This window comes from Triticum aestivum, chromosome 3D (genome assembly GCF_018294505.1).
Source record: "Triticum aestivum cultivar Chinese Spring chromosome 3D, IWGSC CS RefSeq v2.1, whole genome shotgun sequence".
In the NCBI taxonomy this organism is placed as follows: Eukaryota; Viridiplantae; Streptophyta; class Magnoliopsida; order Poales; family Poaceae; genus Triticum; species Triticum aestivum.
This window is the reverse complement of record NC_057802.1, coordinates 182,945,786-183,017,874: the sequence shown is the minus strand read 5'-3', so window position 1 is coordinate 183,017,874 and position 72,089 is coordinate 182,945,786. Positions and strand designations below refer to the sequence as shown.

General features: G+C 44.1%; 1 protein-coding gene across 3 annotated transcripts; it reads left to right on the top strand.

The window, feature by feature from the left end:
- The first annotated feature begins 33,983 nt into the window (after positions 1-33,983).
- On the top strand, positions 33,984-41,856 carry LOC123078178 (crossover junction endonuclease MUS81). 3 transcript variants are annotated; one of them, XM_044500589.1, is made up of 10 exons: positions 33,984-34,430; positions 35,932-36,008; positions 36,133-36,263; positions 36,834-36,976; positions 37,828-37,885; positions 38,903-39,061; positions 40,408-40,487; positions 40,667-40,901; positions 41,007-41,093; positions 41,311-41,856. In XM_044500589.1, the coding sequence occupies exons 1-10, from the start codon at positions 34,231-34,233 to the stop codon at positions 41,413-41,415; spliced, it is 1,275 nt and encodes a 424-aa protein (XP_044356524.1). In that variant the 5' UTR covers positions 33,984-34,230; the 3' UTR covers positions 41,416-41,856. The 3 variants fall into 3 exon arrangements, with proteins under 3 accessions (XP_044356524.1, XP_044356521.1, XP_044356523.1); XM_044500586.1 differs by having other exon boundaries at positions 35,932-36,029; XM_044500588.1 differs by having other exon boundaries at positions 35,932-36,029; positions 41,258-41,856.
- The last annotated feature ends 30,233 nt before the right edge of the window (positions 41,857-72,089 follow it).

The window sequence follows — 72,089 nt, the reverse complement described above, 5'->3', positions numbered from 1 at the left end:
TAAAACATGCATTTGCACGTACATAAGTAATAGTAGTACTCCCTCCGTCTAGGTGTATAAGTCTTCCCTCCTTCTTGGTCACGGTGCACAACCAAAGATGACTTATTCACCTGGGCGGAGGGAGTAGCATAGTCTGCAAGCATATAGAGAGAGAGACGTGTAGTGCGATAGTATATAGTAAAGTTTGTGCTATATGCACGTACTTACAAAATGCGTACGGATACACAAGGTTTCCAAACTTTCCCTTTTACATACTTAATTAAGGACACTAATACTTCCTGAACGTTCGGGATTTATCATTTGCGTCCCAAAACTAATGAGATTGCCTTACGAAACTAAATTATACTCCTACTAAAAGCCACGGCGCTCGGAGGAGCGCTTGCGGCGCGCGATGAGTGCCCTGGTGCGCGGCTGTTTCCCAGCGCGCCAACACAACACCTCTTCCTCAGCCTCGCAACTCGCGAGGTGCTGATTGGCGGCTTGCCGGCGGGCGAGCGCGATCTCACCGGTGTGGTGATCCGCCGCCAACAGGTACTCCTCCTCGCTGGAAGCGTGCACCCGGTTCACGTACCGCCAAGCATAGATGAGGCGCTTGGGCCCGACTGCACTCAGGCCTTTGGCACGGGCGTCCTCCGCCACCCTCACGGCCCTCGCACGAGCCTTCTGCCAAAGAGCCAATTGCCTGACTCTCTCGGACGCGACATAGGCCTGCCAAGCAGCTTGCCCCGCGGCGCGCTTCTCTTCCTCGGCCTTCTTCTCCACCTCTATTTTGGCGCGCTCTGCCAGAGGCAAAGCCTCCCACAAGGCGACATCCATTTCTTTCCAAAGCTCTTCAAGGCTGGGGGGCTCGGCGGGCGGCGCGGCGTTCTCCTCGTAGCGAGGAGCCGACGCGTCCTCCGACACGCATGCTGGCGAGATTGGGAACGCCGATGCGTCCACCTCGACGCGTCCACCTCGATGCGTCGCGGCGAGGAGCGAAACGCCGACGCGTCCTCCTCGACTAGTGGCGGCGAGGAACGGAACGACGATGCGTGACCGTCCGCGCGGTGCAGCGAGGGGCGCCTAGGGCTTGGGAGGCGATGCCATGGTGGTCGACGTGAGAGGGAGGGGGAGGAGATAGCGATGAACGTGAGCGTTCTTCCGAATGCCGTGGGAGGTGCAGTATTTATAGCGAGCAATGGCACACCTATGTAAGATATGGACTGAGCTGCACTGACTTAACTGCAAGTCCAGTTGCATCACTGACATGTGGGCCAGACCCCTGTTGGGCCCATATGTCAGTGACCCAATGCACCTGCAGTTAAGTAACTAAAGCAGCGTCCCATAAGATATGTTGCGTGATTAACGTAACAGCTACGTGGGCATATTTGTTGGAGTAAATTACGGGGGAGGGAAGGGGTAGAAATATTGGTGGTCACAACGGATTGGACGAGCCCGAGGGGAGGAGAGTCATGCATGCAGATTTTTTCCACACGGGGTGGAGTGGTGGGACCGCCGGAGGGAGAAGGAGAGTCAAGCAGGCATATTGTTTTCACACATGGAGAGGAAAAGATTTGGAAATGAATGGGCTTGCTGCAGGTATGGGGAATGGTGCAAAATAAGTCATCCTGCATGCCGGGCTAGGTATAGTCTTAAGTCATTAAAAACATACATGCCCCACACATGTTCATATTTCAAGGTGCACTAAATTATTGCATGCGATGATTAAGGATGGCCATAATGATGGTATCTTAGCTGGTATCATGCACATGGGAATAGCAAACATGCTGATGTGGCAAAGAATTAAAGAAGAGGGGGGGGGTTAGAGTAACTAGTGTTCATGCATGCATGAAATGTGATAATGCATTGGCAAACACATTTTTTGTGAAGAACGACAGCATTAGTTGAGTACCTTTGCAGACTACAAAAACTATTCCACCGCCTCTATCTTGGTAAGAGTAGGTGAAATTTTGGAATCGAGCCCTTTAAACTAGAAGGGATGTAATAGTACTCTAATAGCTAACCTTGTTGTGATGACTAGATAGGACATGGCACGCACCTGGACGGAGTAACTAGTCTGCATTGTGCATTTAAGTTTTGTCTGAAGTCCATGTACCTCTACTTTGACCAAACTTATAGAAAAATGTATCAACATTCACAATGTCAAATCAATATTTTTATACTCATTATAAAACGTAGTTCTTATACTCATTATAATCAGTATTGTAGATATTGATATTTTTAGTATAAATTTGGTCAAACACTTTGCAAACGGTTGACGGAAGTAAAAAGGACCAGAGGGAGTATCATGCATGCGGAGTAGGCAAAAAAATTGCTCATTTATAGACGGTCGAAGTCTCAAAGGGCACAACAGCGTGAGGGAGGCGAAGGTCGTGGGAGGCATGACGGTTGAAGGAATTAAGTGAAGTTACATCCGCACACCGGCATGGCATGCGAACAGGCAGAAGCTATACCGTCAGGCCTACGATATGGGTCTAGTAGACATGACATCTAGTGGGTCCCGCATAGTACTCGAGAACTCTTTGGGGGCTTGCAGCCGTTTATCCACCGGGCAAGCCAACAACCCCACGCCATTCGCACGCCCTACTCGTCCCCGTCTTCTACTACTACCTTACAACAGTTCGCTCCCTGTCGTCCCGTCCTTTCACATTACACCAGTTCAACTTCTCCTAACCCTCCTCCAAAATCCATGGCCTCCCAAATCTCCATGGTCGCCACTGAGTACCAGGTTAGAGCCATCACCGGAGATGAGTTCATCATCATCTACACACGTGGATCCACGACGATTAAAGCATGCCTTGCTGGCTTCCTACGCATGTTCAATAGTTCAAAGGATGAGTGGGTCGCTGGGCTAGATGTTGAGTACACCACAGTCCTAGAAAGAGAGAAGATTCTAAAGGAGGCAGAGAAGAAGAAGCCGCCGTGATCCAGGTTTGCGTACATAACGTGTGCTTGGTCTACCACATATGCCATGCCGACGTTGAGTGCCAGGATTTTAAGAACTTCCTCAAGGACGAAAGAGTGAAATTCGTTACTGTAGACTTTAGGAACGACAGGGATGTCCTGGGTCGGATAGGCCTCGTTGTAGGCCAGCCCTTCGATCTCCAGAAGGCAAGCCTGGTGTCCTCCTCTCAGCCTTCAATGTTGACCCTGGCAACAGCCATGATTGATGCTTCGTACGCTAAACTGAAGAAACCTCACCACGAGTTTCATCATGCATGGGAGTCGAAGACATTATATGAAGATCACATCCTGTACGCAGCAATGGATGCCTACCTTTGTTTAAATATCTACAAGGGTTATATGTAGAAGCAGATCCCAGTGTCAGGTTCAAGCAAAGAAGCGTCGGCGAAGAGGAAGAGGAGGAGGGACGAGCACGAAGTCGAGAACATGGACTCGGACTCCGAGTAAGGTGGCAGTGCCGTCGCTCATGCTGGTTCTACTGCAGTGTCAAGTGGACTAGTTGCTTAGTTTTATTTCAGGGGTGTGTTGTGCTGAGCCCCCAGCAGAACTATGTTTATGTTCTTTCTCGTTATTTTAACTTTATGTTCTTTCTCGTTATTTGAACTCTTTAGTACGTACAGTAGTACTAGTACTATGTCTTACTATTGTTCTTCTTACAGTTGGTACTACTGCTCGTATCTTCGTGTTCCTACTGTACTTAATACGTTTGTACTAGTAGTATAATTTGGGTCAGTCGATTTGTGAAAGAAGTTTGACAGAGTGAAGGAAGAAGATGGCAGAGAAGCTACCCCAGTGTCTATATTAGGGTGGCAGGGTGCCCATGATCTATCTTATGAGTGTTGGGTGTGGAATGCAGTTCGCCGGAAAAAATGGATCGTGCCCGGGGTTAAACGGATGGCGGGGTGGGGCGAGCATGGCGGTGGCAGGCGGTTCAGGGGAGGGCGGGGCAGCGGCGGCAGGCGGTTAGGCGTGTGGCGGACTGAGAAGATGAACAGTGCATCAATTTCAGAGGTTGAAGAAGCCCTTCTAGCCATCCATGTTGCATCCAACGGCTCACAAGAGTCGACCAACCCAAATTGCTCCTTGAGATTGCAGGATCCACGTGGCATTCAAGGTCTCGAAGGTAGATTCCGCGTCCGCACCCGGTTTGCGGGCTCGGCACGAGCTTGACCGGCTTTCGCCACGACAGCCACCATGCGCGCCTCCTCCGCGCGGGCGGAGACGACAATGACACGCTAGTTCCTCCTCGTCGCCATGCTGGAGCACGCGCTCATCCTCCTCTTCGTACGCTGCGTGCATAGACACGGCTCCACCAGCTGCTCGCGTGCTTGGCAGCGCGGCGGCATCGCGAGGAGGGACTGCAAACGATGTGAGTGGGCGAGCCTTCGCTTTCATGGCACAGGGATGGCGTGACACGGCGGTGATGAGCAAGAAATTGTTGGCCGGAGCAGGCAAGCACCGGCATGCGCAACGGCGGCGGCGGTATATTGATGAGTGCGCATATGGGACTTAGTTTAGTTTTATATAGGGTTGGTCAAACTTAAAAGAAAATCGTACTAGTACACGTAAACATTAGACTGAGGCAACGCTTATATTAGTTACCACAGCCATGATACGGAATCCTGTGCAAGCGCGTGAACCGCGGCCGCGCGGTCGATCGAACGGTGCGTCACCGTGTCACGCTCGAAGGACATCCACCGAACCTTTTTGTGTGTGTGAAAACAATCCCCGAATATTACTCAACTTTTTTTCCTAGAAAAGTTCTTGACGCTACAATATTTCCATATATTTGAATTTAGCTCCAGTTCGTGTTTATTTGGATTTGGACATTTTAGGTGCGCCCTAGTTTTTTTAATACTGATTTTGTGTGTGTGACTGAGAGAGAACGTGTGTATGTGTCCATATGTGTGTTGTGGCGGAAGGGCAATGTGGAGACGGTGTGCGTGTGATAGAGACATAGAGAGGTGTGAATGTGCAAATGATCATGCATGAGTGAGACATAGACAGATGCCGATACGTTGTGTATACATGATAGAACGGTCTTCTATTTTACTTGTGTGTGTGTGTGAGAGAGAGGAGCATCCGTAACACAACAACCATCTCTCTCGATTCGTCCGTCCCTCGCACGATCGCATGTAACACATGCATCAACGCACACATTTTGACAACCTCACCCGGCCCCTGCCCACCTCAAGGCCCGCACATCGCTCTCTATCTTGCACACACAATCTCTTCGTGAAAACCCTATTTAGCATGTAGCTTTCTGTCACATACACAACATTTCTCTCCATAGGTTTGATTTCTCTCAATATCTGACATACACACACATACACCGCACACACACACCCTCTCCCCCGAGCACACAATTCATCCCCATCCAAGGTTATATGGCGACCACTCTCGCTTGTGCTTCTCTGCACCCCAGCATGCACAACACCTCAATCTTCAAAGAGGGCATCGAGGAGATCGAAGATGACGACCACACTGCACTAGAGAATGTCGGGCCATTTGGAAGCAGGATGATGTGACGACGGCTGACTGACTCCTCCCCCCCCTCTCCCGCACAAAATTACCAATCCCTCTCTCCCCCGCACAAAATTATCAATCCCTCAACCCATGAGATCCTTCCCCTCTCGTCCATGTTTTTCCAGGTCTCTCATCAAATCTGTTGTCTCTTCTCCTTCCACGTGTACAGAATCCGGATGCACATGCATCTCACGTATATTACATGTCTCCATCTTTCTCACAGACCTAACTTCTTCCTCTCTCTTTCTCTCTCTATCTCTCTCTCTCCGTCTCTTTAGGTTTGTCTCCTACTCTCTCATCCACATACATACAATATTTCCGCCCTATCTGCTCCATCTTCGCAAGCTCTCTCTCTCTCTACACATTTCATTCACACATTGGGATGTGTTCAAAATGTTGCTTTTATAATGGATGATGTAGAGTTATGGTTGGTTTTGTTGCATCCTACAAAGTAATAACTATGAAATGCATTTAGATTCTCATTTGACTGGGATTATGTGAGTTTGATCATATTGTGAAGTATTATAGACCTCGTATACATCTTGGAATTCAACAATGATTGTAACTATTGAATTGTATAGACCATTACATTCGAAGTCAGTAGCCTAATATATTTATTTCATAATTACAACAAATGATTAATTCACTACAAACTAAGAAAACAAATGTTTACTATTTAAGTCCGCATATTAGCATTGGTCAAAGTCAAGTTTTGTAAACTCTCAGAAAGTTTATAACAAAAGTATTAACATATACAATACAGTAACAAATAAATACCATTAGATTCATTATTGAATGCACTTTCACATCATACATATTTGTTATGGTAAACGTTTATATTTTTCTATAAAATTGGTCAAACTTTAGGAAGTTTGACTTCGGTCAAACCTAATATGCAAAGTTAATAAAAACGGAGGGAGTACTAGTAGTTACTAGTACTACTCGCTAGTTGCTTAGCCCAATCACCCAGCACGCCACACGGGGAGTTCAGTGTCACAAAATTTTGAGGTCGGCGGGAAAATCTCCCGCGACCCTGATTCAAGCAGTGCGAAGTTACCATCATAGCCTTCGGAACAGGCCTACAGATGATGCTTGGTAGAGGGCTGTTTTCGTAACTTCAGGTTCACCCTACCCAGCCAACCCCACCCCGGCACCCAGAGTAGTACACCTGAATACTCCCCATTTTCTATCCCCACCGCAAAATAGACTTCTCCACAACACTGCAGCCTTCGTGCTCCTCCCCTTCTACATCGGCACACTCATTCACCGCAGCGCATCTGCCTCATCGACGACCTCGTACACCGCACTGGAGCCGGTCCACCGTCGTCGTCGTACACAGAGCCTCTTCCCCGGCACCGTCTTCCACGGTCTCGGATCTGCTTCCCGGAAGCCGACGCCAAGCGCAGAAGCACCACCGTCGTGGACAATGAATTGACTCCCGTTGCCGACCATGATGCACAGAGGCCGCCGCGACCATCGTTCTCCTCCTCGATTGGTAATGTGTGTATTGAAACACTTAGCAGTACATGTGCAGTTCCAATTTTGTTCATACCTACCCTTCAAATTTCCTGGTTGTTATTGTTCCCGTAAAAGTAATTGGTTATAGCCTCCATTTTCCAACAGAATATCAGCTTGTAATTGTGCGTCACTCCTGTATCACGCTGTGCTTGGGTAGGTTCTTCATCCGCAACCAGTAGTGTGGCAAATGATGGAAAGTTTTTTAGTACTAGCAAGATGCCCATGCGTTGCACGCATCAAGATGCATTTGTATGAGTAGTTTATCTTGTGGGAGAAAACGATGAACGAGGGAAGGCCTTATTTGCAAATCTGGAGAGGGGTGTGGGTATGTTTCTGCAAAATTGCCATAGTTTCCTTCCTATCCGTCGGATATAAATCGGACGGCCTATATTGCAGGATGGCAGGCACACCATCATCACCAACTCTGTTTTTTAAAAGAGTAGAGAGTAGAGAAGTAGAGATAAATATTAAATATAAAATAAATATAACAGTAGAGAAGAGAGTAGAGATAGCAGGGATGTCAGGAAAGGATCGCGCGCGCGGGGGAAAAAGCGGCCGGGCGCGCGCTAGTTTTGGCGCGCGGCATCCAGCGCGCTTTATAAAATCCAACGCCCTCCCACCGCTCTGTGCCTTGCCACCGCTCTATGCCTTGCCACTGCTCTCTCCCTGCTCTGTGCCTCGCCACCGCTCTCTCCCCGCTCTTTCTCGCCTCGCCACCGCCGCGTCGCCGGGAAACTTGGGGATACCGCGGCGTCCGCGCGTGCCCCTCCGGCGGCTTCTCGGCCGAGATCTGGTTCCGCGGGATGTGCCTCGGCCTCGGCAATTTCGACACCGCCAATGAGGCCGCCCGCACGTACGACGCGGCGGCGTGGCGCCTCCGGTGGCCTCATGGAACATTGAACTTCGCCAACATGCCGACACGGGAGTGGGCGCAGGATCTCGCGCCTCTGCCGTGGCTTATCACCGACGAGGATCGTCGCGACAACCGGAGGCCGGAGCACCGTCTCGGCATCACCGAGATGGACGAGGAAGCCATGGTGCTATGGCGCCAACGCTTCTCGCAGGACATCATCAACAAGCGCGAGTTCTACATGCAAAGGAGGGCGGAGAGGGAGAAGAGGAGGGCGGAGCGAGCCGCCTATCGCGAGGACAAGCGTACGCGAAAAGCGGACGCTCAATTCAACATGAGGCTAGGAGCAGCATCGCCTTGGGAATCCGACGACGATCGGTATCTTCACGCCTACATTGAGACGTCGGAGGAGGACATCACCGAGGAGGAGTCGGATGACGAGGAGTAGTTGAACTATCTATTTTTTATCTATCTATGCTGAGAACTATCCCCTACTCTCTGGTCTCTACTCTATCTCTACTTCTCGATCTCAGCACTGTAAATCCTTTTTTAAAGCGCCGCGCGTTGCGCTTCTGTTGGAGATGCTCTAACATGGCAGACGAGTGCTTTAATGTTGCCCACAAGATGCGTGAGTATGACTAGTAGTATATTTTTCTTGCCATGTTGAGATTTTAAAACCACGAGTGCGAACATGCAGAGGAGCAATGAAGACCAAACACGGGATATTGGGGACATGTTCAAGGAGCGTGGCAAGTTAAAGAGGAGCTGCACCGAACCTGTAAAACGAGCTTTGGTAAGTAACACCCTTTCAATTACTTTCGTTTAGCCTCGTGTTCTTCGATGTGTATATGTTGTAGTTTCTGTTTCTCTTAGCCTCGTGTTCTTCGATGTGTAATAAGAAGAGTCCTAATCGTCCTAATGCTTTCGTTTTTAGCTTGATGTAGGAAGTGGGTGTTCTCACCTTGTAGTCTTTTTTTTATTTTGAATTCACTTCTCCGAGTCCTGTTTATCTGGCTTCTACTAAATGGATCTGGGTTGCTCTGAGTATTGATCTAAAAAAGAAGTAACTTCATGTCAGGATGCAGTTCCTGCGAGGAGGGAAGTATGGTCAACCTCGAGATCATGTTTCCAAAATGAGGCTGGATTACACACAAGGTGCCAGTTCCCTAATGATGCTGGACTAGACACAAGGTGCAAATTCCCAAATGATGCTGGATTACACACAAGCCAGGTGGAGTCGTCAGCTGTTCGTGTCCTCATGGCTCTAGTAAAGGCTGAAAGAAAGCGTGCAGCATCCCTTGAGAATGTAGCTGAGTTCCTGAAGAAGCGAAAAGAGCAATCAGATGCTCTATTTACCCAAGCCAAAGAAGAGATGGAAGAAGCCAGAAATAAGCTAGCAGAGGCAGAGCAGGCTAGGCGTCTCCTGCTATCTAAAATTGTTGTCAATACAAAATTTCCTTCATAATAGCTAGGTTCAAATGTTTATCCAGTCAGCGTGCCTGTTGTGATGTCCGTGCATCTTCTGATGTGGCACAAAATAATTTTTTTCGGGTCATGTAATAACAACAATTACTTTCCAAACAATAACAGACGAAGCATTGGACATGGTATAGTTCATGCGCAAGCCCGACATTCCAAGTTCAACTTCCACATCAAATCATGTTCACAGATATCTGCACATTCATAGATAATGTCCACAACCATGATTCACTTCAAAGCCAAAAAAATGTGAGGAGAGTTATAAATAAAGAAAAACCTCTAGTTCCTGCTACCAGTGCGAGCACAACAAGTTAAGGCCATGCGTAATTAATTATATTTTGGTCATTTTTTGTGTTCTAAAATGCCGGCCAGCTCGCGGAAGGACGTGTTGCCGGCACACGCGTGGATTCAATGGAGGCAGGCGGGGCAGTCTGAAGCCGGTTGCATGCGGCGAGGAGGCATGTTCAGCCGGGCCTGCAGCGAGTGGGGCCCTCTTGGCCGGCGCACCGGTTCAATGCCTATGCTATGAGAGGTCGTGTCCGTGTCAGAGCAATCACTCCCTCCAGTCCTTTTTTGTTTGGGTATAACAAAATCTCATTTTCCATTCACATTTTACAAGTAAAAATCATGGACAAACTTTGACCCAAACTACGATGGGGACTAGTAAACCAGAACAGAGGTAGTGATTTTTTTTATCAAAGAAGGGTTTCCCCCTTCTGATTTTCATTACTGAAAACCAACATCTAAACCATAGTATTTGCCCTAGAACTACCAGGTTCAACATCTCGCAACATAAACCCATACAACCATACGCCAAGGAGGTAGTAGTTATGAATTCCATTTTCACTCCATACCAATCGTTCTAAAAACTACTTAGTACTTATAACGCGCCATTGAAAATCGGAACTCTTACCCCGCTAAAAAATGATATTTTAAACATGGCTACTCGATCTGTGGCAACTGGCGAGCCACCGCCTCTAGGTCGTTCACCTGTGGTCCCGACCATCAACTCGTACGGATCAAATTATCACGCGAGCTGACTATTCCTACAAAGGTGCGCTCTACCACGTACCCGGTACCTGCGCATGCAGCAATCGTGCACCTAGGGTTTTAGGGTTTATTTGTTAACGGTGCCTTTACGTAACTCTCATGTGTGCGAGACAGCGAGAGACCGACTGTGTGCATGCGCCTTTCTCTTTGTATATGTACTCCACGGTTTGTCTGGTGTCCAGAAAATTATACAGTGGTAATAACTACTAGCAATGTGCCAATGCGTTGCCACACGATCAAAGTAGATTAATACATATCCACCGATTTGATAGAAAATAGAGTCTAGTTTTGAAATACGTATATCACTAAAAATATGTTATGTTTCACTCAAAATATATTCTTTTGGCGGTTTTGATGAGATAAGGGAGGAATGTTGTTGGTTTCAAGATTCGAGAAGTGGTATATGTCTAATTTCTACTCTTACTAGCAAGATGCCCGTGCGTTGCACGGAACATCAAGATCTTGTGGGAGAAAAGGATGAACGAGGGAAGGCCTTATCTGCAAATGTGGAGAGGAGTGCGGGTAAATTGCCATAGTTTCCTTCCTATCCATTAGATATAGATCGGACAGCCTATATTGCAGGATGGCAGGCACACCATCATCACCGACTATTCTTTTTATAAGAGTAGAGATAAAAAACAGAGTTGGTGATGATGGTGTGCCTACCATCCTGCAATATAGGCCGTCCGATTTATATCTGACGGATAGGAAGGAAACTATGGCAATTTTGCAAAAAGATACCCACACCCCTCTCCACATTTGCAAATAAGGCCTTCCCTCGTTCATCCTTTTCTCCCACAAGATAAACTACTCATACAAATGCATCTTGATGTTCCGTGCAACGCATGGGCATCTTGCTAGTTGTTGCAAAAAGCCCATGTGTGTGTGAGAGAGAGGGAGAGAGGAGGAGGACGGAGTGCATGTGTGATAAAGACACAAAGAGTGTGTGTGCGAGAGGTATCAGCTTAAAATGAGGCTATAGTGTGTGTGCACGATCGAGAGGGCGTGTCTCAAGAAGGGAAGAAAAATCTACATAGATACAAGGAGCGCGAGAGAGACATGTATGCGATAGTGGAAGCACGAGTGTGCGGGTGTATAAACCTATCTAGAGGCTAGTCGATAAATGTTGTGAGAGAAATACAAGTCGAGGGTGCGAAAGCGAGAGTTTTGTGTGAGAGAGAGAGACGGTAGTCGGGAAGGGGAGTGGAAGCAGGAGTTGTGTGTGTGTGTGTGTGAGAGAGAGAGAGAGGGGGGGAGTTTGTCTAATCGGTAAACAAATGAATAGTGTCAGTTTTATAACTGGGATGGAGACGGAAAGGAGACTGCAACAAATGTTGTGTCTGCAGGAGAGAGTAATTTTAGTGGTATGAGTCATATCTAGAGACATATAGGGTGTGTGAGAGAACCCCATAGAGAGAAAGACAAAGTGAAAGACGAGTGAGACTGTGTGTGTGGCGGTGAAAAAGAAAGCTTAGGTACCTAGTGATACCAGAGAACGGTAGAGACGTGAGAGATAATGAAAACCGTGTAATGTATAATGATAGGGAGAGTGTGACACTTCTCAAGGGAGACGTTGAGAGACCATGTTTGCAACGATAGGAGAAACATGACGTGAGCGTGCGGGTGAGCTGGAGAAAAGAGAGTGATAGCTACATGAAGGAGCATGCATGCGAGAGAGATGGGCGTGAAAGGAGTCAACATAAAAGGGATTCAAATATTTGAATTCGAGATGATGATACATGTAATTCATACTCGAACCAAAATTGATCTATCAAACATGCATACTCATATGAATTCATGCGCATCTATGTTATTTAATATGTAGATATTACTGATCCATACATTTTAGTAGAACATAATTTGGTTTAAATTTTTTGAATTCAACCTTATGATTTTGAGATCATTGTATTTGTAAATCATATTATACATATAAAGGAGCAGAATTCTTTGTTGTGCTTTTGAAAGTATATATAAAAAATGATGCATATATAATTTTATTCCAATCGAAAATGGATCCTGCCCGAACTAAAATAAAATACAAACTGGATTCGAATTGAGTTGGCACGGTAAACGTGCACTCTTGCTCTGCAAAAATTTGAATGAAGCGGGGAAATTCGCAGTAACCGCCCGAAACCAAAATCTACGAGATGGAAATTACCGCCTATCCTTGACACGCAAAGCCTATCAGCTCGATTTCTATAGGTTTCGATAGGGGTAGGTTTGTAATTTCACTCAAACGTGACATAACTGCCTCTCACCCGGATTCATACACGGTGGGCGCCAAAACACAATGTCTCCTCGGCCGAAATCGACTCCCTCCCCGATTCATACACGGTGGAAGCCAAAAACAAACGCTCGTCGGCAAATATTCGGTGTATGCGAGATTACCGTCCTATCCCCAACCGACTAATATTGATGTGATGTAGGAAATTTTAAATGGGGGCTAAGTTTGTAAATTTCCTTGCATTTGAAACAAGCACGCCCTGAAGACATGGTTCCCCCTTCCTCTCTCCCTCCATTTCCCCATCCGTACTCCGTGGGCGCCAAAACACCCTCTCCACCCCAGCCTCCTCCGTCCGCCACACCATCCACTGCCGTCCTCCTCCACCATGCCGGAGTTGATACCCCGACGCCGTCGTCCATTACAAGAGATCGACCTCTCTCATCCATGACTTCGGACCGGGATCCTTGCATCCCGTCCTCTCGCTTCATCCCCGCCATCGTCCACCTTGCCGGCGCCGCTCCTACGACCGTCTCATCCACCGCGCCCCGCCGCCACCGTCTACCCTCCTAGATCTACTTCCACACTGCCAACATCCATCGCTACCGCAACACCGTCAAATTCTCAGCAGATGCATACACGGCGCCGCACGAGAGGCGGTACACTTTCGTATCTACTCAACTTATTTATCGCGGCAAGAAAATAGATCGCCACTGCTTTACTCTGATTTCTTGTCCATCACTTACTTGTTAGTTGAAAGCAAACATTGGTTGCGAAGTTGCCTTTGTCCGGTTTGCACCTTCAGATCCGCCATGGCACGCTCAACACTATGCTCGCAATGCTTATGGTTTTCCCTTATATATTCCACACTAGTTAAATGACAGTAGACTAAATTTCAAAATTGGGTCAGTCGATTTTTGAGAGCTTGCCGGAGTTCGCCGGTGCGAAGGAAGGGGCTCGGGTGGGAACGGTGGTTGTGGGGGCGGTGGTGGGGCCTCGCCGAACAAAGAAAACTCAACGCGGGTGGGGGCGAGGGTGGGGGGTGGGGGTTGCGGAGGAACACAGGCGGTGGGGGCCGGTGGTTCGGCCGGCGGCCCGTGCGGTGTTCTGTATGGGAAGAATCAGAGACGAGGAAGAAGAAGGGTTAGGAGACGTAGGATCTTCATCCAACCGCCTGAAATGGGCGACTGACCCAAATGACAAAAGTTACGCGACTTGCACACATACATGCCTTTATATTCAGTACCATCATCGCACCTGCTTAGCACTGCTCCTGAATCCATAATTCCAAACTTGTTGCTCAAATACGAATCTGATATGATGCTGATATTACTAAAACAGATAACGTTTAATTGGTCAGCTAATGTTCCTACTTTACTTTCGAAAAGCACGTGCACCACATATAGAGAGACAGCAGGGAGTTGCATTCTTAATGCGCTTTGGTTCATCATGTGTGGGCACTGCGCAACGAACATTTTATTATCCAAAATCTGCTTGCTCTTCTTTAGCATGTTCCTCTTCCGTTCTTCTTTAATAAGTATACTCTCCGTTCCTAAATACAAGTCTTTGTATAGATTCCACCATGGACTACATATGGAGCAAAATGAGTGAATCTACACTCTAAAATGTATCTGTATACATCTGTATGTGATCCATAATGGAAATCTCTACAAAGACATGTTTTGGAACGAAGGGAGTATGATAGTAGTATAGTATGTTCCTTATAGTGAAGATGAGCAGGGACATTTGCAGTGTAGAGGTCTATACGGTCGGTTGTGATGGACACTTTGAACTCTTCGGGCCTCTTTGATTCGTAGGATTTGGTAAACATAGGAATAGGAATTGTAGTGGTCTGCCCACTTGAATCCTATAAGATTAGCAAGGAAATGCGGGGAGCTATGCCGCCTTTCAGAGTTACATGGATATTAACAGTACTGCACCTTCATTTTAAGAGAGCTGGTATCCGAAGCCTTTCTTGCCGTACCGGCAATACTAGCACATATATTCCAGCAAGTTCCACTTTGCTGATTTTACTTGTGATGCTTACGGTTTTCCCGTTATATCTACACTATGATCTGCGTAGCTGCTTTGTGTCGCACTAGCAGCAGTCCACTCTTGAAGCTAAACAACACACCAATCATAAGTCCAAAGCTTACTTCTTCAAATACGAATTGTGATATGATACTAATATTAGTTAACAGACACACATTTAATTGGTCAAGTAATGCTCCCACTTGATTTTCCAAATGCATGTGGCCACATATAGAGAGACAGCATGGAATTGCATTTCTTTGGGCGCTGTGATTCATCATGAGTGGGCAACCAACATTGTATGCAATGAAGCGGAACCTCAAGAATATGCTTCCTCTTCTGTTCTTTAACATGTTACTCTTTTGTTATTCTGTATTTAGTACGTACAGTATGTTCCTTGTCAGGAAGGGGGGCAGGGACATCTGCAGTCAACAGCTGATAGAGCTGGCCTATACGTGACCGATAGGCTTTCAATTAGTAGCGGCAATACAACACCATAATTTCCAGCTAGTACCACTTTCCCGATTTATATATCCTAGTTATGGTGTACCCCTTTTATGTACACTACGATCTGCCTAGTTGTTATGTACTTTTGTTATCATGTTTTGGCAATAAACTCTCTATACAGTATATTATGAACCTATCATCTGCCAACTATCCTTACTTCTAGAGCCTATTTTTTGTGTACTTGTGCCAGATTATATTAATGCACGCACCATATTACAGCACACATGGGCTCTCTCATCAGAATCCAGTGATAGCACACAAGGGTTTACGGGGGCGCCCCTATATTAGAATATCCTCTGCATTACAAAGATAATCTCACAACTATTTATGTTTTCATGCTTCTCAGATATTATACATAATCAAAGTGAATATCAGAATCCGCGCATAAGAAGAATATTGTGGAACACTGCAACGACTTACAAAATTGGCACTAAGGCATAGAGTGCCATTCTGGATGCAATGAAACTCATACGCTCCCCACCTGTAGATTCTTGTTCAGAATATGATCCTAATGACTATTCTGACCTCGAGGAGTCAAAGGCAGATGGCTTTCCTATTCACCCATCAAGGTGCCTGTTCTAATTTGACAAGGTTTTATTGATTGCGCGTATCTTGCATAAGTTGTCTTGCATTTCTTCTACTTTGTTGCACCGCCATCTGCTTAGTTTACTCATCATATATGTCAATATGCCATGCCCATCCATTATCAATACATATTCCATCTGTCATAATACCATGTTTTTCCACTCAAATGTTGTTCTTGTGCATCAGACAACAAAAAGGAAGAGGGTGATTGCCGAACCTGAAGGAGCACCAGCAAACTCCTTGAAAAACGTGGTGGTGCCGGAGAAATCAGACATCATCCCACTTATATTGGCTCTACAACCAGTGACACAAAACCTAGGACCGACTCCAGTAGACTGTACCCATACTTCACTGGCCACACCACTAGCCCCACCACACAGGACCTGCACTCCAGCAAAAGGTATGCCGGTTTTAGTTGCCATAGCACCAGCCGTACCACAGAAAAATCCCACTCCAGCAAAAAGTACAGCAAGTCCACCGGCCGAAGACCTATCCCAACTGTAGAGGCGGGCAATTCCTGCAAATTGGAACCCCATTCCAGTTATTCCTAGTTTAAAAGACAATGCTTTGAATGTTGTTAGGGACTACGTGCATATATTCCCATCATGGGAAGATTATAGTGAAGACAAACACCATTTTCACATCTTCCTGTCCCACTTACGTGTAAGTGCTATTATTCATGGTGATTATTTTCCTGTTTTCTGCTGATTGAACACATCAATGATTTACATTACATTGTTGTAAGTAGGCGAGGGTCAATCTGGATAGTCATGACGAGCAAAGCTTGCTTGCGCTTTTCAAGGAAGCATTGCAGCAGTATCGATGTTACCTGAGGAAATCACATTTTGATGGCAAGTCTATAAACGAATTTCCTGTGAAGTCTCTTGTGCTAAATTTAGAAGACATTGAATGGAAAAACCTTGTTATGCACTAGTCTCGTTCCCAGGATGAGGTATTGTCTATGATATCACATGACAATTTGAACTTCTACTTTTCCGCATGTGCCTTACGGATCTTTTTTGTAGGAAATCTGCTCGAAGAAGAATTCCGATGTGAAAAGGATGACAGGATATCGCAAATATGCTGCCCGCTGCTTTGCTCTTGTTAGTACCTGTTGACCTATATCACTGTACTTGCATACATACCTGGTTCATTATGTGACAGCAGTATGCATGATAGCTTGTTTATCAATTGTTCGCTCCAAGTTATCTGATCTGTATGAATGGTTACATTAGTGTAGAATATATCCAATGCCAATGAATTTTTTTAGCTCTGCATTGTTCTTGTAAGTACCTACTGTCCTTTATCAGTGTACTTATATTGATAGGTGTCGGGGATCGCAACAGAAATTAAAAAAATTCTACGCATCACCAAGATCAATCTATGGAGTAACTAGCAAGGAGAGAGAGGAGAGTGCATCTTCATACCGTTGAAGATCGCGAGCGGAAGCGTTCAAGAGAACGGGGTTGATGGAGTCGTACTCGTCGTGATCCAAATCACCGATGATCCTAGCGCCGAACGGACGGCACCTCTGCGTTCAACACACGTACGGAGCGGAGACGTCTCCTCCTTCTTGATACAGCAAGGGGGAAGTAGAAGTTGATGGAGATCCAGCAGCACGACGATGTGGTGGTGGAAGCAGCGGGATTCCAGCAGGGCTTCGCCAAGCGCTACTGGAGGAGGAAGAGGTGTCACGGGAGGGAGAGGGAGGCGCCAGGGCTTAGGGTGCGGCTGCCCTCCCTCCCCTCCATTATATATAGGGGCTAGGGGGGCGCATGCCCCCCTTGGAGATCCCATCTAGAGGGGGGCGGCGGCCCCCGGGGCGGCGGCCCTCTCGTGGGGCAACGACCCCCTTAGGGTTTCCAACCAGGGGGCGCATGCCCCCTCGGGGGCAACGGCCCCCTAGGGTTTCCAACCCTAGACGCCTTGGGCCCTTGGGTGGGGCGCACCAGCCCACCAGGGGCTGGTTCCCACGCCACTTCAGCCCATGGGGCCCTCCGGGATAGGTGGCCCCACCCGGTATACCCCCGGGACCCTTCCGGTGGTCCCGGTACAATACCGGTGACCCCCGAAACTCTCCCGGTGGCCGAAACTGGACTTCCTATATATAAATCTTTACCTCCGGACCATTCCGGAACTCCTCGTGACGTCCGGGATCTCATCCGGGACTCCGAACAACTTTCGGTTAACCGCATACTAATATGTCTACAACTCTAGCGTCACCGAACCTTAAGTGTGTAGACCCTACGGGTTCGGGAGACACGTAGACATGACCGAGACAACTCTCCGGTCAATAACCAATAGCGGGATCTGGATACCCATGTTGGCTCCCACATGCTCCACGATAATATCATCGGATGAACCACGATGTCGAGGATTCAATCAATCCCGTATACAATTCCCTTTGTCTATCAGTACGATACTTGCCCGAGATTCGATCGTCGGTATACCGATACCTTGTTCAATCTCGTTACGGCAAGTCTCTTTACTCGTTCTCGTAACACATCATCCTGTGAACAACTCCTTGATCACATTGAGCTCATTATGATGATGTCCTATCGAGTGGGCCCAGAGATACCTCTCCGTCATACGGAGTGACAAATCCCAGTCTCGATCCGTGCCAACCCAACAGACACTTTCGGAGATACCTGTAGTGCACCTTTATAGCCACCCAGTTACGTTGTGACGTTTGGTACACCCAAAGCATTCCTACGGTATCCAGGAGTTGCACGATCTCATGGTCTAAGGAAATGATACTTGACATTAGAAAAGCTTTAGCAAACGAACTACACGATCTAGTGTTATGCTTAGGATTGGGTCTTGTCCATCACATCATTCTCCTAATGATGTGATCCCGTTATCAATGACATCCAATGTCCATGGTCAGGAAACCGTAACCATCTATTGATCAACGAGCTAGTCAACTAGAGGCTCACTAGGGACATGTTATGGTCTATGTGTTCACACATGTATTACGATTTCCGGATAACACAATTATAGCATGAACAATAGACAATTATCATGAACATGGAAATATAATAATAACCATTTTATTATTGCCTCTAGGGCATATTTCCAACAGTCTCCCACTTGCACTAGAGTCAATAATCTAGTTACATCGTGATGAATCGTACACCCATAGAGTTCTGGTGTTGATCATGTTTCGCCCGTGGAAGAGGTTTAGTCAACGGATCTGTGACATTCAAATCCATATGCACTTTACAAATATCTATGTCTCCATTTTCAACATTTTCACGAATGGAGTTGAAGCGACGCTTGATGTGTCTGGTCTTCTTGTGAAACCTGGGTCCTTGGCAAGGGCAATAGCTCCAGTGTTGTCACAGAAGAGAGTCATCGACCCCGATGCATTGGGAATAACTCTTAGGTCAGCAATGAACTCCTTCATCCAGATTGCTTCATGTGCTGCCTCCGAGGCTGCCATGTACTCCGCTTCACATGTAGATCCCCCCACGACGCTTTGCTTGCAACTGCACCAACTTACTGCCCCTCCATTCAAAATATACACGTATCCAGTTTGTGACTTAGAGTCATCCAGATCTGTGTCGAAGCTAGCATCGACGTAACCCTTTACGACGAGCTCTTCGTCACCTCCATAAACGAGAAACATATCCTTAGTCCTTTTCAGGTACTTCAGGATGTTCTTGACCGCTGTCCAGTGTTCCATGCCGGGATTACTTTGGTACCTTCCTACCAAACTTACGGCAAGGTTTACATCAGGTCTGGTACACAGCATGGCATACATAATAGACCCTATGGCCGAGGCATAGGGGACGACACTCATCTTTTCTCTATCTTCTGCCGTGGTCGGGCATTGAGCCGTGCTCAATTTCACACCTTGCAATACAGGCAAGAACCCCTTCTTGGACTGATCCATATTGAACTTCTTCAATATCTTGTCAAGGTATGTGCTTTGTGAAAGACCTATGAGGCGTCTCGATCTATCTCTATAGATCTTGATGCCTAATATGTAAGCAGCTTCTCCAAGGTCCTTCATTGAAAAACACTTATTCAAGTAGGCCTTTATGCTTTCCAAGAATTCTATATCATTTCCCATCAATAGTATGTCATCCACATATAATATGAGAAATGCTACAGAGCTCCCACTCACTTTCTTGTAAACACAGGCTTCTTCATAAGTCTGTGTAAACCCAAACGCTTTGATCATCTCATCAAAGCGAATGTTCCAACTCCGAGATGCCTGCACCAGCCCATAGATTGAGCGCTGGAGCTTGCATACCTTGTCAGCATTCTTAGGATTGACAAAACCTTCCGGCTGCATCATATACAATTCTTCCTTGAGGAAGCCGTTAAGGAATGCCGTTTTGACGTCCATTTGCCATATTTCATAATCGCAGAATGCGGCAATTGCTAACATGATTCGGGCGGACTTCAGCTTAGCTACGGGTGAGAAGGTCTCATCGTAGTCAACTCCTTGAACTTGTCGATAACCCTTAGCGACGAGTCGAGCTTTATAGATGGTAACATTTCCATCCACGTCCGTCTTCTTCTTAAAGATCCATTTATTTTCTATCGCTCGCCGATCATCGGGCAAGTCTGTCAAAGTCCATACTTTGTTTTCATACATGGATCCTATCTCGGATTGCATGGCTTCAAGCCATTTGTTGGAATCTGGGCCCGCTATTGCTTCTTCATAGTTCTAAGGTTCACCGTTGTCCAACAACATGATTTGTAGGACAGGGTTTCCGTACCACTCTAGTGCGGAACGTGTCCTTGTGGACCTACAAAGTTCAGTGGTAACTTGATCATGATCGTCATCATTAACTTCCTCTCTAGTCGGTGCAGGCACCACAGAAACATTTTCTTGTGCTGTGCTACTTTCTGGTTCGAGAGGGGTCACCTCATCAAGTTCCACTTTCCTCCCACTTAATTCTTTCGAGAGAAACTCTTTCTCCAGAAAGGACCCGTTCTTGGCAACAAAGATCTTGCCTTCGGATCTGAGGTAGAAGGTATACCCAATGGTTTCCTTAGGGTATCCTATGAAGACGCATTTTTCCGACTTGGGTTCGAGCTTTTCAGGTTGAAGTTTCTTGACATAAGCATCGCATCCCCAAACTTTTAGAAACGACAGCTTAGGTTTCTTCCCAAACCATAATTCATACGGTGTCGTCTCAACGGATTTCGACGGAGCCCTATTTAAAGTGAATGCGGCTGTCTCTAAAGCATAGCCCCAAAATGAGAGCGGTAGATCGGTAAGAGACATCATAGATCGCACCATATCCAATAGAGTGCGATTACGACGTTCGGACACACCATTTCGCTGAGGTGTTCCAGGCGGCGTGAGTTGTGAAACGATTCCACATTTCCTTAAGTGTGTGCCAAATTCGTGACTTAAATATTCCCCTCCACGATCTGATCGCAGGAACTTTATTTTCCTGTCACGTTGATTCTCAACCTCACTTTGAAATTCCTTGAACTTTTCAAAGGTCTCAGACTTGTGTTTCATTAGGTAGACATACCCATATCTACTTAAATCATCAGTGAGAGTGAGAACATAACGATAGCCACCGCGAGCCTCAACACTCATTGGACCGCACACATCAGTATGTATGATTTCCAATAAGTTGGTTGCTCGCTCCATTGTTCCGGAGAACGGAGTCTTGGTCATCTTACCCATGAGGCATGGTTCGCACGTGTCAAATGATTCATAATCAAGAGACTCCAAAAGTCCATCTGCATGGAGCTTCTTCATGCGTTTGACACCAATGTGACCAAGGCGGCAGTGCCACAAGTATGTGGGACTATCGTTATCAACTTTACATCTTTTGGTATTCACACTATGAATATGTGTAACATCACGTTCGAGATTCATCAAGAATAAACCATTGACCAGCGGGGCATGACCATAAAACATATCTCTCATATAAATAGAACAACCATTATTCTCGGATTTAAATGAGTAGCCATCTCGAATTAAACGAGATCCAGATACAATGTTCATGCTCAAAGCTCGCACTAAATAACAATTATTGAGGTTTAAAACTAATCCCGTAGGTAAATGCAGAGGTAGCGTGCCGACGGCGATCACATCGACCTTGGAACCATTCCCGACGCGCATCGTCACCTCGTCCTTCGCCAGTCTCCGCTTATTCCGCGGCTCCTGTTTTGAGTTACAAATATGAGCAACCGCACCGGTATCAAATACCCAGGAGCTACTACGAGTACTGGTAAGGTACACATCAATTACATGTATATCACATATACCTTTGGTGTTGCCGGCCTTCTTGTCCGCTAAGTATTTGGGGCAGTTCCGCTTCCAGTGACCACTTCCCTTGCAATAAAAGCACTCAGTCTCAGGCTTGGGTCCATTCTTTGACTTCTTCCTGGCAACTGGCTTACCGGGCGCGGCAACTCCCTTGCCGTCCTTCTTGAAGTTCTTCTTACCCTTGCCGTTCTTGAACTTAGTGGTTTTATTCACCATCAACACTTGATGTTCCTTTTTGATCTCCACCTCCGCTGATTTTAGCATTGAATATACCTCATGAATGGTCTTTTCCATCCCCTGCATATTGAAGTTCATCACAAAGCTCTTGTAGCTAGGTGGGAGCGACTGAAGGATTCTGTCAATGACCGCGCCATCCGGGAGAATAACTCCCAGCTGGGACAAGCGGTTGTGTAACCAGACATTCTGAGTATGTGCTCACTGACAGAACTATTTTCCTCCATTTTACAACTGAAGAACTTGTCGGAGACTTCATATCTCTCGACCCGGGCATGAGCTTGGAAAACCATTTTCAGCTCTTCGAACATCTCATATGCTCCATGTTTCTCAAAACGCTTTTGGAGCCCCGGTTCTAAGCTGTAAAGCATGCCGCACTGAACGAGGGAGTAATCATCAGCACGTGATTGCCAAGCATTCATAACGTCTTGGTTTTCTGGGACGGGTGCTTCACCTAGCGGTGCTTCAAGGACATATGCTTTCTTGGCAGCTATGAGGATGATCCTCAAGTTCCGGACCCAGTCCGTATAGTTGCTACCATCATCTTTCAGCTTGGTTTCTCTAGGAACGCGTTGAAGTTGAGGTTGACATTAGCGTGGGCCATTTGATCTACAAGACGTATTGTAAAGATTTTAGACTAAGTTCATGATAATTAAGTTCATCTAATAAAATCATTAATGAACTCCCACTCAGACAGACATCCCTCTAGTCATCTAAGTGATACATCATCCGAGTCAACTAGGCCGTGTCCGATCATCACGTGAGACGGACTAGTCATCATCGGTGAACATCTTCATGTTGATCGTATCTTCTATACGACTCATGTTCAACCTTTCGGTCTTCCGTGTTCCGAGGCCATGTCTGTACATGCTAGGCTCGTCAAGTCAACCTAAGTGTATTGCGTGTGTAAATCTGGCTTACACCCGTTGTATGCGAACGTTAGGACCTATCACACCCGATCATCACGTGGTGCTTCGGAACAACGGACTTTAGCAACGGTGCACAGTTAGGGGGGACACAATTCTTGAAATTTTAGTGAGAGATCATCTTATTTAGGCTACCGTCGTTCTAAGCAAATAAGATGTAAAACAAGTTAGACGTCCTCTAATTGTTGTTGCAAATTTTTTTACGTGGCTGCTATAGGTTTCTAGCAAGAACATTTCTTACCTACGCCAAAACCACAACGTGATATGCCAATTTCTATTTACCCTTCATAAGGACCCTTTTCATCAAATCCGATCCGACTAAAGTGGGAGAGACAGACACCCGCTAGCCACCTTATGCAACTAGTGCATGTCAGTCGGTGGAACCTGTCTCACGTAAGCGTACGTGTAAGGTCGGTCCGGGCCGCTTCATCCCACGATGTCGCCGAATCAAGATAAGACTAGTAACGGCAAGTAAATTGACAAAATCGATGCCCACAACAACTTGTGTTCTACTCGTGCATAGAAACTACGCATAGACCTAGCTCATGATGCCACTGTCGGGGATCGTAGCAGAAATTAAAAAAATTCTACGCATCACCAAGATCAATCTATGGAGTAACTAGCAACGAGAGAGAGGAGAGTGCATCTTCATACCGTTGAAGATCGCGAGCGGAAGCGTTCAAGAGAACGGGGTTGATGGAGTCGTACTCGTCGTGATCCAAATCACCGATGATCCTAGCGCCAAACGGACGGCACCTCCGCGTTCAACACACGTATGGAGCAGAGACGTCTCCTCCTTCTTGATCCAGCAAGGGGGAAGTAGAAGTTGATGGAGATCCAGCAATACGACGGTGTGGTGGTGGAAGCAGCGGGATTCCAGCAGGGCTTCGCCAAGCGCTACTAGAGGAGGAAGAGGTGTCACGGGAGGGAGAGGGAGGCGCCAGGGCTTAGGGTGCGGCTGCCCTCCCTCCCCTCCACTATATATAGGGGCTAGGGGGGCGCATGCCCCCATTGGAGATCCCATCTAGAGGGGGGCGGCGGCCCCTCGGGGGGCAACGGCCCCTTAGGGTTTCCAACCAGGGGGGCGCATGCCCCTCGGGGGCAACGGCCCCCTAGGGTTTCCAACCCTAGGCGCCTTGGGCCCTTGGGTGGGGCGCACCAGCCCACCAGGGGCTGGTTCCCACGCCACTTCAGCCCATGGGGCCCTCCGGGATAGGTGGCCCCACCCGGTAGACCCCCGGGACCCTTCCGGTGGTCCCGGTACAATACCGGTGACCCCCCGAAACTCTCCCGGTGGCCAAAACTGGACTTCCTATATATAAATCTTTACCTCCGGACCATTCCGGAACTCCTCGTGACGTCCGGGATCTCATCCGGGACTCCGAACAACTTTCGGTTAACCGCATACTAATATCTCTACAACTCTAGCGTCACCGAACCTTAAGTGTGTAGACCCTACGGGTTCGGGAGACACGTAGACATGACCGAGACAACTCTCCGGTCAATAACCAACAGCGGGATCTGGATACCCATGTTGGCTCCCACATGCTCCACGATAATCTCATCGGATGAACCACGATGTCGAGGATTCAATCAATCCCGTATACAATTCCCTTTGTCTATCGGTACGATACTTGCCCGAGATTCGATCGTCGGTATACCGATACCTTGTTCAATCTCGTTACGGCAAGTCTCTTTACTCGTTCCCGTAACACATCATCCTGTGAACAACTCCTTGATCACATTGAGCTCATTATGATGATGTCCTACCAAGTAGGCCCAGAGATACCTCTCCGTCATACGGAGTGACAAATCCCAGTCTCGATCCGTGCCAACCCAACAGACACTTTCGGATATACCTGTAGTGCACCTTTATAGCCACCCAGTTACGTTGTGACGTTTGGTACACCCAAAGCATTCCTATGGTATCTGGGAGTTGCACGATCTCATGGTCTAAGGAAATGATACTTGACATTAGAAAAGCGTTAGCAAACGAACTACACGATCTAGTGCTATGCTTAGGATTGGGTCTTGTCCATCACATCATTCTCCTAATGATGTGATCCCGTTATCAATGACATCCAATGTCCATGGTCAGGAAACCGTAACCATCTATTGATCAATGAGCTAGTCAACTAGAGGCTCACTAGCGACATGTTATGGTCTATGTGTTCACACATGTATTGCGATTTCCGGATGACACAATTATAGCATGAACAATAGACAATTATCATGAACAAGGAAATATAATAATAACCATTTTATTATTGCCTCTAGGGCATATTCCAACAATAGGTAGTTGTTCATGTACCATCACTCTGTAGCTTATTTTCCTTTGCCCTCCATTTTCTATACATCAGATCTATATTTACTCTTACCATAAGGTTGGATAACACCGATGGTACTGAAGAAGTTTAGCTCTGCATTGCTCTTGGTTGTACCTTTTGCCTGTATTGTTGTACTTACATTTATAGCTACTTGGTTATGTAGCATCACTCTTCATCTTATCTTAAGTATTCTCCGTTTTTTTCTTATATTTTCACATCTATATTTACTCTTAACAAAATGTAGAATAAAGGCAATGCTTATGAAGAAGATATTGTGGTAAACTTCTTGAATTGCCCCCCCCCCCCATCAGCATGGACAAGGGCTTTATAGAGCCTGTCTTCACCAATAATGTAAATTTGACCTTCTCAAGTCTTCAAACTTTGTTGTGTATATTTGGTTAGGCATGACAGCAACAGCTGTTTATTTTTGGTGTTCGCATCAAATTGCATGTTTAAAGTTTATTACGCAGTTCATAAACAAAAGTTTGTCCTTCTCAATTTAAGTTTTCAGTTGTACAACCAAGTTTCTTCTTCATACCATGTAAATTAAACTATATAGAGCAAGTGATCTTCTTTTGCACTGCATGTATGCTTTTGTTCTTGATCCATAATCCAGTGGTGTGGTGAATCTACCCACTACAGCACAATGTCATATTTTGAAGTGTCTTAACTATGAACAATGTCATATCATTCTACTATTATTTAAACCGTCTCTTTATTTGCCAATCTGAAATGGATAAATTGACAGCACACTAACCATTGATACTTATGAGTTCTTGATCTGTAATCCAGTGGTGTCATGAAGCCGCCAACTCCTTCACAATGTCATTTCCTGCCATGTCTTGACCTGAACAATACCATATTGTGTTAATGCTATTTTAAACTGTGTCACTTTATTCGTCAGTAAGAAATGTGATGAATTGTCAGAACTGATACTTATATGTGCAAAATCTGTCATCTGTCTGCTTGTTTATATTTCAGAGTGAGGAGGATATAGTGTCAAACAAGCGCGGTCTCATCAGCTTGCTCAGCTGCTTGCGCTGCAGCTCCCGAGCAGGGCTAACCTTTCTTGAACTCTATTGAAGTGCTGTCGATTTTGTATATTATTTTGTCGGCGTGTTTATTTGCACTGGTGGCGATCTTTGATGCCCAGTGTATGTAATCTGCTGTCTGCTTGTGTTTATTATCATAGTGGCGAACTTTGATGCCCAGTAGATGTAATATGCCGTAATTTCTTTATTGTATAGTCTAGGTTTTTTCTTATTCACGATGCTGCAGTTATTTTACTATATATATATCCTGTCTTCGCAGTAAACTGGCCAAACCGTAAAATTACGGTACATAATCGGGCCGTCATGCAAATCACTATGTATGATCCGCATCATGGGCCCAGTCATCTTGGTCCGTTAACAGGCCTAAATGTAAACTGACCCACAAGTAGATTCATGCCTTTAATAGGCCGAGTAAACCGCCGGCCCTATTTTTGCAAGAAAACTCAATGGGCTTTTAGGAGGCTGAAAAGTAGGTTGGGCCTGAAACGTGTCGAATAGCTCACGGGCCGGCAGCAGGCCAAAATAGACCCCGGCCCATGATTGTGCCAATCACATCACGGGCCGTTAACAGGCCAAAATGGTCTCGGTCCTTGTTTGGCCCAATCAGATTATCGGCTGTGAGCAGGCCGGATGCAAACCGGGCCGTAGTTAGGCCCAACTATATGACGGGCTTTTAACAGGCCGAAATAAATATAGGGCCGAAATGTTAAAAGGGCCTTTAATAGGCCGAAACTAATATCAGGCCGAATTACTAAATGGGCCTTTAGCAAGTGGGCCCAAAAGGCGAATGGGACTGTAGCCTAGTGGTTGCAGCAACCTTAGTAGCACCCCAGGTCCTGGGTTCGACTCCCGGTGGGAGCGGATTTAAACAGGCCTGGGCAAAAATTTCTGGAATAAAAGGACTGTGGGGCTGTTGCTTTACAGTAAATAGTCAAAAAAAGTGGGCCCAAAAGCATAGCGTCCAATTGACGGGACGAATCTGATATGGGCCATAATTTAGCCCAAAGCCTCTTAAAGGGCCGAATCTGATCTGGGCCGTAATTTGTCCCAAAACGTGGTAGGCTTTTAACGGGCCGGATCTCATATGGGCCTTTATTAGGCCCGGAACATGGCAGGCTGTTAATGGACCAGATCAAATACGGGTCGGCATTTGGCCCAAAACATGGTAGCCTGTTAATGGGCTGGCCCACTAGTGTCCTCAAAATCTTGTGGGCCTTTAGCTGGGCCGGCCCATTATGGTCGGCGAAATCTCGGGGGCCTTTAGCTGGGCCGGCCCATTATGGTCCACAAAATCTTGTGGGCCTTTAGCTGGGTCGGCCCATTATGGGTTGCAAAATCTTGTGGGCTTTTAGTTGGGCCGGCCCATTTAATCTTTATGGGCCACTTTTGGGTCGGTCCACGTGTCAACATATCATAGGCGCATCTCGCCCATTGGATGAGTGACACCTGTGCCAACGCGGAGCTGACACGTGGTTCCGTAGGCCAATGAGAATTTTACACATGCAAAATTGGCATTGGTCGTGGCTGTTAGCGGGTTATCGGATCCAAAACCGGACCCAATAGCTTTACGGCGACCCGTTACGGTGGATGCCACGTGTCGGTCACCCTTGACGAAAGCACTTCCATGACACGGCATTTATCGTCATGGAAGTGAACACTTTTGTGATGATAATTTTGGTAATGTCATGGAACACTTCTACGACAGCACATGTATGACTACCTTGATTCTGTCATAAAATCGTCATGGATGTACATGCATGACAGAAAACGTGACCTACTGTCACAAACACATATCATCACGGAAGTGTATTTTTTTGTAGTGATAGACATGCAAAATACTATCAGGTACTAAGTTCATGATAAATTAAAGTTCAATTAGTCATATTACTTAAGAACTCCCACTTAGATAGACATCCCTCTAGTCATCTAAATGATCACGTGATCCATATCAACTAAACCATGTCCGATCATCACGTGAGATGGAGTAGCTTTCAATGGTGAACATCACTATGTTGATCATATCTACTATATGATTCACGTTTGACCTTTCGGTATCAGTGTTCTGAGGCCATATCTGCATATGATAGGCTCGTCAAGTTTAACCCGAGTATTCTACGCGTGCAAAACTGGCTTGCACCCGTTGTATGTGAATGTAGAGCTTATCACACCCGATCATCACGTGGTGTCTCGGCACGACGAACTGTAGCAACGGTGCATACTCAGGGAGAACACTTATACCTTGAAATTTAGTGAGAGATCATCTTATAATGCTACCGCCGTACTAAGCAAAATAAGATGCATAAAAGATAAACATCACATGCAATCAAAATATGTGACATGATATGGCCATCATCATCTTGTGCCTTTGATCTCCATCTCCAAAGCACTGTCATGATCTCCATCGTCACCGGCTTGACACCTTGATCTCCATCGTAGCGTCGTTGTCGTCTCGCCAACTATTGCTTCTACGACTATCGCTACCGCTTAGTGATAAAGTAAAGCAATTACATGGCGATTGCATTTCATACAATAAAGCGACAACTATAAGGCTCCTGCCAGTTGCCGATAACGGTTACAAAACATGATCATCTCATACAACAATTTATATCTCATCACGTCTTGACCATCTCACATCACAACATGCCCTGCAAAAACAAGTTAGACGTCCTCTACTTTGTTGTTGCAAGTTTTATGTGGCTGTTACGGGCTTCTAGCAAGAACCGTTCTTACCTACGCATCAAAACCACAACGATTTTTCGTCAAGTGTGCTGTTTTAACCTTCAACAAGGACCGGCCGTAGTCAAACTCGATTCAATTAAAGTTGGAGAAACAGGCACCCGCCAGCCACCTGTGTGCGAAGCACGTCGGTAGAACCAGCCTCATGAACGCGGTCATGTAATGTCGGTCTGGGCCGCTTCATCCAACAATACCGCCGAATAAAAGTAAGACGTTGGTGGTAAGCAGTATGACTATTATCGCCCACAACTCTTTGTGTTCTACTCGTGCATATATCATCTACGCATTGACCTGGATCGGATGCCAGTGTTGGGGAACGCAGTATTTCAAAAAAAATCCTACGATCACACAAGATCTATCTAGGAGATGCATAGCAATGAGCGGGGAGAGTGTGCCAATGTACCCTCATAGACCGAAAGCGGAAGCGTTTAGTAACGCGGTTGATGTAGTCGAACGTCTTCATGATCCAACCGATCCAAGCACCAAACGTACGGCACCTCCGTGTTCAGCACACATTCAGCACGATGACGTCCCTCGAGCTCTTGATCCAGTTGAGGACGAGGAAGAGTTCCATCAGCACGATGACGTGGCAACGGTGATGATGAAGTTACCGGCGCAGGGCTTCGCCTAAGCACTACGACGATATGATCGAGGTGGTAAACTGTGGAGGGGGGCACCACACACGGCTAAGATAATTGATGTTGTGTGTTCTAGGGTGCCTGTCTGCCTCCGTATATAAAGGAGGAGAGGGGGAGGCCGACCGGCCCCTGTTGGGCGCGCCAAGAGAGAGGAATCCTACTAGGACTCCAAGTCCTAGTAGGATTCCACTTGGTGGAAGGGGGAAGAAGGAACGAGAGGGAGAGGGAGTAGGAAAGGGGGGCGCCGCCCCCTTCCCCTAGTCCAATTTGGAATGCTAAGGGGGGGGCAGCCCCTTGCGGCCCTCCTCTCTCTCCACTAAGGCCCATGAAGGTCCATTAGTTCCCCCGGGGGTTCCGCTAACCCTCTGGCACTCCGATAGTTACCCGGTACCTCTCGGAACTCATCCGGTGTCCGAATAACATCATCCAATATATCATTCTTTATGTCTCGACCATTCCGAGACTCCCCGTCATGTCCGTGATCTCATCGGGACTCCGAAAAAACTTCGGTCATCAAATCACATAACTCGTAATACAAATTGTCATCAAACGTTAAGCGTGCGGACCCTACGGGTTCGAGAACTATGTAGACATGACCGAGACACATCTCCGGTCAATAACCAATAGCGGAATCTGGATGCTCATATTGGCTCCTACATATTCTACGAAGATCTTTGTCGGTTAAACCGCATAACAACATATGTTGTTCCCTTTGTCATCGGTATGTTACTTGCCCGTGATTCGATCGTTGGTATTCTCATACCTAGTTCAATCTCGTTACCGGCAAGTCTCTTTACTCGTTCCGTAATACATCATCCCGCAACTAACTCATTAGTCACATTGCTTGCAAGGCTTATAGTGATGTGCATTACCGAGAGGGCCCAGAGATACCTCTCCGATACACGGAGTGACAAATCCTAATCTTGATCTATGACAACCCAACAAACACCTTCGGAGACACCTGTAGAGCATCTTTATAATCACCCATTTACGTTGTGACATTTGATAGCACACAAGGTGTTCCTACGGTATTCAGAAGTTGCATAATCTCATAGTCAGAGGAACATGTATAAGTCATGAAGAAAGCAATAGCAATAAGACTAAATGATCATAATGCTAAGCTAACGGATGGGTCTTGTCCATCACATCATTCTCTAATGATGTGATCCCGTTCATCAAATGACAACACATGTCTATGGCTAGGAAACTTAACCATCTTTGATTAACGAGCTAGTCAAGTAGAGGCATACTAGGGACACTCTGTTTGTCTATGTATTCACACATGTACTAAGTTTCTGTTTAATACAATTCTAGCATGAATAGTAAACATTTATCATGATATAAGGAAATATAAATAACAACTTTATTATTGCCTCTAGGGCATATTTCCTTCAATGGGAACAAGTGGGAGGCGTCGCGAGGTTTCGCTCGGTGCTGGTTTTTATCGCAGGCGTGCAGCTCACCCGGCGGGGCACACCATGTACCCGGCGACGAACGGCGCACAGGCACGTCGACGAGGCAGCCCCCCACCCCGAGCCTCTCCCCGACGCGCGGAACACTCGCACTAGAACGGCCACCCACAGAGACGAGGAATGACCGCGATCCTGCATCCAGGCCCGCATGTAAATGACGAGGGTCAACCAGAGGAGGACGAAACCGAGCCTGAACTGGAACGAGCGAGCAGCCAAGATCGGGACACGTCATCTAGGACCCACAGATCAAATGGCCCCTATTCCAAATGATCTGGGAGCGCCCTTATTCCGGCATGAATCAAGAATTGAGATCATTTGCAGAGGGTTGGGCAGTAACACATTCCATTTTTGCATTCATTTCATTTAATTCATGTGTGATTTGTATTCAGGACAAGTTCAGCATTGAATTATTTAGTTTGCTTCGGTGATTTCAATAATTATTGTAATTTGGATGATTATTGTATTGTAATATTGACATTTTATCTTATATTGTATTGTAATTTTGAATATGTGGCATATGTGTCAAATTCAAATAAAAACCCATCTGATTTGCGGGTCGGCGCGAGCGCCGGCCGGGCAGACCCCGCATAGCGGAACTGTAAAATGGAATATTCGTGAATATTCCGTTTTACAGCTATGCGGGGTCTGCTCGGCCGGCGTCGGCCCGCAAAACCATTTTTCCGCGAACTATAAACGAGTTTTGTGGGTCGGCGATATACGGTGTCTGCAAGAGCATCTCTAGCAGACCCCGTAAAAAGCCGCGACCCGCAAAATAACTGCCAAAATACGGGTCAGCACGAAAAATCCTGCCCGACCAGACCCCGCAAACGCGTCTGACCCGTAATTTTTTTTGCGGGGCGCGGCATAATTCCCGTCCCAACCCGCAAAATCGCGGGTCCCCCCTGGCCTGTCGGTGCCCTGTATATAGCGGGAGCGGTTGGTGGGGAGGACATTTCAGCCCGCGCTTTTCCCCACCTACCACCGCCCCTCTCCCCCTCGCCTCGCCGCCGGGCCGCCGCCCATGATTCCGGCGAAAGTAGCCGGCGGGATCACGCCGCAAGGCCACCACATGCCCGAGGTTGCCCTCCACCACTCCCTCTTGAGTCGGCGGGCCGGAAAGTTGCAGATCGGCGACCGTTCAACGCATGCGTCCAGATTTGCCTTTTTCGGCCACCGGTGGCTGCGCCAAGCGATGGAATGGTCGGGGAGCACCCCGCGCAGCCCCGGCAAAGCCCCATCGCCGCATGCAGGTACGGGTTCGTCATGTAGCCGCCGCCGCCAGTTTGCCGACAGGGATTCGGCCGGCCGTCCGCCGGGCTCGGCGCTCATGCAGCGGCTCTTTGGCTCGCCGATGCCGCTCATACAGTGCGACGACTTCACGCGGACAGTGCAGCGGCTAACTTCGGGCACGCCGAAGCACCATGGATGGGTGTTCTTCAAATGTGAAAACGACGGGGTATGTGTTGTCTCCATTCGGCTTTGTCACCTTATTCTTCGGTTCAATTGCCATAGCTCATTTTGAACATCGTTATGTGTGTAGGAAGATGGATGCTCATTTTGGTTTTGGGAAGGAGAACCATTGATTTATTGATAGAAAGAAACTTAATAGATGTTCGTGCACTCCTTGGTAGAATTGAAGCTAATGATGCGGCTGCATGTGCGATTAGAGAAGAAAATAGAGGGGAAGCAAAGTCTACTTCTTTAGAACCAAAGAAGAAGAATGAAGAATGCAAAATTAAGAATTCACAGATCAACAACGAATGCATGGAGAAGATATTAGTCCAACTAATGGGAGCAGTTATGGAAGTTGGATATCTTCTAAAATGCATAATTGTGGTTCTTGTTGTCTTTGGTCTTACTATTCTAGCAAAGATTTGGTGAAGTACTATGTATCCAATGCCGTTAAAAAGCAAAGAAATGTATTTTCTTGTGTAAAATTGAATTGCAAATTTCGGATTTACGGTCCGGCACGAGTGCGCCGGATCAGACCCTGCAAAGCCGACCCGTAAAAGAGCATATTCCGCAATATCTTTTTATATAGGTCTGTTTTGCGGGGTCTGACTCTGCGGCCGCCCACACCTGCCCGCAAAGCCGTTTTTCCGTGAACTGCAAACGCATTTTCGGGTCGGCGTTATACGGGTATGCTAGAAATGCTCTCAGTTCATGAATTCCCGGTTCAGACTGGAGACCAAGCCTCGGGGGGTGTTTGTTTCCAGGGACTTTTTGGTGTAGGGACTAGAAAAAGTCTCTCTTAAAGATTTTTTAACCAAATAGGGGGACTACTAGGGACTAAAAGTTGCTTTTTGGGACTAAATGAAGAAGACTCTCAAGGAGAGACTTTTTTGGGACTTTTTCAACAATGTCCCTTCCTGCACCCATTGCCCCGCCGTCCCATGGTGTTGTTTGGTTGTTATTTTTCTGTATATTAGGGGTAACATGGTCTTTTACATGTCATATAATAATCTTTAGGAAGGAACTACAGACTTTTTAGTCCCTAAAAACAAACAAGAAGAGACTTTTTAGTCGGAACTAGAAAAAGTCTTATGCAAACACGGCCTCAATCATCCCGGATTGTCTCTACCGACGTACTTAGCCGTTAACCTCCCAACGAAAAGCCCCCAAACCCAATTTAAATTTCAGATCTTGACACGGCACCCACGCATAGGCGTCCACGGCACCCACGCCGCCGCCTCCCTCCTGGCCCCCGACGCAGCCCACGCGGCGGCGCCGCCACAACCCCAGCCATTGTCCACTCGACGGGCCAGGATTCCAAGTGCTCACTCACGTCGAAACCCCAAGCCTAATCCCCAATCCGGCAATTCCCCCTCCACCTCAAAGCTCCCCCCTTACCTCACCCTAAATCCTGGCAGATGGCTCCGGCGATGCCGAAGCAGCGCGCGGTGCATCTCCCCGACAACGAGGAGGTCGCGCGCCTCCTCCTGGAGAAGCACCGGTCGATGCTGGAAAAAGACATCCCAGACAACCTGAGCCTCACGCTCTCCAACGCCTACCGCAACGTCTGCGCCGCCAAGGAGCCCATCCGGACCCTCAAGGACCTGCTCAAGATCAAGTACCGATCTTTCCATTCCTCTCCGCTGTTTGTTCAGTTTTTGTTCTTGGGGCGGTCGCATTAAAACTAGGGTTTGACCGACTGCGTCTTGTCGCTTTGGTTTGTTTGTGTAGTATAATGTCGCGTATTTGTTCCATATATATAAGTAGACGGAAAGGTTTATTTTCGAATGCGTCAAGACGAGTGGACCGGTTTGTAATGTTGGTGTGCAGATAGTTTGTTGTGTTAACATCAAATTTTTGAATTTGGTTTGATGGAAACTATTTAATTACAGAGATCTGAGCTGTGGTGAACTGATCTGATCATCCATGAGCCCACAGTAACATCAATTTTGGTTTGCATATTTCAGTTCACTCTGCGGTAAGGCATAAGTTTGTTGCAATGTGTGTGGCGAAACTGATTGTATAACCAGAGCAAACCAGCAATGACCATTACCTCTGCGCACTGTCGGTCCATCTCCTGCAGAGTAGCACTCCTGAACCTAAGATATTCTCCTCTGGGTGTGAGGTCTTGTGGCGATATTTTGGATGCGACTTAGCTGGATATGTTAATATGTACTCCCTCCGTCCGGAAATACTTGTCATAGAAATGGATACAAATGGGTGTATCTAGAACTAAAATACATCTAGATACATCCATTCCTTGGACAGGTATTTCCGGACGGAGGGAGTATAGTACATAGGGATTGGGTTCTGGGTTACAACCCAAAATTGTACTCCCTCCGTTCCTAAATACTCCCTCCGTCCGGAATTACTTGTCGTAGAAATGGATAAAAATGGATATATCTAGAACTAAAATACGTCTAGATACATTCATTTATAAGACAAGTATTTTCGGACGGAGGGAGTATAAGTCTTTTTGGAGTTTTGAATATGGACTACATACGGATGAATATAGACGCATTTTAGCATGTAGATTCACTCATTTTGCTCCGTATGTAGTCTATATTAGAATCTCTAAAAAGACTTGTACTCCCTCCGTCCCAAAATTCTTGTCTTAGATTTGTCTAGATACGGTATCTAGACAAATCTAAGACAAGAATTTTGGGATGGAGGGAGTAATTACTTTTAAGTTGTACAATCAGACAAGTGCTGTAACAGTATGGATCTTCACTAGTTTGGGTTCATCTGGATACTTTGCACTTTATTTCGTGAGTTGAATTGGGAGATGGACATGCCAGAACTTTTCACTATGACGTGTCTGTTTGTGCTTCGATCGCAGAAAAGTGTTCATTAATTTCGCACTATTTTAATTAGTTCAATCTTAGCTATTGCTTCTTATACATGCTATTTTTTCTTCCTAATAAAGTTGTCCATTGGTAAGACTTCATTTTTTGTAGTGAGTTAATTTTTAGGAAAGGTAATGTCATTTGGTTCCTCTGATTCCACTATGCTGCACTGAAACTATACATTTATTTTGTCTCTTTTATAACTAACTACTGCAATAAAGTAGCATTGCATCTTAAGGTATTAGTGTATTGATGTTCTCTTATTATTGTCAGGGGTGTTGGACCATGGGTCATCCGTCTCATAAAAGAGTCCTTTCCAGCGTCCAGCCCGGATTTATCTCCTCCAAAATGTAAAGAGAAAGGGGAAAAGGGTAACTTTTTTCATGCTTGATCTTTTAACACCCATATTTTGGCGTAGGGATGGCCAAAAGATTTTGTCTGTTGAATCTTACACATCACTGTTCATTTCCGCAGGGAAGAAAATAAAAATACCAGAGCATAGTCCTGAACTTGTTTGCAGCAATTCTGCTTCTATTGCATCCCAAGAACTGATACAGTTGACCAGTCAAGAGCAGCTCAGTTACAGTTCTGAAGTTCAAACTACCGTACGTCTACCTTCGACCAACATTGTTTTTATAGTTTTCATTTTTCTTCCTTCCATGCCAAAAATATTATTGAAGCTATAAAGATTAAATGACAGTTTTTTTCTAAATGGTTAGCTACGAAGATGAATGCAATCATATGCTTTTATTGTCATATTCTCCCGGTGAAGTTTTTGAGTTTTATAGTCTTCAATCTTACTAATTCACTTTCCCATCTCTTCAGTCTTACTAATTCACTTTCCCGTCTCATTGTTTCACATAAAACTGAGGGTTTAATATTTAGTGCGGAGCAATGCTTTACTAACATGGTGTGTGTTGTGCAAAATTCGAAATGGTTGATATAGCATCTATCACTTACATACCCCAACCAGATCTTGCAGCCTCACCAATCACCATATTGCTAACGTTTAATAATGTGACACAAATAGAGAAGAAGTTAATTTCAATTCAGTAGATTAGTGCTATTATTTCTCCAACAAAATTTGAGCTGCAGTCTTCCAGTACAATGGTACAATGGTATCCTTGTTTATTTTCAAATAGAACTTAATGCTATTATTTCTTTTCCACTACCAGGGTTCTGCTGAATTCACTATGCTAGACAAGGACACTGGTGGTATGGGCAATTCTATACTAGCTATGCCACCTCGTCTATCCAATGAAAAGTTTCTTGAAGCTTATGAAGTGGTGTTGATATTGGATGATCGTGAAATTTTTGGGTCCGTAAGATTATATCTTACTCAAGAATTAATCGATCTTGTGTTATAGATATATCTGATCTTTAAGTGGGATTATAAGCTTGTCTTACTGTATGTGTAATACTCAAAACTTTATGGCCTTTGCTGCACATTCTCCAAACTTGTTCAAACCAGTACAACATTGGAGGTTACTTAACACAATGAATGTTGCTACCTTGATGCAAGTTTCAACGTTTTGAACGATGTGATTGACCCCTGGTCTTTTTGGGGTGATAATTTGAGCTATGTAGCATATGTCTTTGTTCTCTCTTTACTTATGAGTTGGAAGATGAGCTATGTCATTGTCCTTGGAATTTTTTTCCTGTTAAAACAAGCTAATGGTTGCCACTTGCTTAATGTCGCTCTTTTCCTGAATTTGAAGACAATTTGACTACATAGTATCTTCTGTTAATTTGAATTTAACCCTTTTCTGTTAATGTTTGTTTCATTTAGTTTCTATCCTTTATGTTCTATGCGCCGTATTTCAGATACATATTCAGTTTATAATTCAAGAAAGTAAGTCGATCATGGTTGCCCTTGGTCGTTTTATAGAAATATCAAACCACCAAAATGAATTGAACTGAGCCTTTTCTCTGGAAGTAGTTTCATTTTTGTTCCAGGACTACATAATGACTTCCTTAGTTTTCATGAATAGTTATAAGCTACTATGTTGGTTGGCTCACATGTAGTTGCATGTCTGATTTTGCATACATTGCCATTTGCTTGAAGCTTACCCCCCACCACACCTCCTGCACAAGAGTTTCATGTTATTCGGTCTTTCTTTTAATTGTATATCAGAATTTTGTTCTCATGATTGTTACATTTTTGTGCAGATCCCGTGGCAAAAGAGTTGTTGGTAACATACATTCGAAGTTTCATGTACCTGTAGAGGTTGGTCAGATTCAGACTTGTGTGGGCTTGCCTTACTAACAGTCTTCATGTTCCTAATGCTAAGTTCATTTGTTCTAGTTTGGGCATTATCTTTGTCTCTTTTTACACATCTCAGATCACTAAACGTTGCTGCTAAATATGATTGGCACTGCATCAGCATGTCCTTAATGTCTAAACTGAATCGATGATGATTTGATGAGACATATTACATTATGCTGCCCTGTCAATTAGAGAAGTCTAGAAAAGAAATGTTAGGGTACCTTTTTTGTTATGTGAGCACGAACCGGGCATCTGATTTCTTCTGCTAGCCCACAGCTAATGCAAAAATGCTGCTTGGATGGGCGTCTCTTATGTTAAATTTGAATTGCATGTAAAGTACTATGAACACAGGGTTGGCAGAATCAATGATTCAAACATATCATCACTTGAGCAGATGCATGTGTCAAGTCTATGCCCAAACACAGGGTTAGCATGTAAAGTACTAAGAACACAGGGTGATGAATCTGTTTGAATCAGGGTTAGCATGTAAAGTACTATGAACGCAGGGTTGGAAACTCATGTCAAGTCTCAAGAGTGACACTTTGCAGACTATGCACAAAATGTCATTTATGTTGTTGAGGAGAGGGGATATGTGATATTTTCTCATACTGCTAGATTGCTTGGCTGATATATATGGTCTCTTGCCCTCACTGTCCTGATACTTGCTGCCCAGTGTTTGTTTGCATGTGTTCAGTGGAATGGCACATATAGCATTATTGCCTCGTATCAAATTGGACACAATCTGCCAACTTGTCAGATTCTGCTTATATACTTTAAAAAATTCAATATATGCTGGGTAATAGTATAAATGTACTACTGTAACGAATTTAACATAAAATGTTCATGAGACGTGGATCTTGTCTTCATTTCAAGCGAACTAAAAATGATGACTGAAGATTTTATGCATGGATTGAACTGTTCATGTTATCTGTGCCAGAGAAAGTGGCGTTGATGAATCTGTTGAATCATGTCATCCAGATAAAACGCCTGCCTGTTGGAGATGGTATTTGGATTGCTCGTCATAGAAGATCTCATACGGAGTATGTTCTTGATTTCATTGTTGAAAGGAAAAGTGTAACAGATTTAGTTAGCTCAATTAGAGACAGCAGGTACAAAGATCAGAAATTAAGGCTAAAGGTACCATCTGAACTAGTATTAACTATTGTCATTATTATAATCTCATGTTAACTTCCCCTGTTCTTATGCTTCCAATTAGTGTCTTAAGACTCTAGTTTTCTTGTGTAATCCCAGTCAGTGATTGTAGCAACCTAAAACATTGTTTTATCCATGAGCCAGTGACCAGGTCAAAATTTGATGTTTAAATCATTAGTTTGTCGGGCAGCATAGTCGTGGAGGCTTCTATAATGCGACAGATGGTTGAACGTAACTCGCAGTGAATGTGTACCAGCGTTGTCTAAAGTCTAAACTATGTTTGTTTTATATGCTCTGTATTTCTATCCTACAGTTTACATCGTTAAGAAATGCTGAATAGGACAAGTGTTTCACTTCAAGAAGTTGTGTCGTTGGCCTGTCTTGTGTGTCCACATGCTTTGCCCATAGTGACCAGATGTTTGCGTTTAGTCTAGTCTTGGGAGTAAATTTCATAAAGCACACAGATTTCATAATAGCTAAAAAAGAAGTTTGCGTTTCACATCACTGTACATACTTTGCTATAATATTTAATAAGGCCCACCACATCCATCACTTCTTGTTGATATGAGGTGGTCAGTGTAATTGACATGCAGGACCCACTAGTCAGCCGCCAAATGTTGTATTATCTGGTGAAATATCAGTCTTCTGTCAGTTTTGATAAAATAAATGTACTTCTGAAATTAGTCAAAACAACAGCAAAAACTACAAAATGTTGTATTTAATATATGTATAATTCCAAATTAAATTCTTACTGAATTAAAACTTAGGGACCTGTATGTGTACTGCAAGTTTACAGTATGTAAGGTGCTGTCGTGTAATGTTAGTTCAAATTCAATATCTTTAAACTTACATATGTTTTTTAATATATATTATGAATCTACACATTCCACAAATCCACAAATATTTTTGCTTCTAAAGAGGCAGGCCCTACATTTTCAGTTGCACTAGACTTTGGTCCCGTATGTCCAGACTATTTCATTTAACAGGATTCAACAGATGTGTGGTTTATCAAAATGTTAAAATTACGTATAGTTCTGTGAAATGCAAACTAAGATGTGTAACTTTCTGATAGTTGTACTAAAATATATGTAGCTCGTGAAATTTACCTTTGTTCATTTATACTTATTTTTTATCCAGAATTCAATGGCATAAGTAGGCGACCCCTCTTGGGCAGTGAGATTTAAGTTTTATCCCTTGATATTTTTTCCCAGACATTGTACTCTTTGTCCATGTTTATGGTTCAATGGCTTAGTGGGTTCTAACTTCCGCTAGCATATTTTATGTATTTAGCAACAATATCATATGATGCTTCCGTTTCTTGTATCTTGTAGAAATGTGGACTAAGGAAGCTGATATATCTGGTTGAAGGTGATCCAAACCCTTTAGGCGCATCAGAGAGCATCAAAACAGCGTATGTATACTGCTTATGTAACCTTGGTGATCAAATTATCCCTACATAGACTTTTTTGGTGTGAAACTTCTAGTGCTCTCCTCCTTGATAATAATACATCTAGTGGTCAGTTAATAAATTTGATACCTGGGGTAATCAGGTGTATACCCTTTAAACTGTTCCGTGTCTTTAAATTTCAGCTGCTTCACCACTGAGATTCTTGAAGGATTTGATGTTCAGAGAACCACTGGATATTCTGATACTGAAAGCACATACGGCCACCTGACACTCTCGATAATTGATTACTACAGCACAAATTTCTCAATCGGTGCTAACACTTGTCGAGTTTGCTTAACTTATGACGAGTTTGTGAAGAAGTGTTGTGACCCCAAGAAGTTAACTGTGAGCGACATATTCGCCCTACAACTTATGCAGGTATCCAGTCAACCTTCACAGTTCACCCAATAAATACTGCTAATTCATTTGGTGGCCTAATTTGGTGCAAGATTTATTCCATCAATTTCTTGGCAATTAATGCAGGTACCACAGGTGACAGAAGAAACTGCAATTGCAGTTATAGAGCTCTACCCTACTCTTGTCTCACTTGCTCGGGCGTACTCCATGCTTGTGAGCAGTCCTCCTTTCCCCTTTAAATTTAAGTCTCGTACGATGTTCATCATGGTTAGCTAGCTGTATTTTTTAAAATTAATACTTGCAACACTTTGTTGAACTCAGTATTCAGAATGCCCAGCCAAAGGAAAGGGTACTAATATTGCTTCTATTGCTGCTAGATGGGTTATAACTTGGTGTTTGAACTAAAACTTGCTCCTGTAATGTTTATAAGGATGGTGATACCCCTGCCCAAGAGAAGATGCTGAACATGAAGAGCAAGATGGTAAATGCGGGGGCTAGCAGAAATATCTTCAAGCTTGTCTGGGGTGAAGGGTGAAATATTATTCCTTACCTAGTTGCCTATATGGACTCCTTCCTGACTTGACTTGGTTCAACCGGCCTTTTGTCACCATCTCGATGATTTTGGCGCCAGCTCTTGTGATGAAGCTCCATTGTTCCTGGAGCTGTCGTCGCATAATAACCTGTATGTTCCGAAGGTAAATTAAGACGGTTATTTCTGTGCCGTGGTGCCTTGGGCGCTGGAAGTTTCATCACCTAAAAACCTCCCGATCAGGTGGTTACCTCCCTGTTGTAGTAGACCTGCATGCCGTGCAATGAGCTGGCTATGTTAGCTTGCAAAAACGTCTTATATTGTGGGGCGGAGGGAGTATTATTAAGTGTCGAAACAAAATGTATTAAGTGTCTTGTACTATGCATTGTCTTGTGTTATTTGAAACAAGTTTGAATGGAAGCCTCCGAGATGATAAGAGAATTTGAATCTGGGATTGCCCCATGTGGCTTGTGCAAATCAATAGAAGAGCGACTCGGTGTGTTATTTGTGTCATAAGAAAGCTTGTTTTTTTAGTTGGAAACATATTTCCGTTTACCAGTAAATATGACACAATTGTTGGATACGAGTGTTAAGTATATTATATCTCATCTTCCTATACATCGGTCTTTTAAGATGGTTGATAGGTACTCACTCTGTTCATAAATATAAGACGTTTTAAAGACTTTATATTTATAAGCAGAGGGAGTATATCTTAATATGGTATCAGACTTGAGGTCATGTCCCCTCATCTCCCCTGGTTCCTAGTGCTCCACTCTGCTTTGGTCATTGTTCTCTGGGCTGCTACAAGGAGACAGTTAATTAAATGGCCTGCATCCGATCCCCAATCTCCCATCTCACCTAAAAGTTCAAAATGTACACCCTCCGTTCATAAATGTAAGATGTTTTGGCAGTCAGTTCCTTGTGTTTTTAGGGAATAAATTTTTTCTTTATCTAATAGTTTCTCTAAATCCCTTAACAAAATTTAAGCACAACTTCTTTTGTAGACAAACCCATTTGAAACACAAGAACTAGCTCGGTGCATAATTCGATTTAGGTACCACATTAACATCATACATAACATAATTAAATAGTTAATTACCTACCACATCGACATTGAACTCGGTTAAGTGTCAAGATAAAACATATAAAAACTTAATGCTAGACGGCTCTATCGTCGTCGCTGAAACTAAGAACATCATCAATGACATGGTTCCCACACAAGAACATTTATTGTTGACGAATATGAACCAAATTATTACAACAACTATGAGTGAAAGAAGAAGCTTCTTAAATTTCATTCACTCGGTTTACATCTTGTTGATTTGGAGTTGCTTCTCGTTGATTTGGACTTGTTTCTCGCGTGCGTCTATCATCACATCATCTAGCTTCTCTCTCAATGATTAATAAAACTAGTCTAACATTTGATTTACATAAGGTCAGCCCATATCCATGTGTTGCAAGTGAATCCTCTATGCATGCGTGTATTGTTCTAAGCAACAAGAATCGTATAGCCAATTGCAAATGTAAAGGAATTTGTGTTTTTACCTTGCTTTCACGACCCCCTCAAGCGAAGAAGTCTCGATTGGGATTCCTTGGCGTGTGTGAGGTTTTTCTGAACAATGGGGCACTTGCAGCCGCAAAGGAGCGCTAGAGGCTGATTTTCTATAGAGTACTTTATTTAATAATGACACCCAAATGCATCTTATATCTAATTAATATCAAGAAAAATGAAAGCTAGTACAATGGACAGATAGTTAGCCACAGAATTATGAGTAAAAAAATATACATTGAAAATCATACTATCATTCTTCTTTCTCCAATTGTATGCAAAATTGCACTGATCAACAGTAAAGGTGAGGGACACCTGCAAATGCCCACATCATACCAGATTTTTAAAACCATAATAGTCACTCGTTCCTTGAGACGAGGTCTACAAATCACTGAAGCAACATCGGCTGGAGCATCACCCCCACGTAGTGCAGGCTTGCAATGCATCACAACCAATTTAGAGGGTTGAAGAAACCGAACCATGTCGTGGAACAACACGGAAGAAATCAAAGTCGCCGCATCAATAGGCAGTTGTAGGATCGAAAGTAGGTCTAGAGGGGGGGTGATTAGACTACTTGACCAAATAACATCTAACCTTTTTCCCAATTTTAGTTGTTGGCAGATTTTAGCAACTTAGCACAAGTCAAGCAATCAATCTACACATGCAATTCTAAGAGTGTAGCAGCGGAAAGTAAAACATTGCATATGAAGGTAAAGGGAAGGGTTTGAAGAGTGCAAACGCAATGATGACACAGAGATTTTTGGCGTGGTTCCGATAGGTGGTGCTATCGGACATCCATGTTCATGGAGACTTCAACCCACGAAGGGTAACGGCTACACGAGTCCACGGAGGGCTCCACCCACGAAGGGTCCACGAGAAGCAACCTTGTCTATCCCACCATGGCCATCGTCCATGAAGGACTTGCCTCACTTGGGTAGATCTTCACGAAGTAGGCGATCTCCTTGCCCTTACAAACTTCTTGGTTCAACTCCACAATCTTGTCGGAGGCTCCCAAGCGACACCTAACCAATCTAGGAGACACCACTCTCCAAAAGGTAATAGATGTTGTGTTGATGATGTACTCCTTGCTCTTGTGCTTCAAATGATAGTCTCCCCAACACTCAACTCTCTCACACAGATTTGGATATGGTGGAAAGATGATTTGAGTGGAAAGCAACTTGGGGAAGGCTAGAAATCAACCCAAATTATCATGAACAAGGAAATATAATAATAACCATTTATTATTGCCTCTAGGGCATATTTCCAACAGTCTCCCACTTGCACTAGAGTCAATAATCTAGTTACATTGTGATGAATCGAACACCCATAGAGTTCTGGTGTTGATCATGTTTTGCTCTAGGGAGAGGTTTAGTCAACGGATCTGCTACATTCAGGTCCGTATGTACTTTACAAATATCTATGTCTCCATTTTGAACACTTTCACGAATGGAGTTGAAGTGACGCTTGATATGCCTGGTCTTCCTATGAAACCTGGGCTCCTTGGCAAGGGCAATAGCTCCAGTGTTGTCACAGAAGAGAGTCATCGGGCCCGACGCATTGGGAATCACCCCTAGGTCGGTAATGAACTCCTTCATCCAGATTGCTTCTTGCGCTGCCTCTGAGGCTGCCATGTACTCCGCTTCACATGTAGATCCCGCCACGACGCTTTGCTTGCAACTGCACCAGCTTACTGCCCCTCCATTCAAAATATACACGTATCCGGTTTGTGACTTCGAGTCATCCAGATCTGTGTCGAAGCTAGCATCGACGTAACCCTTTACGACGAGCTCTTCGTCACCTCCATAAAAGAGAAACATATCCTTAGTCCTTTTCAGGTACTTCAGGATATTCTTGACCGCTGTCCAGTGTTCCATGCCGGGATTACTTTGGTACCTTCCTACCAAACTTACGGCAAGGTTTACATCAGGTCTGGTACACAGCATGGCATACATAATAGACCCTATGGCCGAGGCATAGGGGATGACACTCATCTTTTCTCTATCTTCTGCCGTGGTCGGGCATTGAGCCGTGCTCAATTGCACACCTTGCAATACAGGCAAGAACCCCTTCTTGGACTGATCCATATTGAACTTCTTCAATATCTTGTCAAGGTACGTACTCTGTGAAAGACCAATGAGGCGTCTTGATCTATCTCTATAGATCTTGATGCCTAATATATAAGCAGCTTCTCCATGGCCCTTCATTGAAAAACACTTATTCAAATAGGCCTTTATACTTTCCAAGAATTCTATATCATTTCCCATCAATAGTATGTCATCCACATATAATAAGAGAAATGCTACAGAGCTCCCACCCACTTTCTTGTAAACACAGGCTTCTCCATAAGTCTGTGTAAACCCAAATGCTTTGATCATCTCATCAAATCCAATGTTCCAACTCCGAGATGCTTGCACCAGCCCATAGATGGAGCGCTGGAGCTTGCATACCTTGTTAGCATTCTTAGGATCGACAAAACCTTCCGGCTGCATCATATACAATTCTTCCTTAAGAAAGCCGTTAAGGAATGCCGTTTTGACGTCCATTTGCCATATCTCATAATCATAGAATGCGGCAATTGCTAACATGATTCGGACGGACTTCAGCTTCGCTACGGGTGAGAAAGTCTCATCGTAGTCAACCCCTTGAACTTGTCGATAGCCCTTAGTGACAAGTCGAGCCTTATAGATGGTCACGTTACCATCCTTGTCGATCCATTTATTTTCTATGGCTCGCCGATCATCGGGCAAGTCAGTCAAAGTCCATACTTCGTTTTCATACATGGATCCTATCTCGAATTTCATGGCTTCTAGCCATTTGTCGGAATCCGGGCCCGCCATCGCTTCTTCATAGTTCGAAGGTTCACCGTTGTCTAACAACATGATTTCCAGGACAGGGTTGCCGTACCACTCTGGTGCGGAACGTGTCCTTGTGGACCTTCGAAGTTCAACAGTAACTTGATCCAAAGCTTCATGATCATCATCATTAACTTCCTCCCCAGTTGGTGTAGGCACCACAGGAACATCTTCCCGCGCTGCGCTACTTTCCGGTTCGGAAGGGGCGACTATCACCTCATCAAGTTCCACTTTCCTCCCACTTAATTCTTTCGAGAGAAACTCTTTCTCCAGAAAGGACCCGTTCTTGGCAACAAAGATCTTGCCTTCGGATTTGAGGTAGAAGGTATACCCAATGGTTTCCTTAGGGTATCCTATGAAGACGCATTTTTCCGACTTGGGTTCGAGCTTTTCAGGTTGAAGTTTCTTGACATAAGCATCGCATCCCCAAACTTTTAGAAACGACAGCTTAGGTTTCTTCCCAAACCATAATTCATACGGTGTCGTCTCAACGGATTTCGACGGAGCCCTATTTAAAGTGAATGCGGCTGTCTCTAAAGCATAGCCCCAAAATGAGAGCGGTAGATCGGTAAGAGACATCATAGATCGCACCATATCCAATAGAGTGCGATTACGATGTTCGGACACACCATTTCGCTGAGGTGTTCCAGGCGGCGTGAGTTGTGAAACGATTCCACATTTCCTTAAGTGTGTGCAAAATTCGTGACTTAAATATTCCCCTCCACGATCTGATCGCAGGAACTTTATTTTCCTGTCACGTTGATTCTCAACCTCACTCTGAAATTCCTTGAACTTTTCAAAGGTTTCAGACTTGTGTTTCATTAGGTAGACATACCCATATCTACTTAAATCATCAGTGAGAGTGAGAACATAACGATAGCCACCGCGAGCCTCAACACTCATTGGACCGCACACATCAGTATGTATGATTTCCAATAAGTTGGTTGCTCGCTCCATTGTTCCGGAGAACGGAGTCTTGGTCATCTTACCCATGAGGCATGGTTCGCACGTGTCAAATGATTCATAATCAAGAGACTCCAAAAGTCCATCTGCATGGAGCTTCTTCATGCGTTTGACACCAATGTGACCAAGGCGGCAGTGCCACAAGTATGTGGGACTATCGTTATCAACTTTACATCTTTTGGTATTCACACTATGAATATGTGTAACATCACGTTCGAGATTCATCAAGAATAAACCATTGACCAGCGGGGCATGACCATAAAACATATCTCTCATATAAATAGAACAACCATTATTCTCGGATTTAAATGAGTAGCCATCTCGAATTAAACGAGATCCAGATACAATGTTCATGCTCAAAGCTCGCACTAAATAACAATTATTGAGGTTTAAAACTAATCCCGTAGGTAAATGCAGAGGTAGCGTGCCGACGGCGATCACATCGACCTTGGAACCATTCCCGACGCGCATCGTCACCTCGTCCTTCGCCAGTCTCCGCTTATTCCGCAGCTCCTGTTTTGAGTTACAAATATGAGCAACCGCACCGGTATCAAATACCCAGGAGCTACTACGAGTACTGGTAAGGTACACATCAATTACATGTATATCACATATACCTTTGGTGTTGCCGGCCTTCTTGTCCGCTAAGTATTTGGGGCAGTTCCGCTTCCAGTGACCACTTCCCTTGCAATAAAAGCACTCAGTCTCAGGCTTGGGTCCATTCTTTGACTTCTGGCAACTGGCTTACCGGGCGCGGCAACTCCCTTGCCGTCCTTCTTGAAGTTCTTCTTACCCTTGCCTTTCTTGAACTTAGTGGTTTTATTCACCATCAACACTTGATGTTCCTTTTTGATCTCCACCTCCGCTGATTTCAGCATTGAATATACTTCAGGAATGGTCTTTTCCATCCCCTGCATATTGAAGTTCATCACAAAGCTCTTGTAGCTTGGTGGAAGCGACTGAAGGATTCTGTCAATGACCACGTCATCCGGGAGATTCACTCCCAGCTGAGACAAGCGGTTGTGTAACCCAGACATTCTGAGTATGTGCTCACTGACAGAACTATTTTCCTCCATTTTACAACTGAAGAACTTGTCGGAGACTTCATATCTCTCGACCCGGGCATGAGCTTGGAAAACCATTTTCAGCTCTTCGAACATCTCATATGCTCCATGTTTCTCAAAACGCTTTTGGAGCCCCGGTTCTAAGCTGTAAAGCATGCCGCACTGAACGAGGGAGTAATCATCAGCACGTGATTGCCAAGCATTCATAACGTCTTGGTTTTCTGGGATGGGTGCTTCACCTAGCGGTGCTTCTAGGACATAATCTTTCTTGGCAGCTATGAGGATGATCCTCAGGTTCCGGACCCAGTCCGTATAGTTGCTGCCATCATCTTTCAGCTTGGTTTTCTCTAGGAACGCGTTGAAGTTGAGGACAACGTGGGCCATTTGATCTACAAGACATATTGTAAAGATTTTAGACTAAGTTCATGATAATTAAGTTCATCTAATCAAATTATTCAATGAACTCCCACTCAGATAGACATCCCTCTAGTCATCTAAGTGAAACATGATCCGAGTTAACTAGGCCGTGTCCGATCATCACGTGAGACGGACTAGTCAAGATCGGTGAACATCTCCATGTTGATCGTATCTTCTATACGACTCATGCTCGACCTTTCGGTCTTCCGTGTTCCGAGGCCATGTCTCTACATGCTAGGCTCGTCAAGTCAACCTAAGTGTATTGTGTGTGTTCCGAGGCCATGTCTGTACATGCTAGGCTCGTCAACACCCGTTGTATGCGAACGTTAGAATCTATCACACCCGATCATCACGTGGTGCTTTGAAACAACGAACCTTCGCAACGGTGCACAATTAGGGGGAACACTTTCTTGAAATTATTATAAGGGATCATCTTACTTACTACCATCGTTCTAAGCAAATAAGATGCAAAACATGATAAACATCACATGTAATCAAATAGTGACATGATATGGCCAATATCATTTTGCTCCTTTGATCTCCTTCTTCGGGGCGCCATGATCATCTTCGTCACCGGCATGACACCATGATCTCCATCATCATGATCTCCATCATCGTGTCTTCATGAAGTTGTCACACCAACGATTACTTCTACTTCTATGGCTAACGCGTTTAGCAATAAAGTAAAGTAATTTACATGGCGTTATTCAATGACACGCAGGTCATACAAAAAATAAAGACAACTCCTATGGCTCCTGCTGGTTGTCATACTCATCGACATGCAAGTCGTGATTCCTATTACAAGAATATGATCAATCTCATACATCACATATATCTCATTCATCACATCCTTTTGGCCATATCACATCACAAGGCACATGCTGCAAAAACAAGTTATACGTCCTCTAATTGTTGTTGCAAGTTTTTACGTGGCTTCTAGAGGTTTCTAGCAAGAACGTTTCTTACCTACGTAAAACCACAACGTGATATGCCAATTTCTATTTACCCTTCATAAGGACCCTTTTCATCGAATCCGTTCTGACTAAAGTGGGAGAGACAGACACCTGCTAGCCACCTTATGCAACTAGTGCATGTCAGTCGGTGGAACCTGTCTCACGTAAGCGTACGTGTAAGGTCGGTCCGGGCCGCTTCATCTCACAATACCGCCGAAACAAGATAAGACTAGTAGTGGCAAGAAAAATTGACAACATCTACGCCCACAACTGCTTTGTGTTCTACTCGTGCATAGTAACTACGCATAGGCCTGGCTCTGATACCACTATTGGGGATCATAGCAGAATTTTAAAATTTTCTACGCATCACCAAGATCCATCTATGGAGTCTACTAGCAACGAGTGGGAAGGAGTGCATCTACATACCCTTGTAGATCGCGAGCGGAAGCGTTCAAGTGAACGGGGTTGATGAAGTTGTACTCGTCGTGATCCAAATCACCGATGACCGAGCACCGAACGGACGGCACCTCCGCGTTCAACACACGTACGGAGCAGCGACGTCTCCTCCTTCTTGATCCAGCAAGGGGGAAGGAGAGGTTGATGGAGATCCAGCAGCACGATGGCGTGGTGGTGGAAGTAGCGGGGATCCCGGCAGGGCTTCGCCAAGCGCAAGCGGGAGAGAGAGGTGTCACGGGAGGGAGAGGGAGGCGCCAGGGGCTAGGGTACCGCAGCCCTCCCTCCCCCCTTTATATAGGCCCCCTGGGGGGCGCCGGCCCTGGGATCCCATCTATGGGGGGGGTGGCGGCCAAGGGGGGAAACTCCCCCCCCAGTCAGGTGGGGCGCCCCCCACCCCCAGGGTTTCCAACCCTAGGCGCAGGGGGAGGCCCGTGGGGGGTGCACCAGCCCACTAGGGGCTGGTTCCCCTCCCACTTCAGCCCATGGGGCCCTCCGGGATAGGTGGCCCCACCCGGTGGACCCCCGGGACCCTTCCGGTGGTCCCGGTACAATACCGATAACCCCCGAAACTTTCCCGGTGGCCGAAACTGGACTTCCTATATATAATTCTTCACCTCCGGACCATTCCGGAACTCCTCGTGACGTCCAGGATCTCATCCGGGACTCCGAAAAACTTTCGGGTTTCCGCATACAATATCTCTACAACCCTCGCGTCACCGAACCTTAAGTGTGTAGACCCTACGGGTTCGGGAGACATGCAGGCATGACCGAGACGCCTCTCCGGTCAATAACCAACAGCGGGATCTGGATACCCATGTTGGCTCCCACATGTTCCACGATGATCTCATCGGATGAACCACGATGTCGAGGATTCAATCAATCCCGTATACAATTCCCTTTGTCGATCGGTACGTTACTTGCCCGAGATTCGATTGTCGGTATCCCAATACCTTGTTCAATCTCGTTACCGGCAAGTCACTTTACTCGTACCGTAATGCATGATCCCGCGGCTAAATCCTTAGTCACATTGAGCTCATTATGATGATGCATTACCGAGTGGGCCCAGAGATACCTCTCCGTCATACGGAGTGACAAATCCCAGTCTTGATCCGTGCCAACTCAACAAACACTTTCGGAGATACCCGTAGTGTACCTTTATAGTCACCCAGTTACGTTGTGACGTTTGGTACACCCAAAGCACTCCTACGGTATCCGGGAGTTGCACGATCTCATGGTCTAAGGAAATGATACTTGACATTGGAAAAGCTCTAGCAAACGAACTACACGATCTTTTGTGCTATGCTTAGGATTGGGTCTTGTCCATCACATCATTCTCCTAATGATGTGATCCCGTTATCAATGACATCCAATGTCCATAGTCAGGAAACCATGACTATCTGTTGATCAACGAGCTAGTCAACTAGAGGCTTACTAGGGACACGTTGTGGTCTATGTATTCACACATGTATTACGATTTCCGGATAACACAATTATAACATGAACAATAGACAATTATCATGAACAAGGAAATATAATAATAACCATTTATTATTGCCTCTAGGGCATATTTCCAATAGCATGAATAGAGTTTGAGACTAGAAAAAGCATAGATAGCTAGAGGGAGTACTTAGGCATTCTTGTCCATCCATTTGGCTAAAGAAAAACCAAACAATCAAAACTACAAATGGATTTCCTTGAATGGAGAAAATTATGCAACCAACATGCTCACACAATAAGATAACAAGTAAAACATGTGGCAAAGCATGCACATACACTCTAGCATCTATCAAGCAATTGGCGATGACTAGGTCATCTATATATGAGTATATTGACCAAGGAGTCAAATGAGAACATTAGATCGTAGGTCATACTCATCGTTTAAGCACAAGCGGGGTTACCACTTTTACATAAAGCATTGTTGTGTTCACACCATTAGAGTTGCTTTAGCTCAATTCTTAGAGTAAAGCTCCCCCTAGATATGATATCCCCCCTAAGAGGGGTGAGCTAACCTTGAGTTTTGTCGATGATGACTTCATGTAGATGTTGAAGATATGGATGCTCAATGTTGATGTAGATCATTTGGAGAAATCCATTGGAGTGTTGTGATAACCCACAAGTATAGGGGATCACAACAGTTTTCGAGGGTAGAGTATTCAACCCAAATTTATTGATTCGACAACAGGGGAGCCAAAGAATATTCTCAAGTATTAGCAGTTGAGTTGTCAATTCAACCACACCTGGAAAACTTAATATCTGCAGCAAAGTATTTAGTAGCAAAGTAGTATGGAAGTAACGATAACGGTGGCAAAAGTAACAGTAGAAGCTTTGTAGTAATTGTAACAGTGGCAACGGTAAAGTAACTAAGCAAAGATCAATATGTGAAAAGCTCGTAGGCATTGGATCAGTGATGGATAATTATGTCTGATGCGATTCTTCATGCAACAGTTATAACATAGGGTGACACAGAACTAGCTCCAGTTCATCAATGTAATGTAGGCATGTATTCCGAATATAGTCATACGTGCTTATGGAAAAGAACTTGCATGACATCTTTTGTCCTACCCTCCCGTGGCAGTGGGGTCCTATTGGAGACTAAGGGATATTAAGGCCTCCTTTTAATAGAGTACCGGACCAAAGCATTAACACTTAGTGAATACACGAACTCCTCAAACTACGGTCATCACCGGGAGTGGTCCTGATTATTATCACTTCGGGGTTACCGGATCATAACACATAGTAGGTGACTAATGGCTTGCAAGATAGGATCAAGAACTCACATATATTCATGAAAACATAATAGGTTCAGATCTGAATTCATGGCACTCGGGCCCTAGTGACAAGCATTAAGCATAGCAAAGTCATAGCAACATCAATCTCAGAACATAATGGATACTAGGGATCAAACCCTAACAAAACTAACTCGATTACATGATAAATCTCATCCAACCCATCACCGTCCAGTAAGCCTACGATGGAATTACTCACGCACGGCGGTGAGCATCATGTAATTGGTGATGGAGGAAGGTTGATGATGATGATGGCGACGGATTCCCCTCTTCGGAGCCCCGAACGGACTCCAGATCAGCCCTCCCGAGAGAGTTTAGGGCTTGGAGGTGGCTCCGTATCGTAAAACGCAATGAATCCTTCTCTCTGATTTTATTCTCCCCGAACGTGAATATATAGAGTTGGAGTTGAGGTCGGTGGAGCACCAGGGGGCCCACGAGGCAGGGGCGCGCCCAGGGCGGGCACGCCCCCCACCCTCATGCACAGGGTGTGGGCCCCCTGGTCTTGATTCTTTCACCAGTATTTTTTTATAAATTCCAAAAATATTCTCCGTGAAGTTTCAGGTCATTCCGAGAACTTTTATTTCTGCACAAAAATAACACCATGGCAATTCTGCTGAAAACAGCGTCAGTCCGGGTTAGTTCCATTCAAATCATACAAGTTAGAGTCCAAAACAAGGGCAAAAGTGTTTGGAAAAGTAGATACGATGGAGACGTATCAACTCCCCCAAGCATAAACCTTTGCTTGTCCTCAAGCAATTCAGTTGACAAACTGAAAGTGATAAAGAAAAACTTTTACAAACTTTGTTTGCTCTTGTTGTTGTAAATATGTAAAGCCAGCATTCAAGTTTTCAGCAAAGATTATGAACTAACCATATTCACAATAACATTTAGGTCTCATGTTTACTCATATCAATGGCATAATCAACTAGCGAGCAATAATAATAAATCTCGAATGACAACACTTCCTCAAAACAATCATAATATGATATAACAAGATGGTATGTCGCTAGACCTTTCTGAGACCGCAAAACATAAATGCAGAGCACCTTTGAAGATCAAGGACTGACTAAACATTGTAATTCATGGTAAAAGAGATCCAATCATACTCAATATAAATTAATAATAATGGATGCAAATGACAGCGGTGCTCTCCAACTAGTGCTTTTTAATAAGAGGATGATGACTCAACATAAAAGTAAATAGATAGGCCCTTCGCAGAGGGAAGCAGGGATTTGTAGAGGTGCCAGAGATTGGTTTTTGAAACAGAGATAAATAATATTTTGAGTGGCATAGTTTCATTGTCAACATAACAACCGAGAGATCTCGATATCTTCCATGCTACACACATTATAGGCGGTTCCCAAGCAGAATGGTAAAGTTTATACTCCCCCACCACCAACAAGCATCAATCCATGGCTTGCTCGAAACAGCGGGTGCCTCCAACTAACAACAATCCTGGGGGAGTTTTGTTTGCAATTATTTTGATTTGATTTGAGCATGGGACTGGGCATCCCGGTGACCAGCCATTTTCTCGTGAGTGAGGAGCGGAGTCCACTCCTATTGAGAATAACCCGCCTAGCATGGAAGATACAGACAACCCTAGTTGATACATGAGCTATTCGAGCATACAAAACAGAATTTCATTTGAAGGTTTAGAGTTTGGCACATACAAATTTACTTGGAACGGCAGGTAGATACCGCGTATAGGAAGGTATGGTGGACTCATATGGAATAACTTTGGGGTTTATGGAAGTGGATGCACAAGCAGTATTCCCGCTTAGTACAAGTGAAGGCCAGAAACAGACTGGGAAGCGACCAACTAGAGAGCGACAACAGTCATGAACATGCATTAAAAATTAATCAACACTGAGTGCAAGCATGAGTAAGATATAATTCACCATGAACATAAATATCGTGGAGGCTATGTTGATTTTGTTTCAACTACATGCGTGAACATGTGCCAAGTCAAGCCACTCAAATCGTTAAAAAGAGGATACCACCCTATCATACCACATCACAACCATTTTAATAGCATGTTGGCACGCAAGGTAAACCATTATAAAATCCTAGCTAATTAAGCATGGCATAAGCAAATATAATCTCTAATTGTCATTGCAAACATGTTTCATTCATAATAGGCTGAATCGGGAACTATGAACTAATCATATTTACAAAAACAAGAGAGGTCGAGTTCGTACCAGCTTCTCTCATCTCAATCAGTCCATCATATATCGTCATTATTGCCTTTCACTTGCACGACCGAACGGTGTGGATAATAATAATAGTTCACGTGCATTGGACTAAGCTGGAATCTGTGAGCATTTAATTCAAGGAAGAAGACAAGGTAATATGGGCTCTTGGTTAAATCAACAATAATGCATATAAGAGCCACTTCAACATTTCCATTATGGTCTTCTCCTCTCGACCCCCAAAGAAAAGAAAAGAAATAAAACTATTTACACAGGAAAGCTCCCAACAAGCAAAAGAAGAACGCGAAATCTTTTTGGGTTTTCTTTTAATTATTACTACTACAGGCATGGAAAGTAAACTAACTAAAAGCTACAATTTTTTTGTTTTCTTAAGGTTTTTCAAACACACAAGAAGAAAGCGAGAAAAAGGAAAATAAACTAGCATGGATAGTAAAGTGAAAAAGTATGAGCACCGACAACTAGAATGAGTGTGTGAACATGAATGTAATGTCTGTGAGAAATACGTACTCCCCCAAGCTTAGGCTTTCGGCCTAACTTGGTCTATGGCCACAGATGGCCTGGCGGATATCCGAAGTTGTAATTGGGGTCATACTGAGATGCAGCAGCTACTGCCTCAAGAGCTGCAGCTTGGAGGCGAGATGCCTCCGTCCTCCTCTTGTACTCGTTCGCCTCCTCCCTGGTTATAACATATCTCCTTTTTGCCTGAAAGTCAAAGAAAGTAGGAGCAGGGAGAGTAATATGGACAACACGACTTCTGTCAAAGATTAGTCGGTACTGGAGAGTCTGTTCATTCCTCTCAACAAACTGATGACGAACCATAGCATTAAAGTCTAGAAAAGCAGGAGGTAACTCCATATCATTTTCACGAATGGGTACCTCAATAAAATTAGCTAAACGGGTTGCATAAATTCCACCAATAAAATCTCCGCTAATACTGTTATGATGCAACCTTCGTGCAACAATAGCTCCCAAGTTATATTGTTTATCTCCTAATACAACACTCTTGAGAACACTAAGATCGGGAACGCACATGTGACATGCCTCGTCCTTACCGTTAATGCATCTACCTATAAAGAGAGCAAAATAATGCATGGCGGGAAAATGAATACTCCCTATGGTAGCTTGCGTGATTTCCCTAGATTCCCCCACTGTTATACTAGCAAGAAAGTCTTTATATTCATATTGTCGAGGTTCACTAGCACTACCCCACTGCGGGAGTTTACAAGCAGTATTAAAATCCTCTAAATCCATGGTATAAGATTTATCATAAAGATCAAACAGGACCATGTGAGAATTGCGTGATGATGTAAATTTAAACCTCCTCACAAAGGAGTCAGTTAGGTAGTAATGTTGGGGGCACTTATCTGACATGAAACCCTCAAGTTCAGCATTACGCACATACGCGTCAAATTCATCCTTAATTCCTGCTTGTACCATGAAATTTTCTGACGGCCATTCACAAGGCTGCACTTGAGCTTCTCTTGGTGGTTCATGGTCCGGCTCAGATATTGCAGGCCTGGGTCCTTGCTTCCTTGAAGAACCACCTTGGTACATTTTCCTAAACATATTTCTTCCTCTGAAATATTTCTGAAATTTTTAGTGACTCAAAATAAAAGTGAACCAAACTCAACAAAATTGATAGCAACTACTCTCACAAGTGCCTAGAGATTATATCATGCATTAGAACTACTTGGGACCAAATAAATTTGACATGCAAGCTCAAGAACAGGGTCACCTAAGCAGCAAAAATTTGCAATAAATAAAGCACTAGAACAAAACTAATTGGACCATTGGAGGAGTCACATACCGAAGAACAATCCCCCAAAGCAGTTTTGTGAGTGGAGCATTGAGCAAGGAGATCAAAAATCGCAGCAAAATGAGCTAGAACACGAGTTTGAGCTGTGTGGTGATTTTTTTCTGGAGGAAGACGAAGTGTGTGGGTGCTGGAATAAGTGGAGGGGGCCACGTGGAGCCCACGAGGCAGGGGGCGCCCAAGGGGGTAGGGCGCGCCCTGGACCCTCGTGGCCAGGTGGTGGCTCCCTCTGGTGTGTTCTCAGTGCCAAATATTCTTAAATATTCTAGAAAAAAATCATATTTCAATTTCAGGGCATTTGGAGAACTTTTATTTTCGGGGTATTTTTTATTGCACGAATAATTCAGAAAATAGACAGAAAATACTATTTTTGCTTTATTTATTCTAAATAACAGAAATTAAAAGGAGGGTACAGAAGGTTGTGCTTTCTAACTTCATCCATCTCATGCTCATCAAAAGGAATCCACTAACAAGGTCGATCAAGTTTTGTTAACAATCTCATTCCGAATCGCATGAAACCAATAACACTAAGTTACCTCAACGGGGATATGCACTTCCCCAATAATAAGAATATCATATTTCTTCTTGACAGAAGAGGAAATTCAAAACCTCCAATAGTAATCGCTGGAATTTTTCCAATAGAATTGATACTATGGACTTGAGGTTGTTTCCTCGGAAAGTGTACCGTATGCTCATTACCGTTAACATGAAAAGTGACATTGCCTTTGTTGCAATCAATAACAGCCCCTGCAGTATTCAAACAGGGTCTTCCAAGAATAATAGACATACTATCGTCCTCGGGAATATCAAGAATAACAATGTCTGTTAAAATAGTAACGTTTGCAACCACAACAGGCACATCCTCACAAATACCGACAGGTATAGCAGTTGATTTATCGGCCATTTGCAAAGATATTTCATTAGGTGTCAACTTATTCAAATCAAGTCTACGATATAAAGAGAGAGGCATAACACTAACACCGGCTCCAAGATCACATAAAGCAGTTTTAACATAGTTTCTTTTAATGGAGCATGGTATAGTTGGTACTCTTGGATCTCCAAGTTTCTTAGCTATTCCATCTTTAAAAGTGTAATTAGCAAGCATGGTGGAAATTTCAGCTTCCGGTATTTTTCTTTTATTTGTAACAATATCTTTCATATACTTAGCATAAGGATTCATTTTAAGCATATCAGTAAAACGCATACGCAAAAAGATAGGTCTAATCATTTCAGCGAAGCGCTCAAAATCCTCATCATGCTTTTTCTTGGATGGTTTAGGAGGAAACGGCATGGGTTTCTGAACCCATGGTTCTCTTTCATTACCGTGCTTCCTAGCAACAAAGTCTCTCTTATCATAACGTTGATTCTTTGATTGTGGGTTATCAAGATCAACAGCAGGTTCAATCTCTACATCATTGTCATTGCTAGGTTGAGCATCAACATGAACATCATCATTAATATTATCACTAGGTTCATGTTCATTACCAGATTGTGTTTCAGCATCACAAATAGAAATATCATTGGGATTCTCAGGTGTGTCAACAACAGGTTCACTAGAAGCATGCAAGGTCCTATCATTTTTCTTTTTCTTCTTTTTAGAAGGACTAGATGCATCAACATTAGTTCTCTGAGAATCTTGCTCAATTCTCTTAGGGTGGCCTTCAGGATACAAAGGTTCCTGGGTCATTTTACCCCCTCTAGTCATAACTCTAACAACATTATCATTTTTCTTATTATTTAATTCATTGAGCAAATCATTCTGAGCTCTAAGCACTTGTTCTACTTGAGTGGTAACCATAGAGGCATGTTTACTAATAAGTTTAAGTTCACCTTTAACTCTAGACATATAATCACTCAAGTGTTCAATCATATAAGCATTACGTTTCAATTGTCTACCAACATAAGCATTGAAGTTTTCTTGTTTAACAATAAAATTATCAAACTCATCTAAGCATTGGCTAGCAGACTTATAACGAGGGATATCACCTTCATCAAATCTATAGAGAGAATTTACCTTTACTACCTGTGTCGGGTTATCAAGACCATGTATTTCTTCAATAGGTGGTAAATTCTTAACATCCTCGACTTTAATACCCTTTTCTTTCATAGATTTCTTTGCCTCTTGCATATCTTCAGGACTGAGAAATAGAATACCCCTCTTCTTCGGGGTTGGCTTAGGGGTTGGTTCAGGAAGTGTCCAATTATTTTCATTAGTCAACATATTATTCAATAGCAATTCAGCTTGATCAACAGTTCTCTCCCTGAAAACACAACCAGCACAACTATCCAGGTGGTCTCTGGAAGCATCGGTTAGTCCATTATAAAAGATATCGAGTATTTCATTTTTCTTGAGAGGATGATCAGGCAAAGCATTAAGTAATTGGAGAAGCCTCCCCCAAGCTTGTGGGAGACTCTCTTCTTCAATTTGCACAAAATTATATATTTCCCTTAAAGCAGCTTGTTTCTTATGAGCGGGGAAATATTTAGCAGAGAAGTAATAAATCATGTCCTGGGGACTACGCACACAACCAGGATCAAGAGAATTAAACCAAGTTTTAGGATCACCCTTTAATGAGAACGGGAATAATTTAAGGATATAGTAGTATCGAGTTTTCTCATCATTAGTGAATAGGGTGGCTATATCATTTAATTTAGTAAGATTTGCCACAACAGTTTCAGATTCAACCAAAGTAATCATCTCAGGATCAATAGAGAAATCATAATCCTTATCAGAAATATAGATAGGTGAAGTAGCAAAAGCAGGGTCATATTTCATTCAAGCATTCAAAGATTTTTCTTTCAGCTTAGCTAATAATTTCTTAAGATCATATCTATCATTGCAAGCAAGAAATTCTCTAGCAGTTTCTTCATCCATAACATAACCCTCAGGCACAACAGGCAATTCATATCTAGGGGGAGAATCTTCATCATCACTTTCATCAATATTATCAGTTTCAATAATTTCATTCTCTCTAGCCCTATCAAGTTGTTCATCAAGAAATTCACCTAGAGGCACAGTATTATCAAGCATAGAAGTAGTTTCATCATAAGTATCATGCATAGCAGAAGTGGCATCATCACTAACATGCGACATATCAGAACAAATAGCAGAAGCAGGTTTAGGTGTCGCAAGTTTACTCAAAACAGAAGGCGAATGAAGTGCAGAGCTAGATGGCAGTTCCTTACCTCCCCTCGTAGTTGAGGGATAAATCTTGGTTTTTTCGTCTTTCAAGTTCCTCATAGTGATCAGCAGATATAAATCCCAAGTGACTCAAAGAATAGAGCTATGCTCCCCGGCAACGGCGCTAGAAAATAGTCTTGATAACCCACAAGTATAGGGGATCACAACAGTTTTCGAGGGTAGAGTATTCAACCCAAATTTATTGATTCTACACAAGGGGGGCCAAAGAATATTCTCAAGTATTAGCAGTTGAGTTGTCAATTCAACCACACCTGGAAAACTTAATATCTGCAGCAAAGTATTTAGTAGCAAACTAGTATGGAAGTAACGGTAACGGTGGCAAAAGTAACAGTAGCAGCTTTGTAGTAATTGTAACAGTAGCAACGGTAAAGTAACTAAGCAAAGATCAATATGTGAAAAGCTCGTAGGCATTGGATCAGTGATGGATAATTATGTCGGATGTGATTCTTCATGCAATAGTTATAACATAGGGTGACACAGAACTAGCTCCAGTTCATCAATGTAATGTAGGCATGTATTCCGAATATAGTCATACGTGCATATGGAAAAGAACTTGCATGACATCTTTTGTCCTACCCTCCCAAGGCAGCGGGGTCCTATTGGAAACTAAGGGATATTAAGGCCTCCTTTTAACACTTAGTGAATACATGAACTCCTCAAACTACGGTCATCACCGGGAGTGGTCCCGATTATTGTCACTTCGGGGTTACCGGATTATAACACATAGTAGGTGACTAATGACTTGCAAGATAGGATCAAGAACTCACATATATTCATGAAAACATAATAGGTTCAGATCTGAATTAATGGCACTCGAGCCCTAGTGACAAGCATTAAGCATAGCAAAGTCATAGCAACATCAATCTCAGAACATAATGGATACTAGGGATCAAACCCTAACAAAACTAACTCGATTACATGATAAATCTCATCCAACCCATCACCGTCCAGCAAGCCTACGATGGAATTACTCACGCACAATGGTGAGCATCATGAAATTGGTGATGGAGGAAGGTTGGTGATGACGATGGCGACGGATTCCCCTCTCCGGAGCCCCGAACGGACTCCAGATCAGCCCTCCCGGGAGAGTTTAGGGCTTGGCGGTGGCTCCGTATCGTAAAACGCGATAAATCCTTCTCTCTGTTTTATTCTCCCCGAACGTGAATATATCGATTTGGAGTTGAGGTCAGTGGAGCACCAGGGGGCCCACGAGGCAGGGGGCGCGCCCCCACCCTCGTGGACAGGGTGTGGGCCCTCTGGTCTTGATTTTTTCGCCAGTATTTTTTATAAATTCCAAAAATATTCTCTATGAAGTTTCAGGTCATTCTGAGAACTTTTATTTCTGCACAAAAATAACACCATGGCAATTCTGCTGAAAACAGCGTCAGTCCGGGTCAGTTCCATTCAAATCATACAAGTTAGAGTCCAAAACAAGGACAAAAGTATTTGGAAAAGTAGAAACGATGGAGACGTATCATGTTGCACTTTCAATACCTACATGGGTTAGTCCCACAAGGAACATACAAGGATATCCATAGACATAGAGTGAAACACACATATGATGTTGTCCATGAAGGCATTAGGTCATGTAGGATCGAAAGTGTGTCTAGAGGGGGGGTGATTAGACTACTTGACCAAATAAAAATCTAGCCTTTTCCCAATTTTAAGTCTTGGCAGATTTTAGCAACTTAGCACAAGTCAAGCAATCAACCTACACATTTAAGTCTAAGAGTATAGCTGCGGAATGTAAAACATTGCACATGAAGGTAAAGGGAGGAGTTTGGAGGGAGCAAACGCAATGTAGACGCGGAGATTTTTTCCATGGTTCCGATAGGTGGTGCTATCGTACATCCACGTTGATGGAGACTTCAACCCACGAAGGGTAACGGTTGCATGAGTCCACGGAGGGCTCCACCCATCAAGGGTCCACGCAGAAGCAACCTTGTCTATCCCACCACGGCCATCGCCCATGAAGGACTTGCCTCACTAGGGTAGATCTTCACGAAGTAGGCGATCTCCTTGCCGGTACAAACTCCTTGGTTCAACTCCACAATCTTGATGGAGGCTCCCAAGTGACACCTAACCAATCTAGGAGACACCACTCTCCAAAAGGTAATAGATGGCATGTTGATGATGAACTCCTTGCTCTTGTGATTCAAATGATAGTCTCCCCAACACTCAACTCTCTCTCACGGATTTGGATTTGATGGAAAGATGATTTGAGTGAAAAGCAACTTGGAGAGGAAAGAGATCAAGATTTATGTGGTTGAAATGGAATATCTTGACCTCAACACATGAGTAGGTGATTCTCTCTCAGAAAATGTATGCTGGAAGTGTAGGCATGTTCTGATGGCTCTCCTCACGAATGAAGAGTGGGTGGAGGGGTATATATAGCCTCCGCACAAAATCTAACCGTTACACACAATTCACCAAACTCGGTGGGACCGAATCAGAAAACTCGGTCAGACCGATTCAGTTCAAAATGTGAACATTAGGCTTTTCGGTGGGACCGACATGTCAACTCGGTGGGACTGATGTCATTAGGGTTAGGGCATAACGTAATCTCGGTGAGACCGATTACACAAACTTGGTGGGACCGACTTTGGTAATAAGCTAACCAGAGAGTTGATCAGGCAAACTCGGTGGGACCGATTCGCTCATTTCGGTGAGACAGAAATGTTACGAAGGGGAAATAGAGAGTGTGCATTGCGAACTCGGTGGGACCAATCGCTCATCTCGGTTAGAGCGAAACATTAAGAAGGGAAACAGAGAGTTTGCAATCCCATCTCGGTAAGACCGAGATCCCTATCGATGAGACCGAAGTGACTAGGGTTTCTGGCAGTTGCTATGTCAAATGAACTCAGTGGCGCCAGATAGAACAAATCAGTGGGGCCGAGTTTGACTTTTGGTTTGGGACATATGTGGATATGAGAAAGTGGTTGAGGGTTTTTGGAGCATATCACTAAGCATTTTGAGAAAGTAAGCCATTAGGCAACACTCATTCCCCTTTTAATAGTATTGGCTTTTCCTATCGACTCAATGTGATCTTGGATCACTAAAATGAAAATGTAGAGTCTTGATCTTGAGCCAATATGTGTCCTTAGCATTTTGAGGGGTCCACATTCCTAATCCATGCCATGCCAATCATTGAACTTTCTGAAATGATCATCTTGAAATAGCATTAATTCAATGAGCTATATGTTGTTAGTAATTACCAAAACCACCCAGAGATAGTTGCACTTTCAATCTACCCTTTTTGGTAATTGATGACAACATATAGATCAAAGCTTCGACAAATGATAATAAGATTTAAAATACATCGTCGCTTTGAGAAGTATGTGATAAGCAAGAGCTCCCCCTAAATTTGTGCATTATTTAAAATTTGCTGTTGAATGCAAATGCACAATCGATTAGGATCATGGGTTACTCTTCCATGTCACATACATCTTGGTGGAGCGCTCAAAATGATAGGAATTAAAACATGCACTCATCACCAAGAAAAGTGAATGATCATATATGGGATATAAGAAATACTATCATCCAAACAAGCATTAAGTATGATATGATCAAACACATGATCATATAAGTATCTCACACACAGACATAATGTATCAAACGAGCACACACAAAAGTTCAACCAAAGTGCAAGAGAGACAAAGAAAGCAACACTCTCTCTCGAAGCCTATGATCTATACATTTCTCCCCCTTTGGCAACAAGTTACCAAAAAGTTTGAAAATGCATAGTGTTATGCGTCTCTCAGGCCTGGTCTTCGGGAGGTGGTGTAGAGAGAACTCCAAGGACGGAGGCATCAGTTGATGTAGCTAGAGCTGGTGGAGTGGCTGTTGGAGGTGGCACTAAAGCTGTTGCTGCTGGTGCAGATGAAGTAGCTCTAGTATCTGGTACTGGCACTGCAGCAGACCTCTGACCTCTAGGCACTCGCTGAAAAGCATCTGTAGTACCCTGTCCTCTCTTCTCCTCTGCTTCCTCCTGAAGCTGCTCAACTACAGTCTGTATCTCAGTGACTTTCAGATCAAGATCATAGGACTTTGTTTCTATAATCCTCTCCAAGCTCTCCTGATTCTGAGTCAGGGTGGCCAAGCCCTTCTCAATCCTCAATGTTGCCTGAATTAGATAAGCTAGTTGATCTTGTTTGCTCTTCAAGAACACTTCTGATGCCTCCTCAACACTTGGCATCCTTGCAGCTTTTTCTGCCTTAGCCTTTGCTTTCTTCTCTTATGCTTGCACTAATGTTGGTTCATCCTCATTCATCACAACTGTGTTATCTTCAAATTCTGGGTGCAAAGGTAAATGCTCCTTGTCTAACAAGTAAGTGTCTGTGCCCATCTTGGAGTTGATGAGCACCTGAATGTGTGGAGCATACCCGCAAGATCTTTTCTGATCAGCAGCTGTCATTTTGATTGTCTCTACAATCAGACTCATGACCTTGAATTTTTGAGGCACATCAAATATCTGCAACCGGTTGATGGAATGTCCTCTTATCATCTTGTGATCTCCAGACTTGGGTAGCAGAGTATGCCTTAAGATGGTGTTGATAGTAGGCAGACCAGACAACAAATAATGTACAGATCCAAACTTGTGTCTCTCCAAAGCTTTTTCTGGGATCTCCTTGTACATATTTGCCATTGAGTTGTGGTCTTTCTTCTTCTTGGCATACACATCAAAATCATCCTCATGCTCTTCTGGGGCATTGATCAACTTGGCCCATTCATCTATAGTTGACTGGTACCTTGTACCTTCAGACATCCAAACAATTCTACCATCTGGATAGAAATGAGCAGTGGAGTAGAATTGCATGATGAGTTCATCATTCCATTTGGTCAACTTCTGTCCAACACACTTGTCAACTCCACAAGCTTTGAAGCTCTCATGTACACCTGGGAAGTGATCTTCATTCTCATCAACGTACTCCCAATCAACCCACTTCATAGCACAGACAATAGGCTTCTTGTCAAGCAGAATGGTCTCATAGAAGTCTTGTTGTTCTTTGGTGTGGAACATGTAGTCCACAACAGTCCTCCTCCTTACAGCATATGAATCAGACTATCTCCAAAGTCTCAGTCCTGCATCCTTCCTGATGTTCATGTCCTCTGCCACTGGATGAGTATCATTGTGGTTTGGAATCTTTGGTTTGAGTTTTATCAGCACTAGGGCTTCATCTTCTTCTTCTTCTTCAACTTTAGGCACTAGGGCCTTATTCTTCTCTTCAGCTGGTATGTTCCTGGTGCTTCTCTTGGGCTTAGAAGGCTTCTGAGCTTGAGCAGTAGCTTTGGGAGAAGATTTGGGCTTTGATGGAGCAGCCCCTGACTTGATAGCATCTCCCATGAGCTTGTGGGACTTGGGTGCTGGAGCAACATCCTCTTCCTCTTCTTCTGGATCTCTAAACATAGAGGATCTCCCAATGACTCTGGCAGTGGTCTTCTTGACCCTTTCTTTCCTCTTCTTGCCCTCACCAGCCTCCTTTGGTTCAAGTGTGAATTCCATGGTTTCCTGAGTGGAGGCCCTGGCCTTAGACATTGGAACTCTCTTTGCTGGTGCCTTCTTATGCAACCCTGGCTTGGTTGCAGCAGTTGTGCCATACTCCTTCAAGACTTTCTTTTTGGAGCTCATTTCCTCCTCTGTAGCCACACAGTCCTCATCCTCAGAATCTAAGGTTCTCTTCTTCCTTGTTCTGGTGGCTGCCTTTGGCAAGTTACTGGGAGTGCTCCTGCTACCATCATCAGAGGTACTTGAGGGACTAGTGCCCTCACTCATTTGCACTTGCTCTTCAGACCTGTTTTGGCTATCACTCTGGTCAGACATCTTGGCAAGCAAACTGACAGCAAACCCTATGAATAGATATAGATGAGGTAGAGTAGATGAGTATCACAAAGTGCAGAGTTTTTGCAAAACAGATGAGTCAAAAACTTAGTTTTAGTTCTCCACAGAAATCATTTCGGAGCTACCGATTTGTTAAACTCGGTGATACCAAAGCAACTTTTGGAGTCTAAACTAGTGAACTCGGTCAGAACGAGTCACAGTTCGGCGGCTCCGAGATTGCTAGGGTTTCACAGAGAGTTGAACTCGGTTGCACCGATTTGCAATTTTCGGTCAGACCAAAAAACACATGTGCAATGGCCTAAGCCAAATCGGTGAGACCGATTTCTACAACTCGGTCGGTCCGAGATGAGTTCGGCGGAAACCTAACCCTAAATTTTCGAATCAAACCTAACCTAAAGGATGTTTTCTCTGGATAGATTGATTTCATACTTGGTAAAGATCATGGCAAAGCAATGTGCTACGAATCAGAGTAAGGAAATAGCACAAATGATCGAACTCATATCCTATCTCGGTGGTGAGTTCGCTATGGCGACAATGGCGGGGCAGAATCCCGTTGACGGCGACAGAGACTAGTGGCGGGAGGTTGCTGGAAACAAGGAGACAATCTGGAGACCCGAGGCGGCAGAGCAGGACACGCGCGGGCTGAGGAATTTTGAAGAAATTTCCAAAATCTCACCCGTGGTATATATATCCCGACCCTGTCGGTGTGACCGAGTGGAACAACTCAGTGGCACCGAGATGCAGAATCGCAAGCGGTTACTGCAACTCGGTGTGACCGAAAAGTTCTAATCGGTTGCACCGAGATTGAAAACCTAGATCAACTCAGTGAACTCGGTCAGACCGAAAAGGATGAATCGGTCAGACCGAAATGCACAGAGAGGTTTTGGAAGTTTAAGTCTATGACGAATTGGGGACTCCGAGTGCTCCTCACACAGAGTGGTTCGAATCTGACTTGATCAAACTTTGTGAGGTAGCATGAATAGAGATTGAGACGAGAAAAGCATAGATAGCTAGAGGAGGTTCTTAGGCATTCTTGTCCATCCACTTGGCAAACGAGAAAAAGCCAAACAATCAAAACAACAAGTGGATGTCCTCGAATGAGTAAAATATGCATTCAACATGCTCACACAATAAAATGGCAAATGAAATATGTGACAAAGCATGCACAAACATTCTAGCATCTATCAAGCAATTGGAGATGACTAGGTCATCTATATATGAGTATATTGACTTAGGAGTCAAATGAGAACATTTGATCATAGGCCATACTCATCGTTTAAGCACAAGTGGGGTTACCACTTTTACATAAAGCATTGTTGTGTTCACATCATTAGAGTTGCTTTAGCTCAATTGATTAGAGTAAAGCTCCCCCTAGATGTGATATCCCCCCTAAGAGGGATGAACTAACCTTGGGTTTTGTCGATGATGACTTCATGTAGATGTTGAAGATGTGGATGCTCAATGTTGATGTAGATCATTTAGAGCAATCCATTGGAGTGAGTTGCACTTTCAATACCTACATGGGTTAGTCCCACAAGGAACAAACAATGATATCCGTAGACATAGAGTGATGTTCACACAAGATGATGTCCATGAAAGCATTAGGTTACCTTGTCCCTTGTCTTACCAACAAGAGGGTTTGTGACTCCTTGAACTAGTGCATGATGTGGAAGTTGTTTGCACTTGTCCTTGCCAAAATGACATGAGTGAAGTATGTTGGCGGAGTCACCCTCAAGAACTCTCTAGTTCTTCTTCTTTGGGAGCCACATCATCTTGATGGGAATCCTTGGAGTTGTAGTCGTACTTGATGAAGTAGAACTCGATGTAGTCTTGGGAACCCACTTGACCAAGGCCTTAGGAGCTTCTTCAAATGCATCAATCTCCTCTTGAAGCTTGTCATTGCCTTTTTTCTTGTGGTCTTGTGGTGGAAGATCATCTTGAGCTTGTGTCCCTTGGAAAGAAGTAGGATCATACTTCTCTTGTTGAGGAACAAATTTCGTCTTGGGGTATTGATCTTCTTCCCACTCAACTCCATTGGCATTGAACTTTCGTTCAAAACAAACACCTTGATTCTTCTGGTGCCTTCCTTGCTTGCGTACAATTTCCTCAAATTGCTTACTTCCGGCAAGTCTCTTGTAAACACCTTTCTCTATAATTCCCTTCAATAAGCTATTTTCTTGCTCAAGTGTAACTTGGCTAAGAGAATCATTAGTGGAATCAAGAGAACTACTAGAAGCAACAATATTGGATTTAGCATGATTATTGTTACTACTAGATGAAGAATCTTTCTTACTCTTGTTGCTAGATTTAACTTGTGGCATGTAAGTAGACAAGAGTAAACGCTTGGCAATGTAAGAAGAAATATTCTTGCGAAGATCATCATTGATTGCTTTTAAGAACCCATGCTCTTGCTCAAGATTGAGCTTTTCAAAGTGTAACTTCTCATGAGTTTTTAAAAGTTCTCGATGATCTTCCAAGGTAGTTTCATGAGCTAACTTAAGAGTGTTTAGTTCTTTAGTTAGACGCTCAATCTCCTTCTTATCATCATCATTCATTTTATCTTGATTATCATGATTAATAGCAACTTCATCATAGTTTTCATCACTAGAGTTGTCAACAAGTAAATCATCATCACCTAGCAAATCATCTTCATCACTATTGAAATCAACATACTCGAGCTGTGATACCTTTGGGCCTTTAGCCATGAAGCATCTTCCAATTCCTTCATTTGGTGAGTCAAATATGTCATAGGAGTTGGTTGACACAAGTGCTAGACCGGCAACACATTCATCTTGAGTATATTCGGAGTCGGAGTGATAACTTATTTTGGAGTGATGGTCGGAGTCGGAGCCGGATACCCATTCACCAACATGAGCTTGATGTCTTCGTTTTGTGTAGCTCCTTGATGACTTGTCCTTTCTTTCCGAATCCTTGCTTCTCTGAGAGGTTCTTCATTCATAACGATCATCTCTACTCCTCCTCTCTCTTGGCGGTGATTCTTCTCTTCTACTGTAGGGAGCCGTACACTCATTGGAGTAGTGTCCGGGTCTTCCACAATTGTAGCAATTTCATTCACGACTCGAAGATCTTTTGTCATTGTAGGACCTTGACTTGGAACTTCTTTCCTTGCTTCTACTCTTGTAGAACTTGTTGAAATTCTTCATCGTTAGGCTCAATTCCTCACTGAAGTTTTGTTTCTCACTTGATGATGTAGGAGTATCACATGAGGCTTTGTAAGCACCACTTGACTTGTTGTGAAGCTCTTCCTTATCCTTGAGTGACATCTCATCAGCAACAATTCTTCCAATGACTTCCATAGGCTTGAGATCTTTATAATTGGGCATCATTTGGATCAATGTGCACACGGTATCATATTTTCCATCCAAGGCTCTTAGGATCTTCTTTATGATGAATCTATCGGTCATCTCTTCACTTCCTAAGCCGGCAATCTCATTTGTGATGAGAGCAAGCCTAGAGTACATTTCAGCGACACCTTCACCATCCTTCATTTTGAACTTGTCAAGTTGACTTTGAAGCACATCCAATTTGGATTACTTGACGGAGTCGGTACCTTCGTGCATATCAATCAAAGTATCCCAAATTTCCTTTGCGTTCTCAAGACGGCTGATTTTGTTGAATTCTTCGGGGCACAATCCGTTGAAGAGGATATCGCAAGCTGGAGCGTTGTATTGCAGCATCTTCAACTCTTCCGCAGTAGCTTCACGGTTCGGTTCTCTGCCATCAAAGAATTCACCTTGCAAGCCAATACACACAATAGCCCAAACAGCGGGGTTATGTCCAAGAATATACATTTTCATCTTATGCTTCCAACTAGCAAAATTAGTACCATCAAAGTAAGGACCTCTACGGTGGTAATTTCTCTCACAAGACGCCATACTCTCCTAGGTTGTGAAACCAAGGCCATGATCACCAAAAGCTATGGAAATCAAGGCAAATGGAGACCAAAGCTCTGATACCACTTGTAGGATCGAAAGTATGTCTAGAAGGGGGTGATTAGACTACTTGACCAAATAAAAATCTAGCATTTTCCCAATTTTAAGTCTTGGCAGATTTTAGCAACTTAACACAAGTCAAGCAATCAACCTACACATGCAGGTCTAAGAGTATAGCAGCGGAAGCGGAATGTAAAACATTGCACATGAAGGTAAAGGGAGGAGTTTGGAGGGAGCAAACATAATGTAGACGCAGATATTTTTTCCGTGGTTCCGATAGGTGGTGCTATCGTATATCCACGTTGATGGAGACTTCAACCCACGAAGGGTAACGGTTGCGCGAGTCCACGGAGGGCTCCACCCACGAAGGGTCCACGAAGAAGCAACCTTGTCTATCCCACCATGGCCATCGCCCACGAAGGACTTGCCTCACTAGGGTAGATCTTCACGAAGTAGGCGATCTCGTTGCCCATACAAACTCCTTGGTTCAACTCCACAATCTTGACGGAGGCTACCAAGTGACACCTAACCAATCTAGGAGACACCACTCTCCAAAAGGTAATAGATGGTGTGTTGATGATGAACTCCTTGCTCTTGTGATTCAAATGATAGTCTCCCCAACACTCAACTCCCTCTCATGGATTTGGATTTGGTGGAAAGATGATTTGAGTGGAAAGCAACTTGGAGAAGGCTAGAGATCAAGATTTATGTGGTTGGAATGGAATATCTTGACCTCAACACATGAGTAGGTGGTTCTCTCTCAGAAAATGTATGTTGGAAGTGTAGGCATGTTCTGATGGCTCTCCTCACGAATGAAGAGTGGGTGGAGGGGTATATATAGCCTCCACACAAAATCTAACTATTACACACAATTCACCAAACTTGGTGGGACCGAATCAGAAAACTTTGTCAGACCGATTCAGTTCAAAATGTGAACGTTAGGCTTTTCGGTGGGACCAACATGTCAACTCGGTGGGACCGATGTCATTAGGGTTAGGGCATAACATAATCTCGATGAGACCGATTACACAAACTCGGTGGGACCGACTTTGGTAATAAGCTAACCAAAGAGTTGGTCAGGCAAACTCGGTGGGACCGATTAGCTCATTTTGGTGAGACCGAAATGTTACTTAGGGGAAACAGAGAGTTTGCATTGCAAACTCGGTGGGACCGATCGCTCATCTCGGTTAGACCGAAACACTACGAAGGGAAACAGAGAGTTTGCAATCCCATCTCGGTGAGACCGAGATCCCTATCGGTGAGACCTAAGTGACTAGGGTTTCTGGCAGTGGCTATGTCAAATGAGCTCGGTGGCGCCAGATAGAACAAATCGATGGGCCCGAGTTTGACTTTTGGTTTTGGACATATGTGGATATGAGAAAGTGGTTGAGGGTTTTTGGAGCATATCACTAAGCATTTTGAGCAAGTAAGCCATTAAGCAACACCTCATCCCCTTTTAATAGTATTGGCTTTTCCTATGGACTCAATGTGATCTTGGATCGCTAAAATGAAAATGTAGAGTCTTGATCTTGAGCCAATATGTGTCCTTAGCATTTTGAGGGGTCCACATTCCTAATCCATGCCAATCATTGAACTTTCTGAAATGATCATCTTGAAATAGCATTAGTTCAATGAGCTATATGTTGTTAGTAATTACCAAAACCACCCAGGGATAGTTGCACTTTGAGGTTACCTTGTCCCTTGTCTTACCAACAAGAGGGTTTGTGACTCCTTGAACTAGTGCAAAATATGAAAGTTGAGTGCACATGTCCGCGCCAAAATGAATATGAGTGAAGTATGTTGGCGGAGTCACCCTCAAGAACTCTCTAGTTCTTCTTCTTTGGGATCCACATCAACTTGATGGGAATCCTTGGAGTTGTGGTCGTACTTGATGAAGTAGAACTTGACGTAGTCTTGGGAACCCACTTTACCATGGCCTTAGGAGCTTCTTCAAATGAATCAATCTCTTCTTGAAGCTTGTCCTTGCCTTTTAGCTTGTGGTGGAAGATCATCTTGAGCTTGTGTTCCCTTGAAATAAGTGGGGTCATACTTCTCTTGTTGAGGAACGAACTTCGTCTTAGGATATTGATGTTCTTCCCACTCAACTGCATTGGCATTGAACTTTCGTTCAAAACCAACACCTTGATTCTTTCGGTGCCTTCCTTGCTTGCGTACAAATTCCTCAAATTGCTTACTTCCGGCAAGGCTCTTGTAAACACCTTTCTCGATAATTCCCTTCAATAAGCTATTTTCTTGCTCAAGTGTGACTTGGCTAAGAGAATCATTAGTGGAACCAAGAGAATTACTAGAAGCAATAATGTTGGATTTAACATTGTTATTGTTACTACTAGAGGAAGAATCCTTCTTGTTCTTGTTGCTAGATTTTACTTGTGGCATATAAGTAGACAAGACGAGACGCTTGGCAAGATAATAAGAACTCTTCTTTCAAAGATCATCATTGATAGCTTTTAGGAACTCATGCTCTTGCTCTAAATTTAGCTTCTCATGAGTCCTTAGGAGCTCTCGATGATCCTCTACAGATGTTTCATGAGCTAACTTAAGAGTGTTTAGTTCTTTAGTTAGACGCTCAATCTCCTTCTTATCATTGTCATTCGTTTAATCT

Excerpts from the sequence above, each read along its gene's own strand:
- LOC123078178 (XM_044500586.1), top strand. The coding sequence starts at position 34,231 with ATGGCTCCGGCGATGCCGAAGCAGCGCGCGGTGCATCTCCCCGACAAC. Across the intron at positions 34,431-35,931 it reads AAGGACCTGCTCAAGATCAA|GGGTGTTGGACCATGGGTCA; the intron begins GTACCGATCTTT and ends TATTATTGTCAG. Across the intron at positions 40,488-40,666 it reads TCAGAGAGCATCAAAACAGC|CTGCTTCACCACTGAGATTC; the intron begins GTATGTATACTG and ends TTTAAATTTCAG.